Genomic DNA, 72,089 nt, shown 5'->3' with positions numbered 1-72,089 from the left:
GCTGAAATACTTTGCAGTGGCCCAGGTAATATTACAGTACTGTTTAGCGGTGAGACCTCTGTCTAATGCACTGCAGACACAGAACGGTATAACTGAAGTGGTTCGCAGCAGGCTAGGAAATATTTGAATGCAGTTTCACGGTGAGAGCTGGCTGTATGGCACTGCAGCCTGAGAACGCTATTACTGAAAGGCTGGGAACAGGCCTAGATGCGTAATACAAAAATGGATGCACTACAACTCCCAGCAGGCCACAACTAAAATGCACACGGTCAGATGTAGCCCTAAGAAGGAGCGTTGGGGTTATTGCACGGAGGATCAGGACTGAATAGTGTATAACTTTCCCCATGGAAGTGGCTGCGCCCCAACACTCTGTGTCTAATTTACTGCAGACACAGAACGGTATAACTGAAGTCGCTTGTAGTAGGCTAGGAAATATTTGAGTGCAGTTTCACGGTGAGAGCTGGTTGTACGGCACTGCAGCCTGAGAATGCTATTATTGAAAGGCTGGGAACAGGCCTAGATGCGTAATACAAAAAATGGATGCACTACCACTCCCAGCCAGCCACAACTATAATGTACACGGTCAGATGTAGCCCTAATAAGGACCCTTGGGGTTCTTGAAGACAGGATCCTACTCTAACACTTTCCCAATATCAGCAGCTCCTTCCCTAAACTCTGCATAATACAGTGCAGACTGAGAACACTATTGCTGAAATGGCCTGCACAGCCATTGATGAAAAAAAAAATGGTGCACTACTGCTCCCAGCCACCCACAACAGTAATGCACACTATGAAGAGTAGCCCTAAGAAGGGCTGTTGGGGTTCTTGAAGACAGGATCCTACGCTAACACTATCCCTGAATGAGCAGCAGCACTTTCCCTAACCTCTGCCAGCATGTGTCGAGCCGCGGACGGGACCACTTTAAGTACTTGGCGATCACCTGATCGGCCCAGCCACTCACTACTGTGGGGTGGGATAGGGCTGGCACGTCACTGCAGGAAGTGGTAATGCCTTCCCCGCATGCCTATTGGAAAATGGCACTAAACATGCGGGGAAGAAAATGCAATTGACTCGAGTACTGCGTGGTGTTCGTCTTGAGTAACGAGCATCTAGAGTACCCTAATGCTCGGACGAGCATCAAGCTCGGATGAGTGTGCTCGCTCATCTCTAATTATAAGCCATCGGGGAATAGTCAGCATCTGATGAAAGCTATCCTATATCTATCACATTGTAGGTCTATATAGCCCATAAAAAGCATAATCGGAGATACACACAGAAGTGTGGAGTCAGGACATTATTCTGGGTGGTCGGTCTTCTCCAGGATTTTCTGAGATATGTTGATTACTTCAGCAAGCAGAGCCAAAAAGAATCCAGACTAAAATGCTAGACAGAAGAGTGCAAGCTCACTATATTCCATGCCTTGCCAACCCTCTTGCGTTAGACCTCTACAAGACCCTCCTGTGGGGTTTTTTCACATCCTTCACTGAAAACGCAGTGATGTATGGAAATAAACAGGAAATACATTTCCAGAAATTTTTTTAAAACCGCCTAGAAACTTAATCAACATTGCAAAACAAAACACAAAATAGATTTCTGATTACGCTCAACGTCATTCCCCTAGCATGACAGCAGTCAATAACAGAGCTGATCTGGGTCTGCTAAAACCCTGCAGCTCTGCCTTGGCAGGGGGCACCCGGCATCCACGTGATCGTCGGGTCAAATAGTGGAAGTAATACTTTCACTTTCTTTTTTTACTACACAGTGCTCATTGAACGCTATGTTGCCTGCAATAGGGAGGGCAGAAACAATTAAAATCTGCTTCTGCCTTCTTCTTCGGATCCTCAGCTATCATTGACATCCGAGGACCTGACCTACTCCTGTTAGATTGCATGAGTTTTACTCCCGTGCCATATTTTTACTATTTGCCAGGAATAAAGCCCAGGACCAAGTGCGGTAAATTTCCAGTGCTTGATCGTTAATGGGTTAATTTCAGTGTAAAGCCATATACTGTACCTATATTTTTGTGGTCTTTAAATTGCATAACTCTGTTCATTGTGGCTGGATGGCGATTCTCCTAGGCTGTGCTAGCATTAGGCACATATGTTAAGTATCAAGCCTCTGGTTTTGGTTCAGTGGAATAATGGTAGGAAGAGGTAGCCCAGTTGGCCATTCCCCGGGATGTAGTAATGCACACGTTCTTCTCCACTGTAGGAACCTTATGATGATGTTTGTGGGGAACATAAGGGTGCAGGGATGTTGTGCCATGGCTTTACTGTAGGTGGCATCTCTACATCAGGATCAGGTCTGGAGTGTGGTGGAACGCAGGGTAACAGAACACTGGATAAAGATCAACAGAGTCATGTTCGAAAGTGTTGCTGTAAGACCTCCTGCAGATTAGCGTTTTTTTTCATCCATGTGCAGTCCGTTAAAAAAAATGAACTACACACAGACAGTATATGGACCCATGCTATTCAATAATACAACACACGCTACTAAGTTTTATTTTCACACAGACACTGACTGCGTGAAATAACTCATCACATGTACTATTCTTAAAAACAAAAGGGATAGCATAAAAATTACATTTTTTAAATCTCTCCATTGAAGTCAATGGGGAGATTTAAAAAAAAAAAGTCATTTGTGTACTATCCGTTTGTTATTAAGATGCAGGAAAAAAAAGATTTGAGCTTGTTTCAGGTTTTTTTTGTGTAGATGTGAAAAACGCATGGTATTCAGAGGAAAAAAAAACTGACACATGGACCAAATACGGACTGAATACATATGCACACATGAAAAAAACATACTTTTTCTGCAGATGCAAGGCTGGAGTCACATGGGTGTATTTGATCACGTAATTGCCCATGAAAGTTTTGGGCACTTAATAGGCAGAAAATAGAGGCCATTGATTTCAATGGGTTCGTTCACAAGCATGTATTTTGTATGTGCAGTTGTATCGTGTAAAAAAATAAATGGCGCACACTCTATTTTCCTGCACATTTGCGCAGGAAAACAACACATCTGGCACTCATTAAAGAATTTGGCCATTTCAATGGCTGGAAGCAGTAGTGCGTTTTTTTTATTTTTTTTGCGAAAACAATTGCGTACAACTTGTGCACGCATAAAGCACAATAAAAAATGCAGTCAAATATGCACTTTTCATTCTGCAAAAATGTGTGCAAATACGCTTATGCTCGTGTGCAGCCGGCCTTAGTAGATAACTTCCCAGAGATGTTTCTGACTAGTAATTTGCTATTTAAAGCATAAAGTGTTCCCACGCTACTAAATGGTACTGTATTAGTCAAATACAGATGAAGGATGAAGCTAAAATATAACATGTTATAAATAGCTAAAACAATGAAAAGAAGAGATTTACTACTAAAACAGATCAGCAAATCACCCGCCTCCCCCATTATCACAGACATAAACTGCAGAGAATTACTTAACAATTCGTCATATTGCCATAAGAGAACACAGACATCACAAGTAGTAAGTATAGGGCGATACTCACATCAGACGGACGGAGGAGATGTGAGTATTACTGTACAATGTGGAGCTTATGTAGGAAGTATAGATTGTACAAGTCTGATCTTGTGGTTAGCCATATTTCTGCAAAATGCACCCGATATTGTGCAACTATTACATAAATCATAACAAAAAAAGAAAACCAAAGCAAGAAGTGTGCACACAAAACTGAACAAGAAAATAAATATGTTAAACGTATTGTTACAAAAGGAAATCACATGCTACAAAAATATTAAAAACTTTTAAAAGCATGTATGCAGGGATCACTGAATAATGTGCCCCATAACAGTAACCTGCCCACGAATTAGGCACCTATAAGGTTAAGAGGCAGGCAAGGGATTCACATTTTTACAACCAGGTTCCCTACTTGACTGACTAAAAGGTAAATTGTTAAGTGTCCTCGGTGTAGTGCGCCGCAGAAAACTATCCCTAAACTAATGATGAAATATGTTGTAAAACAATTACAGTACTCCAAATATTTGTAATTGTGATCATTAGTACAGTCCCAGCACCAAACTCAGCACATATATACAGCAACACAGCTAAGGCCACTCTCACACATCAGTTTTTTTACCGCACTTACTGCGTTTGGAATGCTACAGTAATTGTGGTATAATGCTCCCAATGTTTGGAGTGTGGCCTCGCAGAGATGCACTCAAACGCGGCGCTTTACAGTGCTTTCCAGCGCCGCAATTTTTGAGTGTTGTCTGATCTACTTTTTGGCGTTTATCACACCTCATCACCCGTTTTGCCGACGGTATGTGTGAGAGCAGTTTAAACTCTTAACATAATTAGAGCACCAAAATCAAGCTCGAAACATAAATAAAGCCCTCAAAATATAAGTAAAGCCCTAGAACCAAAATCATTACATAAATACAGCCCCCAAACCAAGCTTATAACATATGTACAGCACCATGACCAAGCTTATAACATAAATATAGCAGTACAGTTAAGCTCTTAACATAAACACCACATCAAAACCAAGCTTTTAACATAAATAAAGCCCCAGAACCAAGCTCAATGCATACATATGTAGTGGCCCAGTACATCATCCTGGTCCCTTCCATAAATGTCATACATGTTTTGTCTTCTGTAGATGCACTGTGCAAAGCTTGTCCTGTCATATCCGGTGTGTGTGTTGCACAGCTGCGGCGCTTGAGAGGTTAACTTCATAAAATCATTACCTGCATGTAAATGTATCAGTCTGTCATGTCATGTGGTATGAGTGAGAGTATAAATAGGAGTGATTGAGAGCGGGAAAGGAGTTCCATCTTATCTTCGGAGAGTGCTAGCACAGGGCCACATGGAAGCACCTTCAGCTTCCATGTAGGTGAAGATGGAAGAGAAGGAGAGATATCCCATAGCGATCGAAGTCTGGATGTGAGATGAGTGAGACCCAAAACCCTAAGAGAGAGCTTCCCTAAGTAATTCTGTATAAAGAGACCCGTTGTACAGGTACCAATTCAAATCACAAGTTTTTCCTATCCGGACCTCCAAAAACAGGATCACTGTATACAGGTACACTACTAAGTCACACAACGTGCCTGCCATGTGGGATGCTAATCCTTTGAGTAAATAATTGCTGCCAGAGTGTCTGTGGAGTGACCCCTACCCATTTCCTCCTCCGGAGTGCTCCCAGTCCAGGATCGGTACCTGACAGATGATGCAGACTGTAGGACCGGTTTTCATCCTGTGTATCCTCCCTGATCTCTGAGCTCTGCTCTACCTGCACTGTGAAGAATTGTACCTGCATTACTGTGAATAATTGTTTTGCCAAAGTTTATTACAAGTATAGTTATACTGGGCCCTAACCGTTTCTGGGGACCCGAGGTACTATACACAAGGTTCTGTGATTATTTTCTGCCGTGTAGCATACTGATATGTGTGGGAACGGTGGCGTCATGAATGATAACTACTAGCCCCATTTTCTTGTTTATTGGCATTCCCTACCCTAAGGCTGTCGACGTTGCCTGCAATCCCTGCTCTGGCCTTGGCTGCGTGTCATCCCTCAGGAAAAAGGAGCCTGGTAAGTGCCGCCGTGACAAGTGAACACTTAACCCTCCCAGCTCTCCACGTATGTCAATTGTCCAGGTTTCCTCTATGTGGTGTTGCACATATATGCCCAGGATCAAGCTTATAACATAAATACAGTACATGAACCAAGATAATTACATAAATATACCATCAGAACCAAACTCAGTACATATATACATCCCCAGAACCAAACTCAATACATAAATACAGCACCATAACATAGCTGAGTGCATAAATACAGCACCATAACATAGCTGAGTGCATAAATACAGCACCATAACAAAGCTGAGTTCATAAATACAGCACCATAACAAAGCTCAGTGCATAAACACAGCATAAATAAGTTTAGTACATACATTTGGCACAAGAACCAAGCTTGTAACATGAATACAGCACTAAAACCATGCTCAGTACAGGAATACATCACCAGAACCAACCTCAGTATAAAAATACAGCCCAAAAGTCAAGTTAATAACATAAATACAGCACAGGAACTAAGGTTATATCATACTTATAGCAGCAAAACCAAGCTCAGTACATTATATACAGCACCAGAACTAAGATCAATACAAGGAGAAATTGACAAAGTCTGTGCATTGTACATGGTGCCCTTTGGTTACGTGACCTAATGAGGATGTCCTGTTTTCATGAGAACAGTGCTTACCAAGCAGGTGTTTCTCAACACTTTTTCACATTTTCAGGAACTCCAAAATACTTACAGACCACCAAAGGATGTAATAGAATTCATAGCAGAAAGTCTTCATAACCTCAGAATTTCATAATACATGTGTACAATGGTGTATGTGTGATATTGTGGTAGAAGGATATCATATTATTATCCTTATTTAGTTTAATTCCAGGGTTGGAAAGATGTAGTTCCTCCTTAGGGAAAGTACCTAGAAGATGTGAGGAGATTTTTAAGGCCATGCATGCTCCTCTGGGAAAATGATGCTAATGTAGATGGAGCCATGCCTCTACAGCGCCACCTATTAAAAGGCAGCATTGTTGCAAGTCAATGTCAGGCCTTTTAACAAGCTGTGTAAAAATGACTGGGAATATAAGCCAAAGCCAGAGTCTTCTCTGGAAGGAAAAGAGAACAATCTATAGGTTTTGAGGGTTTGCCCCACATCAGTGTTTAGTAGTAGGTTGCTTGCTACTGCTCACTGATGGGGGGTAAAAACCACAAAACAGTATGTCTGTACATGGTTATCTTTTCCTTCTGGAGAAGAGTCCAGCTTTGGCTTATATTCACAGTCATCTTTACAAGGCTTGTGAAATTGTCTGCTGTTGACTTGCAGGAATACTGCCTTCCAATAGGTGGTGCTGTAGAAGCATTGTTCCATCTTCCCATTAGCATTAATTTCCACATAACATTAGAATTAAATTTTACCACAAAATTTAAAGTACCACTGTGGGGTTTCTGACCAAATTTGCACGATCCAAAAATTTTTTTGAACAAATTGTTTTGTGTAAAAGGACCCTTAGAATAATAGTGTTCACTAATTTTTATACTTCACATCTTTACTAAACAGGGTTGTCTAATTTAGAACATCCATTTTCAAATGCCCTCATCCGACATTAAGATTTCCCTCCACAGCTCCAATGTCGGACGAGGTCAACGCTTCGATGTTGTAGGCTGTTCAGCATATGTACATACAGATGCAGAACAGCCTCCGACATTGGAGCACTGTCCTGTATACTGTAACATATGTAGTGGCCCAGAGGATCCTCCAGAATAGTCACATCCACGCTTGTCCTGTGACACCTGTCTATGTGCATATAAGGTGCCGTGCTTCAGAGAAACCCTGTTTCTGCCCTTCCTAAGCTCGAAGCTTAGTGTTGGCAAATAGCTGGTTTCCTATTGACTGTCTATCATGCCTCCACTCTCTGGTGGGTGAGTCCAAGGTGGAAAACCTTAACATGGGTCCCTATGCAGAGTGGATGGAGTTGTGGAGAAAGTGCGGGAAGGAAAGAGGAAGTGAAGGAGAAGTTAGCTAGTCTTTTGCAATCAGTGAAGAGGAGACGCAGCAAGACGTTATCAGTGAGGAGGAGTGTTAGCAGCTTAGACGTATGAGCAGTATCTTCAACTGGTCAGCAAGGGTAGTGAGGTCCCATTCTGCTCCCTTGTCAAGCCTGCAGTGAGGAGATCTGAGTTGGAGGCCAGCATTCCACAAACAGTGAGTTTAGCTACCTGGTGAATTCAAAACCAGGATTAGTTCAACGACCATTTTTAACTTTCAGACAATATCTGCATCCTACACTTCCAGTAAGTATACCAGCTAAACAATACTGAGTAACCTCTAGGAGAATAGAGAGGGAGCGTTGAAGGAAAGTGTTATCTAAAGTGCAAAATCTACTGCTTTCATTAACTTGGGAAATTACAGCACCTTTGCTGGCTCTGCTACATCCTTGTTGCTGCAAAGTTCCTCTGTATTCTTATTTGTTATAACAAAAGCTTCAGTAAATCTGCATGCTCCCAGTTTACTAATACAAGCTACAGGACTCGTCTCAAGTTATTTCGCCATCATTAGACTCGGGAGTTCAGGTTGGAGTACTGGCGTCACCCATGACAGAACAATTGTTAAGTTCAGATGTATCCTATACGTTATCATTGCCACTGTGTGACAGCTGAGCAGAGCACTGTTATCACCACTGTTGGGAGGGATTACAGAGCCACCTTTGACAACCATTTTACAATCCCCTATGGTCTCACCCACTCTGGCGCACTTGGCTCGGCTGTTGCCCTAAACATGTAGAACAGCCTCTGACATCGGAGCTTTGTCTTGTATACTGTAAAATACATATGCAGAACAACCTCTGACATTGGAGCTCTGTTCTGTATACTGCAGTATACATATGCAGAACAACCTCCGACATCAGAGCTCTGTACTGTATACTATATTATACATATGGAGAACAGCCTCTGATATCAGGGAGCTGTCCTGTATACTGTAACATACATATGCAGAACAACCTCTGACATTGGAGCTCTGTTTTGTATACTGCAGTATACATATGCAGAACAACCTCTGACATCAGAGCTCTGTACTGTACACTGTAGTATACATATGCAGAACAACCTCTGACATCAGAGCTCTGTACTGTACACTGTAGTATACATATGCAGAACAACCTCTGACATCAGAGCTCTGTCCTGTATACTGCAGTATACCTATACAGAACAACCTCCAACATCAGACCTCTGTCCTTTATACTGTAGTATACATATGCAGAACAGCCTCTGACCTCAGAGTGCTGTCCTGAATACTGTAACATACATGTGCAGAACAGCCTCCGACATCAGAGCTCTGTCCTGTATACTGTAACATACATATGCAGAAGAACCTCCGACATCAGAGCTCTGTCCTGTATACTGTGGTATACATATGCAGAACAGCCTCTGACATCGGAGAGCTGTTCTGTATATTGTTAGAAAAGCATGTCAGCCCTCGTCCGATATTGGAGCTATGCAGGGAAATCTTAATGTTGCACTTTGGATTGGAAAATGTTAATTTTCAAAAAATTGCTAATAAAATCATCATGACAGTCATTTTTATGTGTTTCTGTTGAGTAATTCCAAGGAATCCACAACCCACTTCCCCACTGAAAATAAATAAGAGCTGGGAAACTTGTATGGCTGACAGACAAATTGGATTGGAATAGGTTAATTGAGACTAAGGTCTTGTTCACATGTGCCTTAGGAATTTCCATTTGAATTCAGTCTAGCTATTTGGAGCAAGAAAAACGGAATTCAATGGAAGTCTGCAAGTTGTCTTTAGACACGTGAAGACCTGGTGCCTACACTTCATGGGGCTAATCAGAAGTCTCTCATCTGCTAAACAGTTACAGTTGCATGAGAAATTACTTTCATGCTTCCTGTCGGCTTATCTGATGGAGAGCAATGTAGTGAGATTGATATAACCAAAAAATTTTGCTCTCTTAGGCTGGGTCACATGATAGTGTGAGCTGGCATGCTGCCCTGGGAGTCTTGTGCACGGGCACACAACAGGTATGCAATGACAAGTGTACTCTTTGCATGCCATCAATCCTCATGCACTGTCTTGGCGTATATGTACACGTATGCTGTATGCCGTATGATGTAAAAGTATGCTGGTGTGAGTGGCCCAGTACAAATCAATGGGATGTTGGCATTGTGCATCGCGCGATGATAATACACCCATGTGGTCACATCGTATTACATGCATGGGTTTTGCACGCATAACAAGTTATACCCATCTCCGATAGGCTGCCATGTTGCCATGACCTAAGCGCGCAAGAAAAATCATAATGTGTTGTATATTGGTACATATTACGCGCACAAGCATGCTAAGATAGTTCATTGCTATTGGCGGCACACAGCAAGTATGCAATATCATTGTGTATTTGCTATATTCCGCACGCCTTACTCTAGGTGTGCCTGAACTATGTCCTCTTTGTTTCACCCTAGGTTCCAGTGTGGGGTTGTCCTTATCGGGATGATTGCTCCTCTTTTAGGCAGGATTACCCTACTGCATCTATATGCACTCCTTACTCAGTAAGTAATGGCTGTTTTCTGTGATTGTTTTTAATTTTTTTTATATTTCCCCTTCTGTGATGTATTTATATTAGTGTAGGGACCCACTACATACAAGGAACCGTGAAGTGGTTAGTGGGCTCATTTATCTTGGCCAAAATCCCACCAATGCCTTGCATTTATTATCTATCATTCACTTGCAGCGTGGCTTTAAGACTCCAGGGGGAGCCCAGGGTGGCAGTATCAATGTGGTTCACTGATGGAAGTGCAGGGCAACCTGCCGAATTATCATGGCGTCATTAATAGGTTGCTGGTCTGCATAGTGAACTACATATATCAGAATGGTCTGGCACCCTGTATCCACTATGTGTAGGAGTATACACCAAGCAGCCACCCCCCTCTATATCAAGAGGCAGTGTGAGTGGCTGTCTCATCGGTGTCGCTCACAGGTGTAATTCGCTCCCTCATTTGGTAGTCAGCTACCTGCATGGTGAGAGGATGCATCTATATGCACTCCTAACTCAGTAAGTAATGGCTGTTTTCTGTGATTGTTTTTAATTTTTTTTATATTTCCCCTTCTGTGATGGATTCCCCTACTGTGGTGTAGGGTCAGACTTTTCCCCTGACTTTGTTGTTTGGTGATCTCGGTGTCCAGTCTTGAATGTATACCCATTCCTTTAGCCTTTAATGTACTACAATCACGTAGGTCGCTTTTCACACTCACTACACGAACATAACAATATGCATGTTTTAGCAGTAGTGAATATAGTAGTGGTAAAGTGATAAAGTGATAAACTATAATAAACCACCATCAGGCTAATTTCAGATGGGATAGTGCGGTATCGGGCCGAGAAACTCAACCTGATATTGTGTTCGCCAACATGCGAAGTCCCCGTGGATACGAGGCATTATTGTGTTAAAAATGACTCATATCACTTCAAGAAAGTACCAATCCTCCACCGTGGGTAAAAGCTATGGCGGAGGATCGCAAAGTGAGATGCTGTGCTGGCTTTATTGAAAACAATGGATGATGTCAGGTGTTCCGACATGTTGCGATTTTTTCCGGCAAGGGTAAAAAAATCACTCAAAAGAATGGAGTTCACATTTGTGTGAGATTTGTGCATCTCGCAATGCACAAATTTGTGGGATTTTCTCAGACGTGTGAAAACATCGTATATTACGGTACGTCTTATTTTTTGCGCCTGCAAAAACATGTACTACGTGTGGACCCATTGACAATAATGGGTGCTATTCTTTGCATATTACAAACACAAATTTTATGTGAAGGGGGCATAAGACCTATATCTTCCAAAGTACCCTGTCAAAGTGTGGCAGCCTATAAAGGCAAACGTGACCTTCTGTAGCCAGTAATTGGCTCCAACAGTCACAGTTTCTGGTCTGCAGCAATGAGGGAAAACAGAGTGGTTGTGAAACAATTTTAAGTAATGGGAAAACCCCTTTAGGGTAGGTCACACGGGCGTTTTGTCACACAATTTTTTGTGCGCATAACTAATGCATTCAAAAAATCACGTGACCTAAGTGGGCGGCACGGCGGAAAAAACGCTCGGTCACATGGGCGTTTTGACGCTCAAAAAGAGCGCTGCCCACTATCCTCTGCCACAGCTGTCACAGGGGAGCGCGATGTTCTCCCATTAAATTCAATGGAGCCGGCAATACAGCCGGCTCCATTGAAAGCAATGGCGGCCAGCGCTGTAGTAATTTTCGGGGAAGGGCTTAAAATATAAGCCATTCCCTGAAAACCATCCTAAAAATGTGTAAAAAAAAAAAATGTATGCTCACCTCTCTGCAGCTGCCGGGGTTCAGCCGCGTCCAGCCGGCTCTTCTTCCTGCTCTCAGTAGTATTCAGCAGGTGGGCATTTAAAATCCCACCTACTGAATGGGCTGCCTCTGATTGACTGAGCACTGTGACCAATCAGAGGCAGTTCTCAGCTGTCATTCAAAATCCAAATGTGTCCTATAATTTTTGCTGCATGCGTTTGTGTGCATGTAAAATTCGCACTTGTGACCGCTCCCATTGAAAAGCATTGTTTCTGTATAGATGCGAATCGCAAACTCAACTAACAGACGAGCGTAAAAACTCCCGTGTGTCTGAGCCCTTAATGTTGAGGCCAGTGATTGGCATTGCAGTCACATGAGTAATAGCAACAAGATGTCATTTGTGATACGGGATTAAACAATGGCAGAACTGAGATATTTTTTTCCCAGCCCTCCCATGAATGGCTGTGATTGGTGCATCCAGCGCTGTCTGTGATTACCTGAGCCTGCTGACACTCAGCGGGCTCAGCCAATCAGAGCAATCTCTTGCTGGAGGCGGGGTCTAACACCGTCACTAGCAAAAGATCCTCTGTCTGCGATGACAAGTGGCAGGAGCTCCGGAGAAAAGAGCTAGGGACCAAGACAGCGCCAGCTAGGTGAGTATCAATTTTTTTTTCAGCATCTTTGACTGCGGGTTCAGCTGTGTTGAAAACGCAGCCATAACGTTGTCAAAAATGCAGAAACCGCTGTAAACGCAGCGTTGAAAAACGCCTGTGTGAGGCAGACCTTATAGCCGAAATAGGGGGGTTAAAAGTGAACACACACATGTTCTGTACATCTAAAGAGTGGGTCTAAGGTACCTAAGTATAAGGTTTTCTCTGTGATGCTATTTTGTCTTTGCACCATATGTGAAGCCTTTCTGATATGTGACCTACTGAGAATATCTAGTCTTCATGAGAACAGTATTTACCAAGCAGTTACTGTATTTCCCAACAACTTCTCAAATTCTTAAGAACTCTACGAAGATACTTAAAAAACATAAAAGGAATCTCATAGAATGCAATATTATTTACAGATGTAGCACATGCTACAGTAATATTTGGGGTGTTATACCTGTTTATTTAATGCGCCAACAATAATTCAGCCATTGATAAATTATTACTGTTGGGCTATGCAAATTGCTTAGGTGCTGCATCAATGGTGTAGTGCTACACGAAATAGAATTTCAGAAGTGCTGCATTTGTATTTTTTTGCAATATCAGAATTTCATAATACATGTCCACACCAGTGTATGTGTGATATTGTGGTAGACTGGAAGGATATCCAACTAAAGTATAAATCGAGCAGTACAACCAGTTATCCAAAAAAGTGCTTCTTTATTAAGCCATACAAAAAAGGCAGAGCAGCAACGTTTCAACTCCCTCCGGAGTCTTTGTCAAGCTAGCTCCAAGTAAAAACAACAGACACTATATACAGTGCAATCACAACATAAGATTAAAACAAGTAATTAAAACCACAGGACCTCCACCCATGGTGTAGCATACGTACTCCTCCATAGTGGCAGGTGTGGGACCAGGAGCGGCTACGGCATGTATAATGGTCCCATGCAGAGACATCCATGTCTGGTGCGGCTGAGCGAGACTTAACAGTCATCGCTATATGTGACTAGGAGCGGCTGCAACGTATTCAATGCAAGGCATCTGTACCCAGTGCGCATGTCTCAGACCTCACAGTCATCACAGTGCATACTGGCTACAGAGAGCCCATTAATAACAAAACGTTGGCATAGCGACGTAACATTAAGCGGATCCTCAGTATGTGCCTCCATTAGACCAGAGCATATAGCTGTATCCTCATGATAACCGCTCATCTATGTGGCTATAGATTTACACTGGAATCAGTGATAGTGGGGTCCATTAGAAAAAAAACCACAATGAAAATATAGCTGTATAGCAGCAACTGGTTGGTCAGATATATATAACCAATGTGGATGCTATCTTCTCCCAACCAATGTTAATATACATTACACCAACCAATATATTATGACAAACACTTTTATTTATGTAAACAATGATCATATCCAGACATTAGTGATATAATTCATCCTTATGTAGAGTGTCATCAATGATTTCTTAATGCTATCTTCATAGTCAACAATGATCAAAAAAAACCCAGTGCCTGCATCCCAGTGCCACATCCTCGCCACAGAGGTCCTGCCTAGAAATGCAAATATAAAATTAAAAAAATGCTAGACTAAAGTACAAATTTATACAAAAGGTAGAGGGCTGTACTCTAAATTGAGGCATGTTCTAGCCTCGTTGCAAATGTCTTTGTAGACATATACTTCTGCTTGCTAATTGAATAAATAGATGACTTCTGATCACATCCGATGTGTGTATAGAAGGAGTTGGTTACAGAAATCTTTAGTAAAAGGCGAAATATTTATTCGATCTGAAAAGAAACCAGAGTTACTCTTCAGATCGAATAAATCTTTGCCTTTTACTAAAGATTTCTGTTGTATGAGAACCTTCCTTGGATTTTGACTGCCATTCTGGATTAGGGGTGTACTCTGCAGAGTTACCCCTGTGAAGTAAGTGCTTCATTTTTGAATAATTGGTTTACTACCTGGAGTGCTGGAATTTTGTGGCTTGAGCAACTCCTTCTATTTGCTTTTTTCCTATTATATGTATATATATTCGGACCCCCACTGATGCTCTCCATTTTTGGATGTCCTGAGGGCCAGTGTTTGTAAACCTATATTTACGCCTACTAGGATTTTGGATGTACCGGAGCTCACTCTCAAAAAAAGGGGGACCCGGTTACATCAGGATGAGTTAATACATGCATTTTCTCTCACCTTTATGCTGATCTACTTATCTATCAGCTATCTCTTATCCTACCCTATCTCTGGAGCGCTACCTCAACTGATTGTTGTTTCATCCAATGTGTGTGATTTGTAAGCTTCTTTGAGCTTGAATATAAACAATAATTTGGATGCCTAAAAACATACCAAGTAGCAAACATCTGCTTTAACAGTACCATTGGAAAATAAAACTTGGCCCACAAAAAAAAGCTCTCAGACAACTATGAAGATGGATAAATAAATGAGTTATGATTTTTTTAAAGTGGAGGGAAAAAATGAAAATGAATAAAGACTTTGGTGCCTTATTTTACACAAGCATTTGGGATATCTGTTCTTGGCTTGCTTGACCCCAAACGGTCCATGTACCACCACACAATTTGATGATATGCTGACTTTCCTACCAAGGATATTTCAATATTAGTGAGCCATATCTATTTTTCTTTCTATTTACTTTCTAATCTAGATAATGGGCAAGTTCTGATGCCGGATGTCAGTGAAGCAATGGCTGTGTGCAAGCAACAACATGACATTGAAGTGAATAAAACCCACAGGTTCCTACAGTGATCAGATCTCACTGATGAGGCTTTTATAACACATCAGACTGACATGTCATATATGTTATATTTCAGGCAATTCCTTTGAGCAATATTCTAATTTTCTTTTAGAGATTTTAAAGTAAATTCTTGTATTCATTAGAAAACACCAGCTTTCTGCAATTCCTTATATATGGTAGTGGCCAAATATTATTGTTCTATGTTGGGATAAGGCTAGAGATGAGCGAGCACCAAAATGCTCGGGTGCTCGTTACTCGAGTCGAACTTTCAGTGATGCTCGAGAGTTCGTTTCGAGTAATGAACCCCATTGAAGTCAATGGGCGACTCGAGCATTTTTGTATATCGCCGATGCTCGCTAAGGTTTTCATTTGTGAAAACCTGGGAAATTCAAGAAAGTGATGGGAACGACACAGAAACGGATAGGGCAGGCGAGGGGCTACATGTTGGGCTGCATCTCAAGTTCCCAGGTCCCACTATTAAGCCACAATAGTGGCAAGAGTGAGACACCCCCCCCCCCGCACTGTCAGCATAAAGATCGTTCTCCTCTGCCACAGCTGTAACAGCTGTGGCAGAGAAGAACGATGTTAGCCCATTGAATTCAATGGAGCCGGCAATACAGCCTGCTCCATTGAAAGCAATGGGCTGCCTGCGATCGCGGGATGAATTGTCGGGAAGGGGTTAAATATATAAGCCCTTCCCTGCAATTCATCCAGAAATGTGTAAAAATAAAAAATATATATATATACTCACCTGGTCCCGGCAGACGGAGTTCAGCGCGGCCGGCTGCAGTCCTCCTGAACTGCTCTGAACAGCTGTGAGTAGTATTCAGCAGCCGGGGATTTAAAATCCCCGCCTGCTGAATGAGCTGCCTCTAATTGGTCACAGCCTGACCAATCAGAGGCAGATTCCACTCACACACCCATTCATGAATTTATGAATGGGTGAGTGACTGCTGCCTCTCATCTGATTGGTCCTGCTGAGCCAATCAGAGGCAGCAGTCACACACCCATTCATAAATTCCGACGAAATGCATTGCCTTGTCATTTCCACCTGTTTTATTCTTGGACTAAATTTGTATGTACCTCTTTTATGATTATTAATTTTAAACTTAGATTAAAATGACTTGATAAAGATTCCGATGTTCTCCTGAGCAAACCTTTGTTTGCACACTTGGGAGGAATTGGTTAACTCCAAGTCCCCACTGTAAAGTAATTTCATACTGTCTTTATACCTTCAGGCACTTCAGTAGTTTCCATTGGATAACGGTAATCATGTGACCAGGAACCGCATACAGCGGGTCCCCTTGACATCTCCAGGCTCTTGGCTACCTTAGGTAGCCTGGAGCAAGGAGATTTTAAATTTCTCAGGCAACCCTTGACTTTTGTGCATGCGTCCGCCATTATGCTGACGTGCTCATGCGCCGAAGTCTGGGTAAGATCCCATCGGGGGACAAATGCGAGGACCTAAGTTATGTAATTCCATCTTCCCTCATGGATACAATCCGTACGGGGAGATAAAACTTTAACTTCTTAAACTTTTTTTTTTACACTTTTCAACTTTACATGATCACTTATCCAGTGTTATTCAACAGTGATTATGTGACCGAGAACTGCATACAGCAGTCCCCTATGACATCTCCCTGCACTTGGCTGTCTTTGACAGGAATTTTATATTTGTCGGGTTCTCCGACAAACAGTGGCCCAGGGACCGCTCACCGCGGTCCCGGTGACTTCTGCTGCCTCCCGGTTACCTTCAGGAGCCAGGAGATTTCAAATTTGCTGGGGCTCTCGGCCTTCTACACATGCTGATGTAATGATGCTTGGCACACATACGCAGAAGGCCGGCATCGAGTCCTGAAAGACCAGATCACCATGGGACAGCACAGACGACCAGGGTGAGTAGTCTCAGCTGCCCCCATGGATCTAATGCGATCGCACTATCCATTGGATAGCGCCGATCACATTACCAGGGGGGCGCCCTGTAGCCTGGGATGACAGCTCCATGTTGTCGGCTACCTCAGGGCACTGACTGCATGGAGCTGTCATGTTAATATCTCACGTGGCTTTAATCCCCGCAGGAAGCATGCTTTTACGTCCTCAGGGATAAAAGCCACTTAGGCAGGACATAAAAACACTATGGGCTGGTCATTAAGAGGTTAAGTATCTTGGCCAAAATACGAACCGATATCTCGCACTGTATCTATTCCATCTGTTTATGCATGCAGGTATGCTATGTGAGTGTTTTGGGTGTTTGTCAGTCATTGTGTATGTCTGCAGTGATTCTTGATCCCATTTCACTATCCTTTGGTGTCCTGTGTGCATTTGCGTGAAGATTACAGGTTAAAGAGCCAGGGCATCCTGAGTGACATCTGCTTTCTTGGTCTGATGCTGTAGCTGGTTTAAACTGTTCAGTACTGCTCAGAGGTTCCCTTTAAGGGGTCATAGTAAAAGCTTCTTAAAAAGTCACATAATTGACTGATTGAGGCCAAAAGACTCTCTTCGCTCTGTTGCTCTCATACTGTTTCTGCGTCTTCCTAAGAAATTACCAATTTCGCTCTTTACTTCCTTTACTATTAGGACATATACCAGTGGATTTAGGAGACTTTTAGTGGCAGCTATACTGAACAACATGGGCATTGCAATAGAGAGTTTATACATCAAACTGAACTTCATAGTGGAAAGAAACACCAAGAAAGTAATAAATGCTAAAACATATGGTGTCCTGGTACAGAAAAAGCTCATGACTGTAACAATGATCAGTCTGTACAGTCTGGAGGATGTTGCCATCTTGGAATTCTTCACATGATGAGCGATGATGATATTGCAGAGCAGGATAACACACAGCGGGACACCATAACCCAACACAGAAAGTCGAGCAACAAGATGCGTTTTTGTATTGACCATGTTGTTCCAGGTTTTCTTAACTTCTGGGTCTGAGACTGAGACATATTTGCAATCTTCCCGGGGAAGCAAATGCAGTGTCTGATTTTTTTCTGAATTAAAACTAGAGATGTTTGCTAAATGTTTAGGATCATAGAAAGAGAGACTGCATAACTTTCCTCCATTTACATCACTGAAGACCACGGGGGTACTACCTATGACCGCTAATACCCAGATGACTGCACACGTACACCAGCAAAACTTCCAGGAATGAAACCTCCGATGCCATATTGGTTTAGCTACAGACAAGGCGCGAACAATGTTTAGCGCTGTGAGCATGTAAATGCCAGCATACATATTAAGAAAGGTAAAGAAATGGTATAATTGGCACATGAAGGAACTATATGGCCATTCTCCTTTTCTTATAGACTCAGCATAAAATGGTAGAAACAGAAGAAGATTGAAATCTGCTAGAGCTAAGTTCAGAAACCAGATTTTATATTTGTTCTTCTTCATTGAAAATCCAGTGACGAAGATGACAATAATATTTGCGGGCAATCCGATGATACAAGTGATGATGGACAACACAAAGCTGGAGTACTGGATGGCACTTGGGTGGGTTGTGTTAGGAGATAAGGCTTGGAGTTCTGGGGAATTGTATATGTCCCAGTACATATAACACAGGTTTTCATATATTTCTCGTTCCATGGTTAGAAACTACAGGACAGAAAAAAAGATACAAAATAGAATCTGAACACTTATTCTCATAAGCAAGCAACTACAAAAATCACATTACAATATATCATAGAGATATGAATAATATTGGAGGACCTGGGCTATGATCTAATACCATTTCCTCTGAATACGCCAATCGCATCCATAAGGCCCCTTTTACCAAACATCTGCCAAGAGTCATTAAGATTTAAAGGGTATTCCAGGACTCTGTAAACTTTTTCTATTGATGACCACAGGTCATCATAGATGAATGACGAGGATTTGCCACTTGGATCTCTGACAATCAGCTGGTTCTCACTGTTACAGTCACTATGGTCAATAGAGGAAGCACTGACCATAGCACAGCGGGCCGGGTTGGTATTGCACATAATTAAATGCAATATCAGCCGGGGCTGCTGTGCTATGGTAGGCGCTTTCTGCTTACTTCGCAGACCACAGAGACAGCAGCACTGAGAATCAGCTGATCATCAGAGATCCCTGCAGAATCTGCAGCACTATACAAATCAGACATATGCAGTAGTAAACTAATAAACGACTTGAGCAATAGCGAAGAGGACCCTACTTGCAATAGCTTATAATTTATGAAGAAATATGGGTGAAACAAGAGATTAAACTGCTTGTTCTATAGAATGATCTGTCCATCTTTTATACTAAATAGGTGATAGGGCAGTAAATATTGTATCTTGTATCAATTTTGTATCTTGTATCCATTTTGTATCAGGTAACCATCTTGTGGACATACAACCTGTCATATTATATTGCCATCATATTCCTTTAACGAGAGTTTTGCAGAGATGCAATAACTGTTTAAAAGGGACCTTGATGGTTGGGTACATTCCATACCAAAGAGATAAAGAAAGCAAACTCATGGGCCTGGGGTCGGAATGGCCTGTTCCTAAATATTAGAGATGAGCGAACGTGCTCGGCCCTGCCCCTTTTTCGCCCGAATACCGCGATTTTCGAGTACTTCACTACTCGGGTGAAAAGTACTCGGGTGCGCCGGGGGGCGGGGAGAGGCGTGGCGGCGTGGGGGGTAGCAGCGGGGAACAGGGGGGAGCCCTCTCTCTCGCCCTCTCCCCCCCACTCCCCGCTGCAACCCCCCGCGCCGCCACGGCGACCCCCGAATTTTTTCGCCCGAGTACGGAAGTACTCGAAAATCGCGGTATTCAGGCGAAAAAGGGGCGTGGCCGAGCACGTTCGCTCATCTCTACTAAATATCTTATTGTTATACATTTCTGTACCTTTTGCTTTGAGAAGCCTAATATGCCACTCCACTTGAGAGAAGTCTGCCTGGCAACTAGGATGTTAATATTCTTGATTAGTTTTACGAACCAATGAAAATAAATGAATTGTAATAAATTATAATTATTACAAGTGAGGCGTGTTCTAGCCTCATATGTATTTTGTATGTATACTGCTGTTTGTTACTGGAATAAACAGATGACTTTCAATCACATCCAAAGCGTGCGTGGTCTACAAGTTGCTTTGAGCTCGAATATAGACAACTAATTTGGATCACAAAGACATACCTTTAGCAATCTTCACTATTAGGTTGCATCCAACGGAGGCTGAAGCTGATCACCCCAGATCCTAGCAACAAATACAGTGATTTTCTCTTCTCCAGGAAAGACAGAGTGCTCTATAAACAAAGGTAAGGAAGCTTATTTATTACAAACTATCGGTCTTCCCCTGAGGTTGTGACTATCCCCTGTCGCTGAAAGCGGAGGGCACCTGTCATGCATTTGATCTCTGTCACAGAACCCAACAGATGGTATGTTTTGGTGTAAGAAATCTGTATGTTAATGTGTAAATGGTGAACTGCTGTCTCCAAACATTATTTGTCTTAACGCTGTGAATGTGTATGATTTGTGCACCAAGGAAAAGTTATGAAATTGGGCTAGGAGAACATACTCTTGAGTTAAAATATATATTGTTATATATATTTTCCTGGGATAAGAGAGTGAAGGGTTTGTCTCACAAATAGTTAAAAAGTCTGTTTGCTTTGGAATGCATGGTTCTTAGAGAGTGACATATCACTTCCCCCTCTTCACCCCCCCCCCCCCCCCAACCCCCTGACATTACTGAGGACATTGTTAATTGGATTTGGCAAATATAAAGGACAGTAGACAATGAAAAATATTTTGTTTATTATCATAGGATTGTGTGTAATTTATGTGGAAAGTTGTATCTGACCAAACAAAGAGTCTGTTTTTTCCCCTCTGCTCTCCTGAGTGAATCAGGACAACAGAAGTATTTGGCTACTTATTGCTTAGGTATATCACCTATAGAGGTACTTTGCAGTATGCTACTCCAGGGTGTGGTATATGGTGCATATTTGAGCTTTTTTCCGATCACAGTTACCTAAATAGGCTGTTGAGGGGGGAGGTTTGCCTTTCCAACCATACATATCTATGCAGTGAGTTGTGGGAAGAAACAGCTCCAAGGTTTTTCTCTAATTGCGGCAAATGGATAAAGCAGTAAGTGCTTGTGCATGTAGAGTGGAGACACGCAAGACCGGGGCTGTAAGAAGTGAGAGAAACCTAAGGTAAACTATGGGAGGTGTGCTAAGTAATAGCGTTGAAGAGGGCCAGAAGACAGTAAAACAGCTCGTGGAGGAGAGAGAAGGTAGAAACATAATCACAAAAAATTGTAAAAAGATCCTTAAACAAGCAGACATGCGGCCAGAGGGTCTTTTGGATGTGGGGAATGTAGAAAATTTACCTGTGAACATAGGAGATGAATGAATGATAACGGGTTTACTGAAATGGCTAACAAGTGGAAAAAGATATCAGAGGACATGACAAGATGTGGTTTTAAAGAGTATGCGGCGAAGGTGATAACATATGAAGTCAGTGACAACTATAACAGGGAATTAGAGAGGAGCGAGCACCAAAATGCTTGGGTGCTCGTTACTCGAGTCGAACTTCCCGCGATGCTCGAGGGTTCGTTTCGAGTAACGAACCCCATTGAAGTCAATGGGCGACTCGAGCATTTTTGTATATCGCCGATGCTCGCTAAGGTTTTCATTTGTGAAAATCTGGGAAATTCAAGAAAGTGATGGGAACGACACAGAAACGGATAGGGCAGGCGAGGGGCTACATGTTGGGCTGCATCTCAAGTTCCCAGGTCCCACTATTAAGCCACAATAGCGGCAAGAGTGGGCCCCCCCCCCCCCAACAATTTTTACTTCTGAAAAACCCTCATTAGCAAGGCATACCTTAGCTAAGCACCACACTACCTCCAACAAAGCGCAATCACTGCCTGCATGACACTCCGCTGCCACTTCTCCTGGGTAACATGCTACCCAACCGCCCATTTCAGTAATAGTAGCAGTCAAGACAGGCCCCAGTAACAATTCCAAAGCAGCAGTATAGGGGGAGCACAGTATTAGTTCCATTTCAGTAGTAGTTGCAGTCAAGACAGGCCCCAGTATTAATTCCAAAGCAGCAGTATAGGGGGAGCACAGTATTAGTTCCATTTCAGTAGTAGTTGCAATCTAGCAGGCCCCAGTAACATATCACTAGCAGCAGTATAGGGGGAGCACAGTATTAGTTCCATTTCAGTAGTAGTAGCAGTCTGGACAGGCCCCAGTAACATATCACTAGCAGCAGTATAGGGGGAGCACAGTATTAGTTCCATTTCAGTAGTAGTAGCAGTCTGGACAGGCCCCAGTAACATGTCACTAGCAGCAGTATAGGGGGACCACAGTATTAGTTCCATTTCAGTAGTAGTTGCAGTCTAGACAGGACCCAGTAACATATTACTAGCAGCAGTATAGGGGGAGCACAGTATTAGTTCCATTTCAGTAATAGTAGCAGTCAAGACAGGCCCCAGTAACAATTCCAAAGCAGCAGTATAGGGGGAGCACAGTATTAGTTCCATTTCAGTAATAGTAGCAGTCAAGACAGGCCCCAGTAACAATTCCGAAGCAGCAGTATAGGGGGAGCACAGTCTTAGTTCCATTTCAGTAGTAGTAGCAGTCAAGACAGGCCACAGTAACATTCCCGTTGCAGTAGTTTAGGGAGATAACAGTCTCTTTTTACATTTCAGTAGCTGCAGTATAGACAAGGCCCCAGTTACATTTATGTAGCAAAAGTGTAGGCCAACCCCACACACCTTGCTGTACCATGAGTGCAGGCGAAGCCCATAAAAATTACTAGGATTACACTGTAGGCGAGGGCCCAAAAAAATTGGTGTACCAACAGTACTAATGTACCTAAGAAAAATTGCCCATGCCCAACCAAGAGGGCAGGTGAAACCCATTAATCGCTTAGTGTACTGTGGCTTAATTTGTAACTAGGCCTGGAGGCAGCCCAGTTAAAATAAAAATTGGTTCAGGTGCAAGTTTCAACGTTTGTAAGAGAATTGAAACGTATAAACATTGTTTACAAAAGTAATATGACTGAGCCTTGTGGGCCTAAGAAAAATTGCCCATTCGGCGTGATTACGTGAGGTTTCAGGAGGAGGAGCAGGAGGAGGAGGATGAATATAATACACAGATTGATGTAGCTAAAAGGTCCCCGTTTTTTATGGTGAAAGAGAACGATGCTTCCATCCGTGGGTGCAGCCTACGTATTGTTTAGGTACCGCTGCTGTCCGCTGGTGGAGAAGAGAAGCCTGGGGAAATCCAGGCTTTGTTCATCTTTATGAGTGTAAGCCTGTCGGCACTGTCGGTTGGCAGGCGGGTACGCTTATCCGTGATGATTCCCCCAGCCGCACTAAACACCCTCTGACAAGACGCTAGCCGCAGGGCAAGCAAGCACCTCCAGGGCATACAGCGCGAGTTCAGGCCACGTGTCCAGCTTCGACACCCAGTAGTTGTACGGAGCAGAGGAGTCACGGAGGAGAGGACGGTCGTGCGATCGGCTACGTACTCCCTCACCATCCTTTTACAGTGCTCCCGCCGACTCAGCCTTGACTGGGGAGCGGTGACACAGTCTTGGTGGGGAGCCATAAAGCTGGCCAGGCCCTTAAAGACTGTTGCACTGCCTGGGATGTACATGCTGCTCGATCTCCGCACCTCCCCTGCTACCTTGCCCTCGGTACTGCGCCTTCTGCCACTAGCGCTGTCGGCTGGGAATTTTACCATCAGCTTGTCCGCAAGGGTCCTGTGGTATAGCAACACTCTCGAACCCCTTTCCTCTTCGGGAATGAGAGTGGGCAGGTTCTCCTTATAGCGTGGGTCGAGCAGTGTGTTCACCCAGTAATCCGTCGTGGCCAGAATGCGTGCAACGCGAGGGTCACGAGAAAGGCATCCTAACATGAAGTCAGCCATGTGTGCCAGGGTACCTGTACGCAACACATGGCTGTCTTCACTAGGAAGATCACTGCCAGGATCCTCCTCCTCCCCCTCCTCCTCCTCCTCAGGCCATACACGCTGAAAGGATGACAGGCAAGCAGCATGGGTACCCTCATCCTCCTCCAAAACGCGCTGAGATATAGACATGAGGGTGCTCTGACTATCCAGCGACATACTGTCTTCCCACGCCTCCGTTTCCGAGCGCAAAGCGTCTGCCTTTATGCTTTGCAGGGAACTTCTCAAAAAGCATAACAGAGGAATGGTGACGCTAATGATTGCAGCATCGCCGCTCACCATCTGGGTAGACTCCTCAAAGTTTCCAAGGACCTGGCAGATGTCTGCCAACAAGGCCCACTCTTCTGTAAAGAATTGAGGAGGCTGACTCCCACTACGCCGCCCATGTTAGAGTTGGTATTCCCCTATAGCGCTACGCTGCTCATAGAGACTGGCCAACATGTGGAGCGTAGAGTTCCACCATGTGGGCACATCGCCCAGCAGTCGGTGCACTGGCAGATTAAACCGATGTTGCCGGGTCCGCAGGGTGGCAGCGTCCGTGTTGGACTTGCGGAAATGTGCGCAGACCCGGCGCACCTTTCTGAGCAGGTCTGACAAGCATGGGTAGTATTTCAGAAACCGCTGAACCACCAAATTAAAGATGTGGGCCAGGCATGGCACGTGCGTGAGGCTGCCGAGCTGCCGAGCCGCCACCAGGTTACGGCCATTGTCCCACACGACCATGCCCGGTTGGAGGCTCAGCGGCGCAAGCCAGCGGTCGGTCTGCTCTGTCAGACCCTGCAGCAGTTCGTGGGCCGCGTGCCTCTTCTCTCCTAAACTGAGTAGTTTCAGCACGGCCTATTGACGCTTGGCCACTGCTGTGCTGCCACGCCGCGCGACACCGACTGCTGGCGACGTGCTGCTGCTGACACATCTTGATTGCAAGACAGAGGTTGCGTAGGAGTAGGAGGAGGAGGAGGAGGGTGGTTTAGTGGAGGAAGCATACACCGCCGCAGATACCAGCACCAAGCTGGGGCCCGCAATTCTGGGGGTGGGAAGGACGTGAGCGGTCCCAGGCTCTGACTCGGTCCCAGCCTCCACTAAATTCACCCAATGTGCCGTCACGGAGATATAGTGGCCCTGCCCGCCTGTGCTTGTCCACGTGTCCGTTGTTAAGTGGACCTTGCCAGTAACCGCGTTGGTGGGGCGCGTACAATGTTGCGGGAGACGTGGTTGTGCAGGGCTAGGACGGCACATCGGGAAAAGTAGTGGCGACTGGGAACCGAGTAGCGCGGGGCCGCCACCGCCATCATGTTTTTGAAAGCCTCCATTTCCACAAGCCTATACGGCAGCATCTCCAGGCTGATCAATTTGGCTATGTGCACGTTTAACGCTTGAGCGTGCGGGCGCGTGGTGGCGTACTTGCGCTTGCGCTCCAACAGTTGCGCTAGCGACGTCTGGACGCTGCGCTGAGAGACATTGCTGGATGGGGCCGAGGACAGCGGAGGTGAGCGTGTGGGTGCAGGCCAGGAGACGGTCGTGCCTGTGTCCTGAGAGGGGGGTTGGATCTCAGTGGCAGGTTGGGGCACAGGGGGAGAGGCAGCGGTGCAAACCGGAGGCGGGGAACGGCCTTCGTCCCACCTTGTGGGGTGCTTGGCCATCATATGCCTGCGCATGCTGGTGGTGGTGGCTCCCCGGCTGATATTGGCGCGACAAACCTTGCACACCACAGTTCGTCGGTCGTCTGCCCTTTCAGTGAAAAACTGCCACACCTTTGAGCACCTCGGCCTCTGCAGGGTGGCATGGCGCGAGGGGGCGCTTTGGGAAACAGTTGGTGGATTATTCGGTCTGGCCCTGCCTCTACCCCTGGCCACCGCACTGCCTCTTCCAACCTGCCCTGCTGCTGCACTTGCCTCCCCCTCTGAAGACCTGTCCTCAGTAGGCTTAGCAAACCAGGTGGGGTCAGTTACCTCATCGTCCAGCTGCTCTTCCTCCGAATCCTCTGTGCGCTCCTCCCTCGGACTTACTGAAATTACTACTACCTCACTGATAGACAACTGTGTCTCATCGTCATCGTCCTCCTCACCCACTGAAAGCTCTTGAGACAGTGGCCGGAAGTCCCCAGCCTCATTCCCCGGACCCCGGGAACTTTCCAAAGGTTGGGCATCGGTCACGACAAACTCCTCCGGTGGGAGAGGAACCATTGCTGCCCAATCTCGGCGGGGGCCCGAGAACAGTTCCTGGGAGTCTGCCTGCTCCTCAGAATGTGTCATTTTCATGGAGTGAGAAGGCTGGGAGGAAGGAGGAGCAGCAGCCAGAGAATTCAGAGTTGCAGCTGTGGACGGCGTAGAAGACTGGGTGGTCGATAGATTGCTGGATGCACTTTCTGCCATCCACGACAGGACCTGCTCACACTGCTCAGTTTCTAATAAAGGTCTACCACGTGGACCCATTAATTGTGAGATGAATCTGGGGACCCCAGAAACTTGCCTCTCTCCTAATCCCGCAGCAGTCGACTGTGATACACCTGGACCAGGAGCTCGGCCTGTGCCCACACCCTGACTTGGGCCTCCGCGTCCTCGCCCCCGTCCACATCCTCTAGGCCTACCCATACCCCTCAGCATGGTGTATTACGAGTAGAGCAGAAACAGAACGCTGTAATTAAATATGCCGCTTATTGGCCTGTGGTTGGAGGCTGACTTTGCTTACGGAGCGCACAGCAGAGCCAGGAAACAATTATGCGCAAGTATGTAGTCAGACCTAGGTGCCTACGACTGAGCTACTGGAATTCACAGGGCAGAACCAGTCAAGTGGCCAAAGGCCAGTGGTAGGCTTTAAGTATTTTGCTTCAATTTTTAAAAATGGTGAGGTGAAAAACCAGACAGACACCGTATGCAGCATATATATGTATACTCTTTCCCTCTGGCAGGATGACGGCGATCATGTAACGGACACAGCAGAGCCAGGAAACAATTATGCGCAAGGCTGGGTATTAATCAGTGACTACTACCCCCAGCACACACGCCGTAAACTGAAGACGGTCACAGGCAGGCCAAATATAGTATTTTTCCACTTTTTGGGAAAAAGCCCACTGCCTCTGATATACCCTGTATTTGGATTTCCCTGTTGGAGGATGACTGTGGTTACTGAAAGCACAGTGCAGCCAGGAAACAATTATGCGCAAGGCTGGGTATTAATCAGCGACTACTACCCCCAGCAGACACGCAGTAAACTGAAGACGGTCACAGGCAGGCCAAATATAGTATTTTTTTCCACTTTTTGGGAAAAAGCCCACTGCCTATATAGCCAGTATACCTCTTTCCCTGTACCACTGTCCCTGCCTCACCAGTACTGCCCCTATACTCTGTAAAATGACTGCAGACTGAGGATGCTATGGTCTGCACGCCCGATATACAAAAAAATAAATAAATTGTGCAACAGTGCTAAAAGCAGCCTCAACAGTACTGCACACGGTCAGATGTGGCCCTAAGAAGGACCGTTGGGGTTCTTGAAGACTAAAATAACACCTAACACTCTCCCTATAGCAGCTACAGCAAGACAGCACTTTCCCTGATCTCTCTCAGCGTGCATCTGTGGCGAGCCGCGGGCAGGGCAGATTTAAATACTCGGGTGTCATCTGATCTCCCCAGTCACTCACTGCAGGGGGCTGGGATAGGGCTGGAATGTCACAGGAGGAAGTTGTAATGCCTTCCCTGTCTTTCTATTGGCCAGAAAAGCGTGCAAATTTCTCAGGGAAGGAAATGTAATGGAGTTGAGCACCGCGTGGTGCTCGTCTCGAGTAACGAGCATCTCGAACACCCTAATACTCGAACGAGCATCAAGCTCGGACGAGTACGCTCGCTCATCTCTACAGGGAATCCTTGCACCACTTCTGACTATATACTGACAGTACCTTTTAGCAATGCACCATATTGGACATACAAGAGATACTTGTGGACTGTCCAGTCTCCTATCAGTGTATATGTCCAGCACATACTCTTACTAACATGACTTAGGGAATGAATGAGACAATTTTTTTTTAGACCAGCGTCTGCTTGCTTCAGCTTTTGTCAATGGGCTTGAGTAGCCATTGAGGGAGGAGCTTATCACATTATAGTCAGGATAGCATATGTGAGCTCCCACTTAATTGTTACATGTGCCTAAAGGAGTAGAGCAGAAGCTGAAATCTAATCTCAGGGGTGATGAACTTCCAACCCTCAGGCAGAGATAAGGAAAACACAGGAGCAGCAGGATAATTTGTTACAACTGTGGAGTAGAGGGTCATAGCAGAAGGACCAGTTGACCCCCTCCCCACCTCCCCCCCAGCCCCCTGCTCACAAGATGCTCTCAAAGACCTGCTATGAATCCAGAAGATTGCCTGAACAATTGTACAAATGAACATCTGCAGTGTTCCGGGCTTTCCTATCTGTGCTACTTTCCTGTCTCCTCTCTAACACTTTTTGCAATATACAGATGTATTCAGTGCTGAAAAGGCTATTATGGTGGATCTATACGAACCAGTTGTTTCACAACAGACACTTATCTTCTCAGTTATTCCAAAGGTGGGGGATGTCAGTTTCAGTGAGAGCTTCATGAGAATTGTTTGTTTCTCAGAGACACAGAAAAGGGAACAAATAATGTAATCATGTGATGTCTCACTGGGAAACTATATACTACTTGCTTAAATTGAATAAACAAGTGCAGCATATTGAGCCATTTGTGGTGTTAGAACTATGCAGTGTTTTATCTGTGAAACTGTAACTAACAGACTGACTAATGCTTAGATACTAATGTAAGGCCTCCTTCCCACGGATGGATTTCCGCCGCGTAATTCGTGGCGGAAATCCGCTGCATTGCCCGCAGCTATAAGGTTCTATTGAACCTAATAGCTCAGGGCTCACGGTGCAGAATTCCACCGCGGAATTCAGCACCGTGAAATCACCCGTCCTCACCCGCGGCATGCTCTATTTGCCGCGGGTGTACACGCGGACGGCTTCCATTGACTGCAATGGAAGCCGTCCGTTCACGCTATCTTCCACTGTAGCACAGCGGAAGATAGCGTGAAATCGCCTCTCCGCCTACCGCTGCCGCGTCATATGACACGGCCGACCGCGTCATGTGACGCGGTGGGCGTGTCATGTGACGTGGCCGGCGTGTCACATGATGCTGCAGTACGTCACGCCAAAGCGTCACGCGGGATTGAGGACGCCGGATCTGCAGGTAAGTTTGGGGGTCTCTGGGGGGCGCCGTGACGGGCTCCGTCGTGGAATTCCGCGGCGGAGCCCGTCACGGGCGTGTGCAGCCGGCCTAAGACTGTTATTCCCATTTGAAAGAGATGTAATTTAATTCAATGCAGCTTCAGAGATAAGAATGAAGAAAAGTAATGAAGTGAATTATGGTGTCTTAGCAAGTGCGTGTGTGCAAAAGGTAAAAAGACAGTCAAATAGGAAATATACAAGAAAGTCTTTTAAATGCAACATAGAATTGAAAATGTGTTATTTAGAATGTAATCCTTGTTGATTTTGACTATATAATAAATACTGTGGACCTATTGATTTTGTGAATGTGAAAAGATGTGGACGGCTGAGCTGTTAAGTTTCAAATTTGATAAATAAACTCTGACAACTAATCAAATTCAAAGGGTGGAGCTAGATGATGTAATAAAAAGGAAATATGCAATGGGTCCCTCCTTAATGAACCACATCAGTCCTAAATACAGCTTTATTCGTTCTGCTGAATTTAGAAAGGGGGGAGAGAAGATAGGGGCAGCAAGGGCAGATTTTAGGCCTTATTCACATGGGCGACACGGCATTGTCACGAGAAAATTGCAGCGATATCGAATCGCTGGTCCGTGCGATATCGCTGTGTCTTTTCATTGCAATACCGTTATTTTGTAGCGCTACAAAGTCCCACTTGACGCTACAAGGTCGTGTCAAAGTCGATTGGTTCAAACACATCTTGATTCTATCCATCGAGCGCTGGCTGTGATTAGCTAAGCGTCAGCCAATCACAGCCAGCGCTTGCAGGAGGTGGGGATTTTTCAATCTCCGGCCACAAGAGAAGAAGAAGATCAGTGCTGGGACCAGGGGAGAAGATGCTGCCAGGCTCACCGTGCGTATAAGGTGATGTATGTGTACTTTATTTTTTTTCTTCAGTTAGGGCTTAGATTATAGCTTTGACAGTAGCATTAGCTACTGTCGCAGCTACTGTCAAAGTTGCATCGCACCGCACGAAAACTGCGTTTTCGTTCGATGCGATGCAACAGAGAGGAAGGCTCCATAGGGAAACATGGGCTACAAAACCTCACGAGTCCCAGGCATATCGCCGGACCCGCAAAGTTTTTGTGTCAAGTTGTTGCATTCTACAAAACATCACATGTGTGAAGGAACCCATAGTAAAACATGGGCTTCTCATACATGCGATTTGTAGCATTGTAGCAACACTGCAAAATCGTGCGACTTTGTCGCCTGTGTGAAGAAGGCCTAAAGTGTATGATTGTGTAGAATTAATGGAAGTGAAACTAGGGGTTTTGAAAATCTTGTTCAAACTCCCATTCCTAATGCAGATATTGCCTAGAGACACAAAATTGTCTCCCTCAAGCATACGATTCTGACACAATTTCTAGTCAGCAGCACTACAGATATGCTGCAGACTTTCCACTTCTCACCTGACGGTACTGTAACCCTCGATTCTGAGGTAGGTGAACAGTTATTTACTTGTTAAAAGGGGGTATGGCACATATGAGATGCTATTGCAGGCAGATATGAGGGTGTGTCAAGGGGAACATTAAAAACAATAGCAAAAATATCTACAAAAGCATCTGCTGATATTCTATTCTATTTTCAGGTTTTCTTGATCTCATGGGTAATATAAGTATGTGACACGTTTCAATGAAAGCCATTGCAGTGCCTATAGAGGTTGTGTTCCACTTCCACAGACCTTGGGAGGCCCGTGGCCTCTGGATTCTGGATTATTGGACATTCTTAGAATAGTATAAAAAATTATTTTATAGAAATATAGTTCCTTCCAGAAGAATAGAAGCCCAAAGTAACTGGGTGATTTGTTTTTTGATTAACTCATTAATGACACGACTCTTTTTTTTTCCATTCTCATTTTTCTCCTACCCCCTTTTAAAAAATCGTAACTCCTTTATTTATCCATCGACCATCCTTACTGATGCATTTATAAAAGAGGGGGCAGGCATATAAACCATATATTCCTCAAACACGCAGAGGCCAGACTGCTATATGGAGGAGTGCTTTCTGTGATTTTGGCTGTTTAAAAATTCCCTTTCTAGTATGCAAGGTATTACATTGAACTTTTGGACCAATTGAAGGCAGCTCTGAAGGCCAAAAGACGCGGCAGGCTGTCTAAAGGAATTTTGTTTCTGCAAGACAACGTCTCCACTCACACTGATGAGCAACCACGGCAAAACTGGTGGAGCTAGGCTTCCAGCTGGTTGACCAGTCAACTTATTCACCAGACCTAGCTCCCTCCAACTATCATCTGTTTCCAAACCTGAAGAAACACCTCAAGGGTACCAAATTTCACACCATTTCTGATGCCTTTGCTGCTACTGATGACTGGTTTGAGGCACAACCTCTGTGCGCAATAAGTTTATTATTTTTCTGTTAACATAGTTGTACGAGGGCTTATTTTGTGCAGGACTTCCGATAGTGGACAAGCAACCAGTTCAGTAACTGGTACAGGCTGAAGGCATTAATATAGTGCTTGGACAGAATAATGAACCTGGCTGCTGCCTTCAGAAAGGATTAGTCTGGGGAGAGTTTAGCTAGGGTAAGTGTTCAATAATGAGTTGCAGTAGTCAAGGTAAGCAGGAATCAGAGCAACAATAAAAGCATAATTAGAACAATGCAAAATTTATGTTTTTTTAAACTACTTTTGCACATCAAACAGCAATTCTGGCATTTGTTAAATGCAATTCAGCAAGCGAAATAGATAACATAATGTTTTTATAGTTCAGGTGATTATAAACGTAGAAGGGAATTTGTTGGAAAAACATGTATATATTTTTTTACTCTGGATTTTTTTTCACCGGTCCTTTCCAAATAGAGGAGGAGCAGAAGCATTATTTATAAGTGCTACATAAAGCAAACGTAAGTGAGCATGTGAGCTGAGTGAATGTGTGTGCTCTGTTCCAAGTGTACTGTATTCTAAAGTGTGCTGCTTCTTAAAGGGGTTGTCTCGCGGCAAAAGCGTTTTTTTTTTTTTAAATGGACCCCTGCATCATGCCCTGTGAAAAAGAAAGCATGTGGTAGTTTTTAACAAGCACATTGCACTTACCTGCATCAGCGTTCTGCAGCTTCTTCATTTCTTCTTTTAAAGATGGCGCCACTGGTCTTCTCCCACGGTGCACCGCGGGTCTTCCCATGGTGCACCGTGGAGTTTCTTCTTCTGTCTTCCGCGTTCCACTGCCGATACAGCCACCTCATTGGCTGATTGGCACCACATGACGGAGGCGGAGCTACGATGACGACGCGGTGAGCAGCTCTCCGGCACGAGCGGCCCCATTCACCAGGCAGAAGACCGCACAGCGCAAGCGCGTCTAAAAAAGCGAGAAGCCAGCGAAATTAGATGGAGCCATGGAGACGTGGACGCTAGCAACGGAGCAGGTAAGTGAATAACTTCTGTATGGCTCATATTTAATGTATATTACAAAGTGCATTAATATGGCCGTACAGAAGTGTATGACCCCACTTGCTTTCACGAGACAACCCCTTTAAGTATATGACTTGGGATTTGTGGATTTGCTGAGTGCAACTTTCCCTATTGTATTTGTATTTTACATCAAGTTATAGTAATCTTTTAGTTTATACATTGTGCCATATGCTCTTTTTTCCCCTAGAGGTTAAATACATTGTGCTGAGGGGGCATATTAGATGCTTATGCTGTTAAAAGCAAATATAATCTGCTTGTGGGTTTCAGTCTCCATTGCTTAGCACAGGTTATTAATTAGGGGTGGGGTTACCTAATCAGGGTGGTATAAATTGCATCTGTGAAACTTCCTGTGTTCTTTCCAAAAAAGGGAGAAGCACAAGTATTACAGATAAGTGGTATATGAAGCAAACATAAGAGAGATTTCCTGCTATAGTTCTAAGTGTGCTATATTCTTAAAGGGGTTGTCCGGCCACGCAGGGTAAAATGATTTTATAAAAATGCTGCTTCCCTTTCACTAAGCATGGTAACACACAGCACACAGGGGCTCAAACCGGCAGGCAGATCAGCTGTAATGTCAGTTTCTTACTTTGTAATCTGATGTTCAATGCAGATTTCAAAGATGGCGTCGTTATCCTGCCTTCCCACAATGCCCTGTGCTCTCCCCCCACTGTGTGTGTGCTCCTGATGGCAGTAAGACATGAAAAAGCAGGATTTCCTGGCCGCGCTCAGCTCCTGTCTTAGCCCCGCCCATGCCAGCCCACAACACGCCCACCTCTATTGAGCTGATCTACACTCTCTTCCCGCCCAGGCCCCACCCCCTCTCAGTCCCTCTACAGAACAGCATGTTCTGCTGTACAGTGTACTTAGAGGGGGCGGGGGCCAGGAGAGACTGTCTATACACACTCATCATCCAGGAGAAAATCCTGAACCATGAGAGTTCAGTATAAACAGCACACCTATTGTATATACAGATAACACAGCAGCCACCATTCACAATAATCACAGCTCCCCTCCTCCTCTCCCTGCACAGACAGGATAACACTGAGAGAAGACAACTCTACATATATAACACAGGATCCAACATCCAGTATAGTCACAGCTCACCTCGTCCCATCCCTGTACAGGCCGGATTACACTGGGAGGAGAGAACACAGGGAACAGAGAACACAGGGGCCACCAAGTCTATGTGACAACACCCCCCCCCCCCCCCGGCGACAAGTCTATGTGACAGCACCCCTCCAGCAACAAGTCCATGTGACAGCACCCCCCATCCCGGCAACAAGTCTATGTGACAGCAACCCACAGTCACAAGTCAATGTGACAGAACCTTCACCCCCGGCAACATGTCTATGTGACAGAACCCCCACACCCAGCTACAAGTCTATTTAACAAAACCCTCACACCCGGTGACAAGTCTATGTGACAGAACCCCCACACCCAGCGACAAGTCTATGTGACAGAACCCCCACACCCGGCGACAAGTCTATGTGACAGCACCCTCCCTAGCGACAAGTCTACACTTGCCATGTGGACGAGATTTCTCCTCTATGGGAGCACCGGCCGCAGCGGAGAAGCAACGGCCAGGCCGCTTCAAAACCCACGGCTAAGGAGGTCGCTGGGGCCAAACCGCAAGATTTCCGCTCGGAATCTGCCCAGTGTGAACCCAGCCTAAAAAGTGGCGCTGAGTCTCCGTAAGCTTGTGAAGGTGCGGCGGTCTCACACAGAAGGCGCTCAACAAGCTGCTTCTGGAACTGCAAGAAGGCGAACGTTTCCAGGGCTTCTTGTAAATTACGGACTACAAGTAGCGATCTGAATAACGCCGGGTTCACATGGCCGTAAGTGGAATCTGCTTGCGGAGGCCCGCAGCAGATCTCAGCTGTGAGCCTGGCTGTGGCGCTGCACACGTAATGTACTGCGCATAACTGCCTACTCACACAGGCGGTCATGTGCAGTACACCTTTTTTTTGTTTTTATTTCCCGCACTGTCACTTAGCGATGACACAGGTACCCACAGGCGGTACACGATGTAGATGCATATGGGCTGCCGGTATATCCATGACCATAGAGCACAATGGGCTCTATGTTGCAGATATCCACAGTAAAATAGAACCTGCTGCGTTCTCTTTTCTGTGAGTGGATTACACAATTCCGACCCACTAATGTGAGCGCAATTGTGTAATCCAATGCGATTGATCTGCGGATTACCGCGGATCAGACGCATGCGGAATCCGTAATTCCTATCCGGTCATGGGAGACCGTTGGTCGCTGGGAGCAAGGAGACCTTGGGTTTTCTGGGATCCCCACCTCCTGCGCATGTGTCCAGCATTTTGCCGACGGTCACATGCGCAGAATGTCGGGAAGGTCCACAGAGGAGGAACCCGTCGGGGTTCAAATACGGAGGCCTCTGGTAAAAAGTTTCATCTCCTCTCACAGATTGCATCAGTGAGGGGAGATGCAACCAACTTTTTTTTAACTTTTACATGATCGCCATTATCCATTGGATAACGGTGAACACGTGATCAGGAATCGCTTACCGCGGCCCCCCGTGAAAGCTCCAGGCTCTCGGCTAAGTTTTCTAGCCAAGAGCAGGGTAATTTTAAATTACCCTGGCAATCCACGGCTTTTGCGCATGCGTCTGCCGCTTTGGCAACAGGCGCGTGCGCAGAAGTTGGGGTAAGGTCCACGGATAAATCCGGGGGCCTTAGGTATGTAATTTCATCCTCCCTCACGGATATGATCCGTGAGGGGAGATGAAACATAAGCTTTTTAAACTTTGTTTTTTTTTTGCTTTACATGATCACCGTTATCCATTGGATAACAACGATTATGTGACCGGGAACCTTATACAGCAGTTCCCGGTGACAGCTCCCTGCTCTCAGCTACTACTTCTAGCTGGGAGCAGGGAGCTTTTAAATTTTCCAGGCCATCTGTGCGTGACGTAACAACGTCTTTTTCAAACTTTAAAAAAAAAACTTTTTACACCTTTTTTTTACTTTAAATGATCACTGATATCCATTGGATAACAGTGATCATGTCCCCAATGACATCCCTCTGCTCCTGGCTACACATAGGGTAGCCAGGAGCAGAGGGATTTTAAATTTACTGGGGCCTGAGCCCCCCCGTGCACGTGCCCGATGATTGACATCGAGCGCGAACGCTCAGAAGGTGACTTCAGGTCCCGGAAAACTGGAACATCGCGGAGGACCCGGGGTGAGTATTTTCACATCCCCTCATGGATCCGATCCATGAGTGGAGGTGAAGTTAACTTTATTTTATCTTTTTAAGACTTTTTTGTGATCGCCGCTCACCGCGGTCCCCGGGGACATCTCCTGGTTCCCTGCTACCTTCAGGAGCCAGGAGATTTTAAACTTACCGGGACTTCCGGCCTTTTGCGCATGTCTGTGACGTCATTCATCTGGCGCCCATGCGCAGAACAGCGGCGACGGGTCCCGAAGGACCCCTTCACCGCGGGACACTTGGGAGAAGGCTAGTAAGTAATTTCAGCTGCCCTGATGGATCCTATCCATCAGGGCAACTGAATCCTTAACTTTAACTTTTTTTTAACTTTATTGCGATCGGCGCTATCCATTGGAGAGTGCCGATCGCATTGCCGATGGCGACTGCCCGCAGCCCAGGATGACAGCTCCATGCTCTCAGCTACCTGTGGGCATCGACAGCATGGAGCTGTCACGTCCTCAGGTAACGAAAAGGATGTGAAAAGAACTGGTATGGAGGCGCAACCCTCTAAGCTACTAGAAGATGTAGATCAAAGTCCAATGTGTGATGGTGAAAGCACTTCTTTTTTATTATTTTTTCACAAATTAAAAACCAGCAATAGAATACGCGTTTTGGGGAAGAACCCCTTCGTCAGTTCGGCTGGATAGGACAACAGGATGCCTGGGGGTGACACGACTCCAAAGATGTATTGGATGTGTCGGAGGTCCTGTGTGCAGGAGGGCAGGGGAGAAAAAAAGTGCTTTAACCAAAAGTGCTTTTTCTCCCCTGCCCTCCTGCACACAGGACCTCCGACACATCCAATACATCTTTGGAGTCGTGTCACCCCCAGGCATCCTGTTGTCCTATCCAGCCGAACTGATGAAGGGGTTCTTCCCCGAAACACGTATTCTATTGCTGGTTTTTAATTTGTGAAAAAATAATAAAAAAGAAGTGCTTTCACCATCACACATTGGACTTTGATCTACATCTTCTAGTAACTTAGAGGGTTGCGCCTCCATACCAGTTCTTTTCACATCCTTTTCGCTACACTCACGCCCACACTGGTGGAGCGTCATCTGGTTGGCAGCATCTCCACCATTCAAAATACTCAATCATTGAAAGCTCTTTGTACTCCATAAATATTCCACCACCCTCACTGGGTCTTGCTCCACCCTCTTTTTTCATTTCTTTTACTCACGTCCTCAGGTAAGACAGCATTAATCCAAAGAGGATGTATGTTTTTACGTCCTCTAGGATTAAAGCCCACTTAGTGAGGACGTAAAAAGGCAATGGGGCCATCACTAAGGGGTTAAATTAATCAGTGAGCCTTGTCTGTGTTAACATGAAACCATATCTCTAAAGACATAATTGTGGGTAATTAGCATTCGGGTCCAGGACCCATGAACGTTGGTGGTGGCAGCGATATTGAGCACAGGCTAGGCAGATTGCTATAGAATTGTGGCCGGAGGTGACGGTTGCTTGTCCGGTTGACATGCAGAGTCCCGGAAAGTTGGGTACCAATCACTGCACAATCTAATGCTCCCCTCGCCTATCTGACAGACACAAAACTATGTAAAGCAATTAACACAAGAGAGGACAGAATGCGGCTGCAAATGCATCTGGAAAAGCTGTGTGCTTGGGCAAAAAAAAAAGGTTGCAAATCAGGTTTAAAACTGATAAATGTAAGGTTCTGCACATGAGCAGAGGAAATACATGTCACCATTACAGACTAAATGGGAAACCACTGGGTAACACTCACATGGAAAAGGACTTACAGACTATTAATTAACTGTAAGCTTAACTGGCGCAACCAGTGTCAGCAGCTGATATGAACATTGTTCTTCCTCTTTACAAATCACTGGTCAGACCACACATAAAATGTTGTTCACAGTTCTGGGCACCCGTACGCAAGAAGGACATATCAGAGCTTCATTGAGTTCAATAGTGGGCAACTAAAGTAATAAATGGAATTATGGGCAGACTACAATACCCAGAGAGGTTATCAAAATTGGCATTATTTAGTTCAGAAAAAAGACAGCTGAGGGACAATCTAATAACTATATATAGATATATCGGGGGACAATACAGAGATCTCTCCCGCTATCTACTTATACCAAGGACTGTGACTGTAACAAGGGGGCATCCGCTACATCTAGAGGAAAGGTTTCTACACCAACATAGAAGGGGGTTCTTTACTGTAGGAGCAGTGAAACTATGGAACTCTCTCCCTGAGGATGTGGTGATAGCTATTCCGATAAAAGAATTTAAGAGAGGCCTGGACGCCTTTCTCGAGTGTAACAATATTTCATGTTATAGTCACTAATCACTTCAGAGGGGTCGGTGATCCAGGGATTATTCTGATTGCCAGACTTGCAGTTGGGAAGGAATTTTTTCCCTTAAATTAGAAAAATTGGCTTTTACCTCATTGGGATTTTTTACCTTCCCATTCAACATTGGGGGGGGGGGGGGGGGGGAGGGTAATAGGCTGAAAAAAAGACATGTCCATCCAGTACAGACTAACATACTATGTTATTTTATTTAACCTTTTTTCCCACAATTTCTTAGTCACTTGAGGGGACTTGGAGAAATTTGCATTAGGTTGTGCTGCAGGGACCTGTGGTTCTTTGAGGTTCCAGGAGCACACTGCCACAGATGTGGGATAAGTGAACTGGCTGGGTGTAGTGTTCTCCAGCCAGCCATTTACCACCAGTCTGCTGCACATATATGCCAGCCCCTCTGGCTAGAGGATGCTGGTTTCCCAATACCCTGGTGTTTGCATTAATGGATGCTGTTGTGTGAGTGTGAACAGTGACTTGTTCTGTGTGTCTGTGCAGGTGGCCGGACTTGAGGTGTGAACAGTCCTATTCTGTGTGGCATGCATTCCCTTTTGTGTTGATGTGAACTGTGTCCTGTGCTGCTTGAATCGTTTACCATCTAGGTCGAAGTGTTGGGACATCCCTACTGGGACAATCGCCTTACTTGCTGGCACGATTTATGAGGAAGTTGTCCTATTAGAGTAGGGACCCATCAGATAATGAGGACCCTTGTCGCAGGCTCGTGGGCTTAAATATATTGGCCAAAATAGGAACCAATACCTTTTACGTGCTGTAGCAATTCCATCTGTTTATGCATGCAGGTATGTTAGGTGAGTGTTTTGGGTATTTGTCAGTCTTTGGATTATGTTTGCAAGTTCCATCTGAGTTCCCTGATTCAGTGTGTGAAGGAGACGTAACAGAACGCTTACGAGTCAGCAGTGGTTAACATAACAATTTGATTGCTCGTATACTACACTACATTACTTATGACAGCTCTCCTATTAGACTTGGCCACAGGCAGGGTCTAACAGGCTAGATTATATGACAGACCTGGAGGCCTTAAGCCCCTAGTTGTCATAATAACCCATCAGTACCCATGACCACATCTATTACTAGTTACAATTACTATCAGAAAATGTCATGCATATGGAAACGTTGTTTGCCATTAAAAACAGGTACCATTTTGGACAACCTATAATTCCTTGGTCTATATAAAAGGCATTTACATGAAGGATCTTCTGCTTGCTGATTATGATAGTGGAAGTGTTGCAAATGTGTGGGCCCCATTTGTGCACTGTGCCACTATATACGGATATTTGTAGAATTTCATTATTTTCACACTGGTATGCATTAAGCCAAATTATAATATTACCTATATGGTACACTTACTTTTACTAGTTGTGGTTGTTATACATATACCAGTCTCTTTTAGAGATCACCGTTGCTTTCAATGTGTATATCATTTACATATGCTTATTCTGGGATAGGAATGGGGAGGTGTGTGTGCGTTTTACTTTCTTTTTTAATTTTTGGTGTTCCATATACTAATGACTATGGGTCCTTTTACGTGGAGCAGTTTTCTCAGGTAGACAGAAAAGCACCAATTATCTACCAGACTGTTACACAGCCAATTCAGACTCCCCATAGAGTTGACATTGGTTGGCTACATATCTCCCTGTTTATACATGCAATTCACAAATGTGCATTTTTATATTCACTTAGTAGATATGATTAACTAATAAACAAGTGTATATATATGAAATATATACATATGAAGGTAACTGAAATATAGAGTACATTCTATAGTTCCTTCATATATATCACTGTAGATCATGACTGGAATACTACTTGGGAAAGATGTTAACTGTTACAGTTTGTGGCCACAGTTGCCTACTTACCCCTTCTGGCGACATCAGCTTGCACTTAGCTCTCCTCCACTAAAGACATCCACCTTTAGCATCTGCTCAATCACGGAAAGTGACCCAGAAGGTACACACATACTCCTGGTCGGAGCAAAAACCTTGACATGATGGGAATAACTGAGTCCCTATGGGTAGAGATACATAGAGAGAAGAATAATATAATCGTCATTTAGGTTTGTTACAGGCCACCAAATATAACACAAAATCCACTCAAAATCTAATACTAAGGCAAACTGATGAGGCATGAAATCACAATGAGTTAATTATTTTGGGGGACATTTAAAGGGGTTGTCCCGCGAAAGCAAGTGGGGTTATACACTTCTGTATGGCCATATTAATGCACTTTGTAATGTACATCGTGCATTAATTATGAGCCATACAGAAGTTATTCACTTACCTGTTCCGTTGCTAGCGTCCTCGTCTCCATGGTGCCGTCTAATTTCAGCGTCTAATCACCCGATTGGACGCGCTTGCGCAGTGCGGTCTTCTCCCTGGTGAATGGGGCCGCTCGTGCCGGAGAGCTGGTCCTCGTAGCTCCGCCCCGTCACGTGTGCCGATTCCAGCCAATCAGGAGGCTGGAATCGGCAATGGACCGCACAGAGCCCACGGTGCACCATGGGAGAAGACCCGCGGTGCATCGTGGGTGAAGATCCCGGCGGCCATCTTGGTAAAGGAAGAAAGAAGTCGCCGCAGCGCGGGGATTCGGGTAAGTACTAAACGTTTTTTTTTTTAGCACATGCATTGGGTTTGTCTCGCGCCGAACGGGGGGCCTATTGAAAAAAAAAAAACGTTTCGGCGCAGGACAACCCCTTTAACTATCTGGATTTAAACTGGGAAGCTGAAACCTGCGGATCTCATAAAGGTGACAACCTTCTGTCGATTACTAAAGATAATTACATTTCCCAATTTGTACAGGACCCGACTGGGAGGGTGGGTTGGGGGCATTTTGGACTTATTAACCAATAGACATGACACAATTATAAAGATGCAAGTCAGTGGGCACCCCAGGGAAATAGTGACCATAATATAATAAATATAATAATATAAAAAATGTTCACTTGTCTTTCAATGAGGATGTTTTATCAGGGAACCACAGCAGTACAAAACCAGAGGGGCTAAATAAAGATATAACGGGAGCAATAAACAGCAAAAATAGAGCATTGAAACTACTAAGACAAGAAGGCAATGAAGAAGTACTAAAATGTAAGGAAAAAAAATGACGAGGCTTGCTGCAGATGTAGCAATCGTTAATAAGGCTGGCATATCATGATAACTCGATTTACAACAGTGTAGTACATTGTAGTTAAGTTATCATAATGTGTTAAATGTCAGGTTAACACTTGCAGTACATCATAAGGCAGCTTCAAATCTCAAAGTGACAGGAAGGTGTTTGATACTGTTAACACAATCAGTCTCTCTGAAGAATTAATGGTGAGTTATAGCATCCAAGACATTTGGTCCAGGAACAGTGGGGGCAACAACTTGGGCTCGGAACCTACAACAATTCAGAGACCATAAAACTCTCACACTCTTAGCTGTGAACTAATTAAAGAGTTTCTCTCCAAGCTCATCTTGTTATTTTTCCATACAAATTAATCATACCATGTCTGTGCTCTTTTATAAATATATATGTTTCTTCAGATATTTTGTTATACCAGCCAGATGGAGAAACCTATGTAGTTTCAAATGTTTACTGTAACATCGTTGCTTGTTGTTAGCCATTAAAATGTATCATATCTACAAGATTATTTTGTTTTTCTTACTGACAGCAATAATATTTTGTTCTACTGGCTAACTTGGTGCTAAACTTTTTTTCTTCATATTGGCTATAATACAAGAGCACACGGGCATTACTGGAAAGAAAAACCTAAACAAGCAATTACAAGAAGTAAGTGAAGAGTGATACTCACATCAGACTGACAGAGGAGATAAGAACCTTGCTGTGCGAAGTGAAGTTTATATAGGAAGTATAGATTGCACAAGTTTAATTTAGTGGTTAGCTATATTTCCCCAGAAAGCACCTTTTTTCTGTAAAAGTGCTGCACAACTCACAGAATGTAAAGGTTTTGTAAATACATCAGAAATGGAATGAAGCTGAAATAGCCTTCAATACAATTGTGTTTTACTGTGCGTCTCAGGGCTCCGTCGGAATTTCTGAAAATAGCATTGAGACGGAACCCTGAAAAGAACCATAGACTTAAGTTAGTCAAACATAGACCAAAAGTGGCTCCATTTGACATGGTTTCTATTATGTTTTACATTCCTTTTACTTTGGAGGACAGAATAGCATAGTAGATTACCCTATTCTGTCCCCCAAAAATAATTCATTAAAGTCTACAGTTCCATCATAGGTTCCATATGAATACCATTTTTGGTGATTCGGATGGTACCCTGAGACAGAAAGCCACAGCATACTGAATATCACTATGGGAATGAACTCGTAGGCCACTTTCACATGGCTGTGAAACTTGGCCAAGAGTTTGGAGTTGTGAGAAGCACAAATCTTGTGCGAATATGAACCCCAGTTTTTTGAGTGGAGTCAAATACATGAGCAATTTTTCCCTGCAGCGAGTCACGGTGTGATAAAGAAATCGCAGCATGTCCTATCTTTTTGAAATGCATCACCCATTGATTTCAATGGGACAGTTAAAAAATATCACACAATGTTCAATGTGCACACAGGTGCAATGCAAGGTTTCCCAATGAAAACAATTGGAAACTCTTGCCGATCCTTCAACGCAGCTCAAAGCCACACCGGACGATCACTACTTTACTGAAGTGATAGGAGGCGTTTTTGTCTGAAAAACTCCTCACATCGTTGTGAAAACATTTAATTGTACATTTAAGGGCGCATTCAGACGACCGTATATCGGCCAGGTATTCACACTCGGCCGATATACGGTGTCTCTCTGCAAGGGGAGTAGGCTGGAAGAGCCAGGAGCAGTGCTCTGAGCTCCCGCCCCCTCTCTGCCTCCTCTCCGCCCCTCTGCACTATTTGCAATGAGAGGAGGCAGGACGGGGGCATGGCTAAATTTTGGGAATTAGCTCCGCCCCTGTTCCACCTCTCCTCATTGAAAATAGTGCAGGGGGTTGGAGAGGAGGCAGAGAGGGGGTGAGAGCTCAGAGCACTGCTCCTGGCTCTTTCAGCCTCCTCCCCCTGCAGAGAGAGAGACGCCGTATATCGGCCGTCGTGAATGCCCGGCCGATATAAGGTCGTCTGAATAAGCCCTATGACTGTTTCCCTTAGTTCAGTCTTAGTTACTTGCAAGAGACGTATCTCTGTTGCTGCAATCATTCAATGTGTAGAAACTGTTCCAGTGAACAGCATGATGTGTGCATATGTTGCAGCTGTCACTGTTGAAGCAAATCCTCCTCAGTAAAGAATGACTCATTCTGATTGTTCAAGCCTGTTTAGGGTACATAGAACTTTATAAATCGCTCTTTGTTACATTTTGGGGGAAACTTAGTACCAAAAAATGTAATTCTGGTACTGTATTTTTTCCCATTCACCATTAGGCCTTAGTCACACGGGCGTTTATTGCCGCGATTTGCGCATGCGCATGCGTCCGGCGATTTTTTAAAACCATTGCTTTGCAATGGTATCGGACACATGAGCGCTTTTTATGCGCTCGTCCGATAAATTAGAGAACAGAAATCGCAGATCGCACCTATCTGCGATCTGCGATTCCTGTTCTCTTCTCTATATGCGCTCAATGGGGCCGGCGGCAGCAGCGCCGACCCCAATGAGAACATATAGAAGACAAATCATTCTTCTCTGCCACAGCTGGAACAGCTGTGGCAGAGAAGAACGATGTTTGCCCATTGAATTCAATGGAGCGGCAATACAGCCGCTCCATTGAAAGCAATGGGCTGCCGGCGTGCGCGGGGTTAATTGTCGGGAAGGGGTTAAATATATAACCCCTTTCCTGCAATGCATCCTGAAAAGTGAAAAAATAAAAAAAATGTATGTACTTACATGCTCCCGGCAGCTGGAGATCCCGGCGGCCGGCCTGCAGTGGATGTGAAGGGGGTGTGACTCAGGCTTGCCCCTGATTGGCTCAGCCTGAGCCAATCAGAGGCTGATCTCAGTCACACCCATTCATGAATTCATGAATGGGTGTGACTGAGACTTGCTTCTGATTGGCTCAGCGCTGAGCCAATCAGGGGCAAGCCTGAGTCACACCCCCTTCACACCCACTGCAGGCCGGCCGCCGGGATCTCCAGCTGCCGGGAGCATGTAAGTACATACATTTTTTTTATTTTTTCACTTTTCAGGATGCATTGCAGGAAAGGGGTTATATATTTAACCCCTTCCCGACAATTCATCCCACACTCGCCCGCAGCGCTTGCATTCAATGGAGCCGCTGTATTGCCGTCTCCATTGAATCCAATGCGCTGGACAGCTCCGGCCCGTTTCTAATGAAACGCGGCTAGGAGCAGATTTTCGGGCGATTTTTGGGCCGATTTTTCGGCGCCGGTCACGCAATTTGCGCATGCGCATCCGTCATGCGATGCGCAAATCGCGTGAAAAAACGCCCGTGTGACTAAGGCCTTAGGGATAATTAATGCAATATTTAAGGGATTGGCCTTTTACAGACACAACAATATCAATTATGCATTTATATACACACATTCACACTACCAGTCAAAAGTTATAGAATGATCAAGTTTTCAATTTCTCTGTACTTGCTGTATAGTGTAATGCTGACATCATACCTGTTACAAGCAGGGCCTAATAGGCTGAAGTCCATGGCAGGCATAGGCGATGTTACTAAGCCTTAGGCTAGTACTGTTGCATTTTCCCAGATATCAGTTGCATAACAAAATGTACATTTTTATTTACTTTCATTTTGCCAAACAATGCAAAGGCTGACATCACACAATGTGGAAGCCTTGTAGCCATATTGTGGCCATCATGTGACTGAAACCATGCCCATATTTGAGTTGCTTACAAATTGATTGCAGATAAAAGACGTTTGTTTTTACTAGGCTGGTCTTGCTGGTAAAAATCAATAATTAGCTGCAACGTGTAACAGACTAACTGAGATAGCTGAGCAGTGTACTTGGCTATCTCTATCTCTGTCTGACCCAAAGTCTTTAAATGAAGCAGCACCACACTTGTGGGATCAGTACTCCATGCAAAATGCTCCAGATTGTGGGCTCAGGGCCAAAATTCTAGCGTTCGGTGGGCTGCTAGTGATAATGCATTCATCATCTATTCTGTGTATAGGTGAGTAGATGTTTTTCAGGAGAGAATCCCTTTAACAGATCTTAGTTCTGGAATAGTGGATAAATAATCAGCTTAGTTTGGGTGCTACATTTATATTATGAGTTTGGTTCTGGTGCTGTATTTATTTACTCAGCTAAGTTGTGATGTATAAGTGCTAACTTGACAGTAGATGGAAGAACCTGATTTCAACTGTAGCAGTAGCCTTTCCTGGCTACTAATGATACTTCTCAGTACTCAGTAGGCGCTAGGACTTACAATAGGGATAAATAGTGTAAAAACTGGGCAGCTGAAATATCAAATATACAGATGTAGCATGTGCTAAATTGGTGCATTAATTCTATTTATTTAATGTGCCAAATGGTAGTTTATCACATTACATAATTTGCATAGCCATTGCTACATACCTACCGTTGGGCTATGCAAATTGTGTAGGAGCTTCCACGTTAATTGTGTAGCACACTATAAAATTCAATTTTAGAAGTACTGGATCTGTATGAAGAATAAGTCAATGGCAAGAGTAAACACAAATGCAAGATTAGAAACTCACCAATAGGTAGCAGGAACATAATTGTAATTGTAATTGGATCATGATGATAACAATCAGATAATGGAACTGATGATTTATGGAAACAGAAATAGAAACCTGACAATACCTAAGGCCGCTTTCACACGGTCGGGGAAATCGATTTGTGCGAGATGCACAAATCTCGCACAATTATGAATCCCATGATGCAAGAAAAAAGCGCAGCATGTCCTATCTTTGGGCGTTTCCTCAGAACAGCACAGAAGGCTTCCCTTATTGTTTCAATAGGACCAGCAAAACATTGCAAAGCATGCAAGGTGCATGCAAGAGTGATGCGATGCAAGGTCTCCAATTGAAAACAATGGGAAACGCTCCACGATCCTACTTCACTGAAGTGATATGAGGTGTTTTTAACACAAAAATATCCATCCGCATTTAGGGTACATTGCACGTTGGTGAGTGCGATATCAGGCCGAGTTTCAGGGCCCAATATCACACTCACCCATGTGAAATTAGACTAATGCTAATTCTCTTTAAGTCTTTCCCTAGTCTATATCAGACACAGACCCTAACATCAGACATCACTGTCCCCAATATCCACAATCACAGCTTTATTTGAAACATTGTTCCTGACAAACGATGAGAGGCCACAAGAACCCAGAGACAAGAAAGTCAAACAAAGCAAAATCAAACTATGAAACAAGACCGAACAGCTACAAACAGGAAAGGAGTAGACAAAAGAACAACTCAATGAAACCAGATACTAGAAATAAGCCAGTAATATTAGATTTAAATGCGTATAGTTTCCATTATAACCAGTGACACACTGCAGAAAAAAAGTGACATTTACAGAGACGCTAGTCAACAGCAAACTCTTCACAAACTAAGGTTGGGTAGCATAGTCAACTGAGTCACTGTAATGGATCAACTATGGGGTAGTTGCATAGCAATTGTCTCAATTTCAAATTAGTAGAGAGGAGAGGATGAATGAGCAGGAGAATTCCCGCTGTACATTATAGCATCCACCCTTCAGGAAAGGTTGAAAAGCCCTTATCTGGTTTACCTGGGTTGGCTGCATGGAAGGTTCTCATTAACCTGCCGGCAAGGATGTTTCTAGCTAATCCTTCTTTTAGGGATTGTTAACGATTGGGCTTTGAGAATCTTATTTCGCAATATTTTCCAACCTTCTTTGACATTTCTGTCCTTAAGAACATCCAGCCATTGGATTCTTACTACCCTCTTTCTGAGTTCATTAAAATCTGCCTGTCTGAAATTCAACCTTAAGGTCTGAGTTTTCTCAGGTCTTCCTCCCCTTTTTATCCAGAATTCAAGGATAGCCTCATCACTGCCTCCTAAGGTCCCAGCCATGATGCTATCCTTGAATTTTGGATAAAAAGGGGAGAAAGACCTGAGAAAACTCAGAACTCAAGGTTGGATTTCAGAAAGGCAGATTTTAATGAACTCAGAAAGAAGGTAGAAATAATCCAATGACTGGATGTTCTTAAGGACAGAAATGTCCAACAAGGTAGGGGAATATTGTGAAATGTGATTCTAAAAGCACAATCGTTAATCCCTAAAAGAAGGAAGAATGGGAAGCATTTAAAGAATCCAGGGTGGATGAACACAGAACTTCCACACATGCTAAAAACGAAGAAAAATATGTTTATCAAATGGAAAGAGGGGGGAATATCTAAAGAAGAATGTAATGCCGCTTGTAGAAACTGTAGAGCAAATGTCAGAAAAGATAAAGCTAATAATGAATTAAGGCTTGCAACAGAGGCCAAAAGCAATAAAAAGGATTTTGGGGGTATGTCAAAAGCAAAAGAAAGGTCAAAGATGCTATTGGATGCTTACAAGATGAAAATGGTGAATTGCTTAAAAATGTTGTTGAGAAGGCCGAACTTTTAAATTCCTATTTTGGATCTATTTTCTCCTAAAAAAAAATAGATGGAACATCAACTGATCTTCCCTGTGCTATTGGGGGAATAAAATAATGCAAGCTATGTATAAACAGAGAGATGGTGAGGGAACACATAGCTAACTTAAATAAATTCAAGTCTCAAGGTCCAGATGAATTACATCCTAGGATACTAAAGGAAGCAGCAGAGGTAATTGCTGAACCACTCGCCATAATCTTTGAAAATTCCTGGAGAACAGAAGAAGTCCCAGAAGATTGGAAAAGGGCAAATGTCCCTATCTTAAAAAAAAATGGAAGAAGGTGGATCCAGGAAACTACAGGCCTGTGAGCCTGACTTCTATACTGGAAAGATCTTTGAACAAAGAACTAAACAGCATGTATGCAAGTACTTGGATAAAAATGGAGTAATTAACCAGAGCCAGCATGGGTTTGTAACAAACAAGTCATGCCAGACGAATCTAATTTCCTTCTATGACAAAATTATCAACTGGGTTGATCAGGAAAATGCGGTGGATATAGTATATTTTGACTAAGTAAAGCATTTGACAAAGTATCTCATACTATACTTATTGAAAAAAATGACCAAATATGGGATTGACAAGGCAACTGTTAGGTGGATTCACAACTGGCTGAGTGATCGTACTCAAAGAGTGGTCATAAATGACTGCACATCCAAGTGGAACAATATATCAAGTGGGGTAGCACAAGGCTCTGTCCTAGGCCCAGTGTTGTTCAACATTTTTATAAATGATCTGGAGAAGGTAATTGATGGGAAAGTGATCAGATTTGCTAATAACACAAAGCTTGAAGGGATAGCTAACTCTAGGGAAGAGAGAGAGAGAGTATTCAAAAAGATCTAGAAAAGCTTGAACAGTGGGCAGCGATTAACAGAATGGTATTTAACAAGGAAAAGTGCAAAGTCCTACATCTGGGCAAGAAAAATGAAAAAAAAAAACACATATAGAATGGGAGGAATTGGGCTAAGCAGCAACACATGCGAAAAATATTTGGGTATACTAGTAGATCATAGACTGTCAACAATGTGATGCAGCAGCCAAAAAGGCAAACACAATTCTGGGATGTATTAAGAGAAGCATAGAGTCTAAATCACGGGAGGTAATTATCACCCTCTACTCTTCCTTAGTCAGACCTCAGCTGGAATACTGTGTTCAGTTCTGGGCACCCCTCTTTAAAAATGACATAGACAAACTGGAGCAAGTTCAGAGAAGAGTTACCAAGATGGTGAGCTGTCTGCAAATCATGGGAACGTTCAGCTTGCAAAAAAGAAGGCTGAGAGGAGACTTAATAGCTGTCTACATATATCTGAAGGGCTTTCACAGTGCAGAGGGATCAGCCCTATTCTCATTTGCACAAGGAAGGACTAGAAGCAATGGAATTAAACTGAAAGGGAAGAGACACAAATTAGATACTAGAAAAAAATTTCTGACACTGAGGGTGATCAATGAGTGGAACAGGTTACCACATGAGGTGGTGAGTTCTCCTTCAATGGAAGTGCTCAAACAGAGTGTTACGTCCGCTTGGCGCACAAAAGCACCACTCCTCAGAATGGACGCCAACGTGTCCATTAAAAACCGCAAGCACACACATAGAGTACTTGCACGGACCAATTGCATCTCTCCAGGAGGAATAATGGACAACTGTCCCTAACTGATCAGGGAAAGAGGGGCACCCCTGCCTAAAAGCAGATTCATCGCCTCGATAAAGACAGCCCCACTGTCTTCTACTGACCTGACTATCCCTGATCAGGGAGCTGGAAAGATGCACTAAACACTCAGGACATGACACTATCCACACACACACACTGTACACAGAACAGGACTGCATATAAAGCCCATGTCTGGAACTATGCACAGACCTTACATTGCTGTCCACACCAACATACAGTATAACACTCACCACATAGAACAGGACTATACACACCACATGTCTGGCCACTTGCACAGACATATAACACAAGTCACTGTTCATACCAACATACAACAGGTAGTGCATACAACACAGACCCAACTTAGAGCTCTCATGCATACCAATGGCAAACCAAAGTAGTCGAAGTGTCCTCACTTGAGGGGAATAGGAAGAGTCAGCCACCATGCTGACATAGGGAGCAGTGTCAGGTATCACCCATCTGACACACACATAGGACATCAGACGTCTGGGGGCTACATCTGCCCAGGGATAGGGAGAAACCTGCAAGTTGCCCACACTTGTGTGGTTGAAATAGAAGCCGAAATCCAACACGATACCCGGGACATAGGAAATGAAGATTCATTCAATGTTGAAATTAATGAGTCTAGGAGACATAAAGATTCTCAAATCCAGACTGACTTGTGACATCACAACAGATTCTTAAATACTAGGTAGGCAGTCTTATTAGAAGCTAATGCTTATTGGTTCATCTTATCACTTATACTAGTTACATGTACAGAAGGTCGTGTAAGGCAGAGCTAAGGGTGGCAGCAGGGGGGATCATCGCTGCATCCCATCATCTAGTTTACACTCTGCTCTTCATACATACAAAGTTGTGAATTCCTGTGCCTGCTCCTAGTTCAGCGTTGCACGGTTCCCCTGACTACCACTTACGACACACAGCAAAAGTTTACATTCTTGAGAATAGGAGATTGCATTCACATGTTCAGGGTGCGTTCACACGAGCGTAGGCGTATTTACGTTCGCACGAGCGCAACGTATAATCGCCCGAGCGATCGTTTTTCACCGATCACGACCAGAGCTAAAAAAGCGTATTTTCGTTTGTTCCTACTTTGCAAACGGTCTTTTCGGCGATCGAATATGCGTTGGCGCGTATTTCGGTCGCATATGTTCCGTTTTTTTTTCGGGTTGCCGTTTTTACGCGCTGTAAAATCGCCCATGTGAACGAATACATTCGAAACCATTGCCTCAGATGGTCACATATATGCGTTTGGTCGCAAAAACGCGCCGTTTATGCGCTCGTCTGCCCGCACCCTCATAGTTAGGGAACTGAAAGATTATGTGAAGTTAGTATACAGTAGCTATATTTCATTTGTTAGATACTTATAATTATGTTTATACTTATGTGTAACAGAACAATATATGTTTAATATGCTTCAGCCTTTGGGCTGGTAACAGAGAAACAATAGCTTATAAGTCCTCGTACCACATGGTCACTGTACCACACACTGCACAATGCATGCACCCCAGAAACCGCAAGAAGGAGAGGAACAGCAGGTGCCCAGACTGTCTTCAGGGCAGGAGAGAGACACTTCAAACAAGCATGCAAACACCAGCTCCGAGTAGGATAAACAGTGATACATAAGGCACTAAAATGACCAGCAATCTCTCCCAAGAGTTTGCTAGTATTTATCTGCTGCAGACCAGGGGGATTGGCTGCTGGAGAATACCACACCCAGCCAACTCAATTAACTCCTACCTGTGTAGGTGTGCACATGGAAGCCTGTAGAAACACAGGTCCCAGAAACACAACCTTAGCACATAGGCTGGACAAATATCTGTCTGGGATGATTTAGTGAATGCTGCACTGAGCAGGGGGATAGACACGATGACCATGGAGGTCTTTCCAACTCTACCATTCTAAGATTCTATGGTTCCCAAGAACCAGCTTTTCTGGACCATAATCGTGCCATTATGGAAGTTAATGAAGCTGTCTGCTGTGTCACTTAAAATCAAGGATCTTCTTAACCACGCATTCAGGCTGACCATGAACAAGAATAGGTGGGGCTCTACTGACAGACCTTCTGAAAGGAGACACCGGCTTATAAAGAGCATAATGAAAACTTGTGGAGATTCACATGCTTTGGGATAAGTGCAACATAAACGAGCCTGGACTAATTTGTCTAATCAAACACTACCCATGTCAGAAACTGAGAAGACCAATCATCCTGCAATCCTAAAACATTACAGCGGAGATATTGCTTTAATATCTGGTTCACTGGTACAAGCCTCTTAATACATTTGTCTCATCTTGCTGCACCTCCATGCACCAGATAGGAGGACTACAAAGTCTCTCTTCCTCATATAAGGCAACATGTAATATAAGTGAAGTATTTTACTGTGTAAAATCAATGGGAGTGAAGCCAACTATTAAACTTCCTGCTCCAACCCTGATGACGATGTCTGGCCCCACTGCACTGAAAACGTGCCGGGAGATTCCCGCCAATTAACTGTTGATGAACTATACTGAGGATGGGTCATCAATTTTAAAAGCCTAGAAAACCCCTTTAAAATGTTAAAATGCAAGCTTACAGACCTTATGCATCATGGCTGGCAGGGAACTTCATCAGGTTAGAATAATAATGTGAACAGTGTGACATAGAACAATAAAAAATGCTAAAATCATTAGGTCAAAGTTTGTATTATGAAGTAATTAGAATGTTCTGTGCAGATCAGATTTTGCCGTTACACTTCGTGAGAAATATTAAAAAAGTATGTAAAAATTATATTAAAAAGGGATGACATAAATAGGGGTAATAAATAGAGATGAGCGAGCACCAAAATGCTCGGGTGCTCGTTACTCGGGACGAAATTTTCGCAATGCTCGAGGGTTCGTTTCGAGTAACGAACCCCATTGAAGTCAATGGGCGACCCGAGCATTTTTGTATTTCGCCGATGCTCGCTAAGGTTTCCATGTGTGAAAATCTGGGCAATTCAAGAAAGTGATGGGAACGACACAGCAATGGATAGGGCAGGCGAGGGGCTACATGTTGGGCTGCATCTCAAGTTCACAGGTCCCACTATTAAGCCACAATACCGGCAAGAGTGGGCCCCCCCCCCTCCCAACAACTTTTACTTCTGAAAAGCCCTCATTAGCATGGCATACCTTAGCTAAGCACCACACTACCTCCAACAAAGCACAATCACTGCCTGCATGACACTCTGCTGCCACTTCTCCTGGGTTACATGCTGCCCAACCCCCCTCCCCCCTGCACGACTCTGTACCTTAACAGTAACCGCGTTGGTGGTAATGTGGTGGTGACTGCGGACCTAGTAGCGCGGTTGTATTTTGTTGGTTTTCGGAATGTGGCCAGGATTAAGTTGGCCGTGGCGGGGGATGTTTTTGAGGCACTACGTGTCCTCTCCACGTGTCCGTGGTTATATGCACGTTAACAGTAACCGCGTTGGTGGTAATGTGGTGGTGACTGCGGACCTAGTAGCGCGGTTGTATTTTGTTGGTTTTCGGAATGTGGCCAGGATTAAGTGGGCCGTGGCGGGGGGATGGTGGGGGGGCTCTCTTGTTGTGTCGGTAAAGGTGAAATTCTTGGACTGCCACCAGACGAACCAATGCAAAGGCATTTGCCAAGAATGTTTTCATTGTTGGAGGAGGAGGGGGATGTTTTTGAGGCACTACGTGTCCTCTCCACGTGTCCGTGGTTATATGCACCTTAACAGTAACCGCGTTGGTGGGAAATGGCCTCGCCGCCATCATGTCTTTGTGAAGCCTCTGTTTCCACACCCCAGAGACATACCATTAGCAGCGGTATAGGCAGAGCCCATAATTCGTAACATTTCAGCCGTAGCATTAGGACAGGCCCCACTAACATATCACTAGCAGCATTATAGGGGGAGCACAGTATTAGTTCCATTTCAGTAATAGTAGCACTCAAGACAGGCCCCAGTAACAATTCCGAAGCAGCAGTATAGTGTGAGCGCAGTCTTCGTTCCATTTCAGTAATAGTAGCACTCAAGACAGGCCCCAGTAACAATTCCGAAGCAGCAGTATAGTGGGAGCGCAGTCATCGTTCCATTTCAGTAATAGTAGCACTCAAGACAGGCCCCAGTAACAATTCCAAAGCAGCAGCATAGGAGGAGCATAGTCTAAGTTCCATTTAAGTAATAGTAGCAGCCTACACAGGCCCCAGGAACAATTCCGAAGCAGCAGTATAGTGGGAGCGCAGTCTTAGTTCCATTTCAGTAGCTGCAGTATAGCCAAGGCCCAAGTTACATTTATGAAGCTAAAGTGTAGGCCAACCCCACACACCTTTCTGTACCATGAGTGCAGGCGAAGAACATAGAAATTGCTATGATTACACTGTAGGTGAGGGCCCAAAAAAATTGGTGTACCAACAGTACTAATGTACCTCAGTAAAAATTGGCCATGCCCAACCAAGATGGCAGGTGAAACCCATTAATCGCTTTGGTTAATGTGGTTTAAGTGGTAACTAGGCCTGGAGGCAGCCCAGTTTAACGAAAAATTGGTTCAAGTTACAGTTCCAACGCTTTTAAGAGCATTGAAACGTATAAAAAATTTTTAGTAAAATTATATGAGTGAGCCTTGTGGCCCTAAGAAAAATTGCCCGTTCAGCGTGATTACGTGAGGTTTCAGGAGGAGGAGCAGGAGGAGGAGGAGGAATATTATACACAGATTGATGAAGCAGAAATGTCCCTGTTTTGGATGGTGAGAGAGAACGATGCTTCCATCCGCGGGTGCAGCCTACGTATTGCTTAGGCATCGCTGCTGTCCGCTGGTGGAGAAGAGAAGTCTGGGGAAATCCAGGCTTTGTTCATCTTGATGAGTGTTAGCCTGTCGGCACTGTCGGTTGACAGGCGGGTACGCTTATCTGTGATGATTCCCCCAGCCGCACTAAACACCCTCTCCGACAAGACGCTAGCCGCAGGACAAGCAAGCACCTCCAGGGCATACAGCGCTAGTTCAGGCCACGTGTCCAGCTTCGACACCCAGTAGTTGTAGGTGGCAGAGGCGTCACGGAGGACGGTCGTGCGATCGGCTACGTACTCCCTCACCATCCTTTTACAGTGCTCCCGCCGACTCAGCCTTGACTGGGGAGTGGTGACACGGTCTTGCTGGGGAGCCATAAAGCTGTCCAGGCCCTTAAAGACTGTTTCACTGCCTGGGCTGTACATGCTCCTCGATCTCCGCACCTCCCCTGCTACCTGGCCCTCGGAACTGCGCCTTCTGCCACTAGCGCTGTCGTATGGGAATTTTACCATCAGCTTGTCCGCCAGGGTCCTGTGGTATAGCAACACTCTCGAACCCCTTTCCTCTTCGGGAATGAGAGTGGGAAGGTTCTCCTTATACCGTGGGTCGAGCAGTGTGTACACCCAGTAATCCGTAGTGGCCAGAATGCGTGTAACGCGAGGGTCACGAGAAAGGCATCCTAACATGAAGTCAGCCATGTGTGCCAGGGTACCTGTACGCAACACATGGCTGTCCGCACTAGGAAGATCACTTTCAGGATCCTCCTCCTCCTCCTCCTCCTCCTTCTCCTCCTCCTCCTCCTCAGGCCATACACGCTGAAATGATGACAGGCAAGCAGCATGGGTACCGTCAGCAGTGGGCCAAGCTGTCTCTTCCCCCTCCTCCTCATCCTCCTCATGCTCCTCCTCCTCCTCCTGAACGCGCTGAGATATAGACAGGAGGGTGCTCTGACTATCCAGCGACATACTGTCTTCCCCCGGCTCTGTTTCCGAGCGCAAAGCGGCTGCCTTTATGGTTTGCAGGGAACTTCTCAAGATGCATAGCAGAGGAATGGTGATGCTAATGATTGCAGTATCGCCGCTCACCACCTGGGTAGACTCCTCAAAGTTTCCAAGGACCTGGCAGATGTCTGCCAACCAGGCCCACTCTTCTGAAAAGAATTGAGGAGGCTGACTCCCACTGCGCCGCCCATGTTGGAGTTGGTATTCCACTATAGCTCTACGCTGCTCATAGAGCCTGGCCAACATGTGGAGCGTAGAGTTCCACCGTGTGGGCACGTCGCACAGCAGTCGGTGCACTGGCAGATTAAACTGATGTTGCAGTGTCCGCAGGGTGGCAGCGTCCGTGTGGGACTTGCGGAAATGTGCGCAGAGGCGGCGCACCTTTCCGAGCAGGTCTGACAAGCGTGGGTAGCTTTTCAGAAAGCGCTGAACCACCAACTTAAAGACGTGGGCCAGGCATGGCACGTGCGTGAGGCTGCCGAGCTGCAGAGCCGCCACCAGGTTACGGCCGTTGTCACACACGACCATGCCCGGTTGGAGGCTCAGCGGCGCAAGCCAGCGGTCGGTCTGCTCTGTCAGACCCTGCAGCAGTTCGTGGGCCGTGTGCCTCTAATCTCCTAAGCTGAGTAGTTTCAGCACGGCCTGCTGACGCTTGCCCACCGCTGTGCTGCCACGCCGCGCGACACCGACTGCTGGCGACGTGCTGCTACTGCTGACACATCTTGATTGCGAGACAGAGGTTGCGGAGGAGGAGGAGGGTGCTTTAGTGGAGGAAGCATACACCGCCGCAGATACCAGCACCGAGCTGGGGCCCGCAATTCTGGGGGTGGGTAGGACGTGAGCGGTCCCAGGCTCTGACTCTGTCCCAGCCTCCACTAAATTCACCCAATGTGCCGTCAGGGAGATGTAGTGGCCCTGGCCTCCTGTGCTTGTCCACGTGTCCGTTGTTAAGTGGACCTTGGCAGTAACCGCGTTGGTGAGGGCGCGTACAATGTTGCGGGAGACGTGGTCGTGCAGGGCTGGGACGGCACATCGGGAAAAGTAGTGGCGACTGGGAACTGAGTAGCGCGGGGCCGCCACCTCCATCATACTTTTGAAGGACTCCGTTTCCACAACCCTATACGGCAGTATCTCAAGGCTGATAAATTTGGCTATGTGGACGGTTAACGCTTGGTGCGTGGCGGCGTACTTGCGCTCAAACACTGGACGGTGCGGTGCGAGACATTGGTGGATGGGGCCGAGGACAGCGGAGGTGAGGGTGTGGGTGCAGGCCAGGAGACGGTAGTGCCTGTGCCCTGAGAGGGGGGTTGGATCTCAGTGGCAGGTTGGGGCACAGGGGGAGAGGCAGCAGTGCAAACCGGAGGCGGTGAACGGCCTTCGTCCCACCTTGTGGGGTGCTTGGCCATCATATGTCTGCGCATGCTGGTGGTGGTGAGGCTGTTGGTGGTGGCTCCCCGGCTGATCTTGGCGCGACAAAGGTTGCACACCACTGTTCGTCGGTCGTCAGGCGTCTCTGTGAAAAACTGCCAGACCTTAGAGCACCTCGGCCTCTGCAGGGTGGCATGGCGCGAGGGTGTGCTTTGGGAAACAGTTGGTGGATTATTTGGTCTGGCCCTGCCTCTACCCCTGGACACCGTACTGCCTCTTGCAACCTGCCCTGCTGCTGCCGTGCCTCCCCCTCTGAAGACCTGTCCTGAGTAGGCGTTGCAAACCAGGTGGGGTCAGTCACCTCATCGTCCTGCTGCTCTTCCTCCGAATCCTCTGTGCGCTCCTCCCTCGGACTTACTGCCCTTACTACTACCTCACTGCAAGACAACTGTTTCTCATCGTCATCGTCCTCCTCACCCACTGAAAGGTCTTGAGACAGTTGCCGGAAGTCCCCAGCCTCATCCCCCGGACCCCGGGAACTTTCCAATGGTTGGGCATCAGTGACGATAAACTCCTCTGGTGGGAGAGGAACCACTGCTGCCCAATCTGAGCAGCGGCCCGAGAACAGTTCCTGGGAGTCTGCCCGCTCCTGAGCATGTGTCATTGTAGTGGAGTGAGGAGGCTGGGAGGAAGGAGGAGTAGCAGCCAGAGGATTTGGATTTGCAGCACTGGACGGCGCAGAACTGTGGGTGGATGATAGCTTGCTCGAAGCACTTTCTGCCATCCACGACAGGACCTGCTCACACTGCTCATTTTCTAATAAAGGTCTCCCGCGTGGACCCATTAATTGGGCGATGAATGTGGGGACGCCAGAAACGTGCCTCTCTCCTAATCGCGCAGCAGTCGGCTGCGATACACCTTGATCAGGAGCTCGCCCTGTGCCCACACCCTCACTTGGGCCTACGCGTCCTCGGCCACGTCCACGTCCTCTAGGCTTACCCCTACCCCTCAGCATGCTGTATTACCAGTGATTTCCCAGGCAGGAAATAAATTGGCGCAAGACTGCAGGACAAATAGAATGTTTCCCTTTTTGGGAAACGGAGGGCCCACTGACTATATTCAATCAGATAAGATATGTGTTGCACAGAAATGCAGTTATATGAAGTGCAGCACAGCGGTTACTTTTCCCAGGCAGCAAATAAATTGGCGCAAGCCTGCAGGACAAATAGAATGTTTCCCTTTTTGGGAAACAGAGGGCCCACTGACTATATTCAATCAGATAAGATATGTGTTGCACAGAAATGCAGTTATATGAAGTGCAGCACAGCGGTTACTTTTCCCAGGCAGCAAATAAATTGGCGCAAGCCTGCAGGACAAATAGAATGTTTCCCTTTTTGGGAAACGGAGGGCCCACTGACTATATTCAATCAGATAAGATATGTGTTGCACAGAAATGCAGTTATATGAAGTGCAGCACAGCGGAGACTTTTCCCAGGCAGGAAATAAAGTGGCGCAAGCCTGCAGGACAAATAGAATGTTTCCCTTTTTGGGAAACGGAGGGCCCACTGACTATATTCAATCAGATAAGAAATGTGTTGCACAGAAATGCAGTTATATGAAGTGCAGCACAGCGGTTACTTTTCCCAGGCAGGAAATAAATTGGCGCAAGCCTGCAGGACAAATAGAATGTTTCCCTTTTTGGGAAACGGAGGGCCCACTGACTATATTCAATCAGATAAGATATGTGTTGCACAGAAATGCAGTTATATGAAGTGCAGCACAGCGGAGACTTTTCCCAGGCAGGAAATAAATTGGCGCAAGCCTGCAGGACAAATAGAATGTTTCCCTCTTGGGGAAACGGAGGGCCCACTGACTATATTCAATCAATAATATATGTCTTCTGGCCCTGCCTACACAATTCTCTCCCTGTAGTATTACTGCAAGGCGCAATGCTCTGCAGACAGCCGATTTTGAAAAGAAAAAAAAATGCAACACTGCTAACAGCAGCCTGCACAGTACTGCACACGGATAGATGTGGCCCTAAGAAGGACCGTTGGGGTTCTTGAAGCCTACACTCACTCCTAACACTCTCCCTGCCTAACCACCACTTCTGTCCCTGTACTATTAATGCAAGGCGCAATGCTCTGCAGACTGCCGATTTTGAAAAAAAATAAATTTGTGCAACACTGCTAACAGCACCCTCCACAGTACTGCACACGGATAGATGTGGCCCTGAGAAGGACCGTTGGGGTTCTTGAAGCCTACACTAACTCCTAACACTCTCCCTATAGCAGCTCCGGCACCAACAGCACTTTCCCTCAGCTAACTCACAAGACATCTGAGGCGAGCCGCGGGAGGGGCCGACTTTTATACTCAGGTGACATCTGATCGCCCCAGCCACTCACAGCAGGGGGGTGGTATAGGGCTTGAATGTCACAGGGGGAAGTTGTAATGCCTTCCCTGTCTTTCAATTGGCCAGAAAAGCGCGCTAACGTCTCAGAGAGGAAACTGAAAGTAACCGGAACACCGCGTGGTGCTCGTTAAGAGTAACGAGCATCCCGAACACCCTAATATTCGCACGAATATCAAGCTCGGACGAGTATGTTCGCTCATCTCTAGTAATAAACAACATGTAGATAAGATTATTATAAATCAAAAATTGCTGAACAGATAAACTGTGGTATCCAGTATTAATAAAGTGGATGGCCAGCAGCAATAAAGTTATATAAAAGTGATAGAAAGAAAAGAAAGGGCCGGTGTGATCCATTGTAAAAACATTGATAAAAATATTGATGATGGAATAGTAAAAAATGATATTAAAGGGGTTGTCCCGTGAAATCAAGGGGGGTTATACACTTCTGTATGGCCATATTAATGCACTTTGTAATATACATCGTGCATTAAATATGAGACATACAGCCGTTTATACAGAATGGGCACCGCATCCTCAAATGCTTGCCACAGATGCCGTCAACCAGAGGCGAACTTCTGGCACTTGATATGGGAATGCCCCCCAATTAATGAATACTGGTCGGATATTACCAACCTCATAAACACACTACTGCCTCCCCCACTGACTATTGATTTAGACCCCAAGGTGGCGCTGTTTGGCCTACTGGAGGAGGAGGTATGGCCACATCACACCCGCACCTTTCTTTAAAAGTTCCTGGCCCGCAAGACAATAGCCATGAAGTGGATGGCGGGGGAAATTCCCTCCATCCTACATTGGACCCAAATGGTAAACACTGTAATCTCATACGAGAAAATCATCTACCAAAACAGAGGATGTCCGGCCAAATTTGGGAAAATATGGGGGATATGGATCGACTCCCACTCTACCCTACATATGGAATGAGCCCCGAATCCCGACTTACACCCCCCCCCCCCCCAGATAAGTGTCAGCAGACCTGCACTACAGTTCTTCTATTAAGACCGAAACAAACCAGAGCAGAACCGTTTTGGAAAAGTTATAAAGTTTATTGTTGCCAAGTTATCCGAAGAATACAGTAATAAGCTATATTGATTCAAATATAATGGAAATGTATGTATGAATAACGACATACCTAACAAAATTCTCTTTATTCTGTATTCTACAATGCTTTTGTTTTCTCAAAATAAAACGAATTTTAAAAAAATATGAGCCATACAGAAGTTATACACTTACCTCCTCCGGTGCTGGCGTCCCCGTCTCCATGGCGCCGACTAACGCTGTCTTCTCCTTCCATTAGACGCGCTTGCGCTGTGCGGTCTTCTGCTCTGTTCAATGGGGCTGCTCCGGCGTGCTCACGCCGCCGAGGTCTTCTGCGCATGCGCAGACCAGCTCTCCGGTGCGAGCACGCCGGAGCAGCCCCATTCAACAGAGCAGAAGACCGCACAGTGCAAGCGCATCTAATGGAAGGAGAAGACAGCGTTAGTCGGCGCCATGGAGACGGGGACGCCAGCACCGGAGGAGGTAAGTGTATAACTTCTGTATGGCTCATATTTAATGCACGATGTATATTACAAAGAGCATTAATATGGCTATACAGAAGTGCTTAACCCCACTTGATTTCACGGGACAACCCCTTTAAAGATTCTATAGGAATAACTGACGTCTTGCAGCAGTGGTGAAGAGTAATGAATTGAAATATTATCAGCGGACTGAAAGCTAAAGAAGCCGATACCCAACATTAGGTGTTACAATTGAGTAATGTCCATAGTGGCCACAAGATGGTGCATAGACGTTATTATATTCCATATGTCTGTGTGGCTGAAAAACTGAGTTTACTTATGCAAGATTGTTTCGTCTGCGAATAGGTAGGTATATCAACATTTTACAATGTTGTTTTAACCATTACCAAAGTGCGCCAAACATGTATGGGCGTCTGTGTATGAAACTGGCTTGGCAGCTGAGCCCACTACATACACTGCAGGTGTCAGCCATCTTTGACAGCTGACACCTGCCAGCAGCAGCTATGATCAGAATTCAAGCTGATCACTGCTATTAACCTTTTGAATGCTACTGTCAATTCTGGGGCAATTAAACGCCCCAATCTTCATTTGGGGATCCTAAATGGCCCCCACAGTGTGATGGGGGGAGCATTCAATTGTCATGGCAGCTTAGAACTTTCTGAAGGACTGAAACATAGACTGTCTGTAAGAATACTTTAGTATTACGTTACACTTTAATGCAAGTTCCCCTAGGTGGACTAAAGAAATGTAAAAATAAGTTTTAAAAAGTTTTAATAAATATGAAAAGAAATAAAAAGTAGTAAAAGAAAAAAAAAAAAAAACTTTTCCCAGTCTTATAAAAAAAAAAAATAAGAGAAAAATATGGAAAAAAATGTCGTATCACTGCGTCTGCAGGAGCGTGTTTTGCGTGCACATTATGCACGCTTCTAAAAGAACCAATCGGTTCCTATAGTAGCATTCATATGCGTGGAATTTGAAACGCAAAACTGCGCACACCTAAAAAAGATAAGACATAGGTGCGGATTTTGCTGGAGTTTTCATTGACTTCAGTGGGAGCAGGAGTTAATGGAAACTCCTGCGCAGGAAATTGCTTCCCCGCTGCTTACAGCAGGACATTTAAAAGGTGCTTTCTGGCCAGAAGCACCTTTTAAATGTCCCGCTGTTAACCCCTTAGTCTCCGTAAGGATGAGGGGACTCCCAGTGGGTTCCGTTAAACCCTGCGGGGAGACCCCTCATCACTGAACACTGTCACAGCACTGTCACAGTGTTGAGTGATGAGTGGACTGCAGCAGAGACAAAAGAATTCCCAGTCACAGCTGTGGCAGAGGACTCCGAAGCTATCCCATTGCTTTCAATTGGACCGGCGCTTCTGCCACCCCATTGAAAGCAATGGGGTGAAGGTGAACCCTGTAGTGATGATTTTTAGGGTGGGAGTTGGGGGCTGAAATATAAGCCCTACCCCAATCCCTAGCTGTAGGAAGAAAAAAAAAAAGTTAACTCCCCTAGAAGTCTTCTTCTGTATTCTGGTGGCCAGGGATTGAAAAATCCCTGCCTCTAGAAAGCACTATCTCTCATTGGCTGAGCGCTGTGACCAATCAGAGGCAGTGCTCAGCTGTTATTGGGGTCTTCTGCCACAACTGTGGCAGGGGATTCTTTCATCCCCACTTCAGTCCCCTCATTACTGAACACAATTTATTCTGCACGACTATTGCTGTAAAAAAAAACACCCCAGAACCATGGCAGAATTGATGTGTTTTCTCTCCCTGACCTCCAAAAAATTAAGAAAACGTATACAGTGCATGTGGTATAGATTAGTACTAGAGATGAGCGAACGTACACGTCCGAGCTTGATACTCGTTCGAGTATTAGCGTGTTCGAGATGCTCGTTACTCGAGGTGAGCACCACGCAATGTTCGAGTTACTTTCACTTTCATCTCTGAGACGTTAGCGCACTTTTCTGGCCAATAGAAAGACAGGGAAGGCATTACAACTTCCTCCTGTGATGTTCCAGCCCTATACCACCCCCCTGCAGTGAGTGGCTGGCGAGATCAGGTGTCACCCGAGTATATAAATCGGACCCTCCCGCGGATCGCCACAGATGCATTCTGACATAGATCAGGGAAAGTACTGTACTGCTGGAGCTGCTATAGGGAGAGTGTTAGGAGTTATTTTAGGCTTCAAGAACCCCAACGGTCCTTCTTAGGGCCACATCTGACCGTGTGCAGTACTGTTGAGGCTGCTGCGAGCAGTGTTGCACATTTTGTTTTTGTATATCGGCCGTGCAGAGCATTGCGTCCTCAGTCTGCAGTAATTTTGCATAGTTTAGGGCCAGTAGTGGTGAGGCAGGTACAGTGGGAAAGGTGAAAGAGATATACTGTCTATATAGGCAGTGGGCTTTTTCAAACAAATTTGGGGGAAAAAAAATCTATTTGGGCTGCCTGTGACCGTCCTCAGTGTACTGTGTCTCTGCTGGGGGTAGTAGTCCTAATTAATACGCAGCTAAGTGTTACAGCAGGCTTGTGCAAAATTCTTCCCTGGCTCTGCGTTGCCCGTTACATCACCACTGTCATCCTGTCCAGAGGGAAACAGTCTACAGTAATTTTACATAGTATAGGGCCAGTAGTGGTGAGGCAGGGACAGTGGGAAAGGTGAAAGAGATATACTGTCTATATAGGCAGTGGGCTTTTTCAAACACATTTGGGGAAAAAAAAATCTATTTGGACTACCTGTGACCGTCCTCAGTGTACTGTGTCTCTGCTGGGGGTAGTAGTCCTAATTAATACGCAGCTAAGTGTTACAGCAGGCTTGCGCAAAATTCTTTCCTGGCTCTGCGTTGCCCGTTACATCACAGCTGTCATACTGTCCAGAGGGAAACAGTCTGCAGTAATTATACATAGTATAGGGCCAGTAGTGGTGAGGCAGGGACAGTGGGAAAGGTGTAAGATATACTGTCTATATAGGCAGTGGGCTTTTTCAAACAAATTTGGAAAAAAAAAATCTACTTGGGCTGCCTGTGACCGTCCTCAGTGTACTGTGTCTCTGCTGGGGGGAGTAGTCCTAATTAATACACAGCTAAGTGTTACAGCAGGCTTGCGCAAAATTCTTTCCTGGCTTTGCTGTGCGTTCCGTAAGCGAAGTCAGCCTCCAACCACAGGCCAATAAGCGGCACATTTAATTACAGCGTTCTGTTTCTGCACTACTGGTAATACACCATGCTGAGGGGTAGGGGTAGGCCTAGAGGACGTGGACGCAGGCGAGGACGCGGGGGCATCCAAGTCAGGGTGTGGGCACAGGCCGAGCTCCTGATCCAGGTGTATCGCAGCCGACTGCTGCGGGATTAGGAGAGAGGCACGTTTCTGGCGTCCCCACATTCATCTCACAATTAATGGGTCCACGTGGTAGACCTTTATTAGAAAATGAGCAGTGTGAGCAGGTCCTGTCGTGGATGGCAGAAAGTGCATCCAGCAATCTATCGACCACCCAGAGTTCTGCGCCGTCCACTGCTGCAACTCTGAATCCTCTGGCTGCTGCTCCTCCTTCCTCCCAGCCTCCTCACTCCATTACAATGACACATTCTGAGGAGCAGGCAGACTCCCAGGAACTGTTCTCGGGCCCCTGCCCAGAATGGGCAGCAATGGTTCCTCTCCCACTGGAGGAGTTTGTCGTGACCGATGCCCAACCTTTGGAAAGTTCCCGGGGTCCGGGGGATGAGGCTGGGGACTTCCAGCAACTGTCTCAAGAGCTTTCACTGGGTGAGGAGGACGATGACGATGAGACACAGTTGTCTATCACTCAGGTAGTAGTAATTGGAGTAAATCCGAGGGAGGAGCACAGAGAGGATTCGGAGGAAGAGCAGCTGGACGATGAGGTGGCTGACTCCACCTGGTTTGCTAAGCCTACTGAGGACAGGTCTTCAGAGGGGGAGGCAAGTGCAACAGCAGGGCAGGTTGGAAGAGGCAGTGCGGTGGCCAGGGGTAAGGGCAGGGCCAGACCGAATAATCCACCAACTGTTTCCCAAAGTTCCCCCTCGCGCCATGCCACCCTGCAGAGGCCGAGGTGCTCAAAGGTGTGGCAGTTTTTCACTGAGAGTGCAGACGACCGATGAACAGTGGTGTGCAACCTTTGTCGCGCCAAGATCAGCCGGGGAGCCACCACCACCAGCCTCACCACCACCAGCATGCGCAGACATATGATGGCCAAGCACCCCACAAGGTGGGACGAAGGCCGTTCAGTGCCTCCAGTTTGCACCACTGCCTCTCCCCCTGTGCCCCAACCTGCCACTGAGATCCAACACCCCTCTCAGGACACAGGCACTACCGTCTCCTGGCCTGCACCCACACCCTCACCTCCGCTGTCCTCGGCCCCATCCAGCAATGTCTGTCAGCGCACCGTCCAGCCATCGCAAGCGCAAGTGTTTGAGCGCAAGCGCAAGTACGCCGCCACGCACCCACACGCTCAAGCGTTAAACGTGCACATAGCCAAATTGATCAGCCTGGAGATGCTGCCGTATAGGCTTGTGGAAGCGGAGGCTTTCAAAAGCATGATGACGGCGGCGGCCCCGCACTACTCGGTTCCCAGTCGCCACTACTTTTACCGATGTGCCGTCCCAGCCCTGCACGACCACGTCGCCCGCAACATTGTACGCGCCCTCACCAACGCGGTTACTGCCAAGGTCCACTTAACAACGGACACGTGGACAAGCACAGGCGGGCAGGGTCACTATATCTCCCTGACGGCACATTGGGTGAATTTAGTGGAGGCTGGGACCGAGTCAGAGCCTGGCACCGCTCACGTCCTACCAACCCCCAGAATTGCGGGCCCCAGCTCGGTGGTGGTATCTGCGGAGGTGTATGCTTCCTCCACTAAACCACCCTCCTCCTCCTCCTACGCAACATCTGTCTCGAAATCAAGATATATCAGCAGCAGCACATCGCCAGTAGTCGGTGTCGCGCGGCGTGGCAGCACAGCGGTGGGCAAGCGTCAGCAGGCCGTGCTGAAACTACTCAGCTTAGGAGAGAAGAGGCACACGGCCCACGAACTGCTGCAGGGTCTAACAGAGCAGATCGTCCGCTGGCTTGCGCCGCTGAGCCTCCAACCGGGCATGGTAGTGTGTGACAACGGCCGTAACCTGGTGGCGGCTCTGCAGCTCGGCAGCCTCACGCACGTGCCATGCCTGGCCCACGTCTTTAATTTGGTGGTTCAGCGCTTTCTGAAAAGCTACCCACGCTTGTCAGACCTGCTCGGAAAGGTGCGCCGGCTCTGCGCACATTTCCGCAAGTCCCACACGGACGCTGCCACCCTGCGCACCCTGCAACATCGGTTTAATCTGCCAGTGCACCGACTGCTGTGCGACGTGCCCACACGGTGGAACTCAACGCTCCACAAGTTGGCCAAGCTCTATGAGCAGCGTAGAGCTATAGTGGAATACCAACTCCAACATGGGCGGCGCAGTGGGAGTCAGCCTCCTCAATTCTTTACAGAAGAGTGGGCCTGGTTGGAAGACATCTGCCAGGTCCTTGGAAACTTTGAGGAGTCTACCCAGATGGTGAGCTGCAATCATTAGCGTCACCATTCCTCAGCTATGCCTTTTGAGAAGTTCCCTGCAAAGCATAAAGGAAGACGCTTTGCGCTCGGAAACGGAGGCGGGGGAAGACAGTATGTCGCTGTATAGTCAGAGCACCCTCCTGTCTATATCTCAGCACGTTGAGGAGGAGGAGGAGGATGAGGTGGAGGAACATGAGGAGGAGGGGGAAAAGACAGCTTGGCCCACTGCTGAGGGTACCCATGCTGCTTGCCTGTCATCCTCTCATTCTGTATGGCCTGAGGAGGAGGAGGAGGATCCCTGCCACACATGGCTGACTTCATGTTAGGATGCCTTTCTCGTGACCCTCGCGTTACACGCATTCTGGCCACTACGGATTACTGGGTGTACACACTGCTCGACCCACGGTATAAGGAGAACCTTTCCACTCTCATACCCGAAGAGGAAAGGGGTTTGAGAGTGATGCTATACCACCGGACCCTGGCGGACAAGTTGATGGTAAAATTCCCATCCGACAGCGCTAGTGGCAGAAGGCGCAGTTCTGAGGGCCAGGTAGCAGGGGAGGCGCGGAGATCAGGCAGTATGTACAGCACAGGCAGGGGAACACTCTCTAAGGCCTTTGACAGCTTTCTGGCTCCCCAGCAAGACTGTGTCACCGCTCCCTAGTCAAGGCTGAGTCGGCGGGAGCACTGTAAAAGAATGGTGAGGGAGTACGTAGCTGATCGCACGACCATCCTCCGTGACGCCTCTGCCCCCTACAACTACTGGGTGTCGAAGCTGGACACGAGGCCTGAACTCGCGCTGTATGCCCTGGAGGTGCTTGCTTGTCCTGCGGCTAGCGTCTTGTCAGAGAGGGTGTTTAGTGCGGCTGGGGGAATCATCACATATAAGCGTACCCTCCTGTCAACCGACAGTGCCGACAGGATTACACTCATAAAAATGAACAAGCCTGGATTTCCCCAGACTTCTCTTCTCCACCAGCGGACAGCAGCGGTACCTAAACAATACGTAGGCTGCACCCGCGGATGGAAGAATCGTTCTCTATCACCATAAAAAACGGGGACCTTTTAGCTTCATCAATCTGTGTATTCTATTCATCCTCCTCCTCCTGCTCCTCCTCCTGAAACCTCACGTAATCACGCCGAACGGGCAATTTTTCTTAGGCCCACAAGGCTCAGTCATATAATTTTTGTAAACAATTTTTATATGTTTCAATGCTCATTAAAGCGTTGAAACTTGCACCTGAACCAATTTTTATTTTAACTGGGCTGCCTCCAGGCCTAGTTACAAATTAAGCCACATTAACCAAAGCGATTAATGGGTTTCATCTGCCCTCTTGGTTGGGCCTGGGCAATTTAGTACTGTTGGTACACCAATTTTCTGGGGCCCTCGCCTACAGTGTAATCCAATTAATTTTTTGCCCACCTGCATTAAAGCTGACGTTACATCAGCTGTGCTGGGCACTGCAATGGGATATATTTATGTACCGCCGGTGGCTTCCTGGCACCCACCAATGCTGTCGGTCCACACGGAGTTGTAACTGCATGTGTCCACTTCTAAAGAACCCCAGTCTGACTGGGGCATGCAGTGTGGGCCGAAGCCCACCTGCATTAAACATGACATTACCTCAGCTGTGATGGGCACCTGGCACCCACCCATGCTGTCGGTCCACATGGAGTTGTAACTGCATGTGTCCACTTCTAAAGAACCCCAGTCTGACTGGGGCATGCAGTGTGCGCCGAAGCCCACCTGCATTAAACATGACATTACCTCAGCTGTGCTGGGCACTGCAATGGGATATATTTATGTACCGCCGGTGGCTTCCTGGCACCCACCCATGCTGTCGGTCCACACGGAGTTGTAACTGCATGTGTCCACTTCTAAAGAACCCCAGTCTGACTGGGGCATGCAGTGGGGGCCGAAGCCCACCTGCATTAAACATGACATTACGTCAGCTGTGCTGGGCACTGCAATGGGATATATTTATGTACCGCCGGTGGCTTCCTGGCACCCACCCATGCTGTGGGTCCACAGGGAGTTGTAACTGCATGTGTCCACTTCTAAAGAACCCCAGTCTGACTGGGGCATGCAGTGTGGGCCGAAGCCTACCTGCATTAAACATGACATTACCTCAGCTGTGATGGGCAATGCAATGGGATATATTTATGTACCGCCGGTGGGTTCCAGGGAGCCACCCATGCTGTGGGTGCACACGGAATTCCCATTGCGGAGTTGTACCTGCCTGTGACTATTTATAAAAAAACGCGGTCTCACTGGGGCATGCAGACACTTTGACAGAATGAATAGTGTGTGGCACATAGGTTCCCCATTGCTATGCCCACGTGTGCAGCTCCTGATGGAGGTGGCACAGGATTGGATTTCTCATTGCTTCTGTACAGCATTGTGGGCTATCGCCCCGCCCCTTTTAAAGAGGGTGGCTGCCTAGCCGTGCCAACCCTCTGCAGTGTGTGCCTGCGGTTCCTCCTCATGGCAGATGCACTTATAAATAGATATGAGGGTGGTGTGGCATGAGGGCAGCTGAAGGCTGCGCAGGTACAATTTGGTGTGCGCTGTGGACACTGGGATGTGCAGGGGGGGGGGGGGTTGGGCAGCATGTAACCCAGGAGAAGTGGCAGCGGAGTTTCATGCAGGCAGTGATTGTGCTTTGTTGGAGGTAGTGTGGTGCTTAGCTAAGCCATGCCTTCCTAATGAGGGCTTTTCAGAAGTAAAAATTGTTGGGGGGGGGGGGGGTACTCTTGCTGCTATTGTGGCTTAATAGTGGGACCTGGGAACTTGAGACGCAGCCCAACATGTAGTCCCTCGCGTGCCCTATCCGTTGCTGTGTCGTTCCCATCACTTTCTTGAATTGCCCAGATTTTCACAAATGGAAACCTTAGCGAGCATCGGCGAAATACAAAAATGCTCGAGTCGCCCATTGACTTCAATGGGGTTCGTTACTCGAAACGAACCCTCGAGCATTGTGAAATTTTCGTCCCGAGTAACGAGCACCCGAGCTTTTTGGTGCTCGCTCATCTCTAATTAGTACTAATATACCTATTGATGAATATCTGCACCCTTCCTGATTAGAAGGTGTAAGGCCTGAGGCCTGTGTATGCATCGAAGAATCACACTGAAACCTGTTGTTCAGCTAAATGAAACTTCTTTTTCTAATCAAGCTGCATGGGGTTTTATAGACAGTATGCATGGTTAGTACGTCATGAAGTACGAATCTGTAGCTGATTGGTTATTGCTTTGACGGGGTTTCTCCCTCCAGGAGCTATCGTCATCATCTCAAAATTCCTGTAGTTAGTCGCCTAATTGAGCAAATTGCCAGGAACACGGTGGGAGGGGGGAGCAAGTAGTTAGTCAGCATTTAAAGAGGCAGCGTGTGTTAGTAGAAAAAGAACATATTTGCAATAGGCATTTTACTTAGTTTATTACAATATTTATTACACATGACCCCCCTCCGCCCCCCCCCCCCAAAAAAAAAAGCCCTCATATGACCCTGTTTGACGGGAAAAAATATTTATGATTTTTCAAAAGTGGAGATGATAATCCCCTAAAAATAATCGCATCCTTAGTTCCAAAGTAAGTCATGTCATTAAAGGATTAAACGTGACCTGTAGGCAAAGTAATCTTCTAATAGGTGTAGGGGGTTCCCATTCGTGAAGTCTGTGATCATGGACCACCTCTGATTTACAGAATGGATGTGTACATATTGTAGAAATCCTAGGACTCTACATTGAGAGTGCTATCAGATGTATTACACTGCTATTGATATTAATGACCATCATTTTGACTTTTACGACTGAAATTCTACACTCATTTATTTTATAATTGTCTGTAAAGGGAAATCTTCTTGACTTGATAAATCACAGTATTCTGAGTGCAGGCAAAACCACTGCAAGAGCTATTTCTTATGGGAGCTGTATAAGTCTGCATCAACTTCATTTACCCTGCGAGTGGTGACACGTGGTGGCACATGCAGGTGGTGACACGTGGCAGCACATGCGGGTGGTGACACGTGCAGACCACTATTGAGATATACCTTTAACTTAAAACTGCATTATTTAGTACTGCAGTGAGTGTAGCTATAAGGGGAATAAGAGTATGTTCACGTGTAGTGGAAAATGTTGCACTATTTTCTGCATCTGAAAATCCGCACCAAAATGTGCATCAAAACCACAACAAAGAAATGCATCAAAATCTGCGCCTTTGGTGTAGTTTTTGATGCGGATCTACAGCAGATTTCACTCTTTCCATTGAAGGGATGAAATTGCTGTGGATCTTCATCAAAAGCCTTATAAAAATCCACATCGTCAGCCCAGATTTTGATGCATTTTTTGTCCCAGTTTTCATGCGGTGCATATTTTCTATTGTGGAAAATCTGTGACACTTTTCGCTATGTGTAACCCTGAGGGGTCATAAACTCTGCAAAGCAATATCATACTTATTAAATTATATCCTTGTAGTTACTGAAGGGTTGGAGCAAAAGCTGCTGAAGAAAAGTCAATTAAGTAACACATGGAAGCTGGAAGTCTTTCTTCTCTTTCTCTCTCTAATTCTCAAACATTTACTGTATCTACTTCTTCCTAAAAAATATATAAAAATTTTACCCTAGCGGCGTAGCAAGGGCAGGTGGTACCCGGGGTGGAATTTTTTTTGTCACCCCCCCCCCCCCTCCCGCCCAAATTTGAAATTATTAAAAGGAGGAAAAACAAGATACTTACAGCTGCAAGTGTAATTTTCTGGTTTGCTCACTTAGCAAATTTTGAAATCGCATCATCAAAATCAATTCCTTTTGCTACTTTGTTTTCAATTGGCAAGAGGGCTAAGCCAGAGAGCCGAGCGTGACTCATAGTGGATAATAGATAGATGGATGCATGTATAGATAGACATAGATAGATCCATGCATAGATAGATAAACACAGATAGATAGATAGATAGATAGATAGATAGATAGATAGATAGATAGATAGACATAGATAGATGTATGCATAGATAGATTGACAGGTAGATAGATATACATAGATAGATGTATGCATAGTAAGATTAACAAATAGATAGTTAGACATAAATAGATGCATGCATAGATAGATACATACATAGATAGTTGCATAGAAAGATAAACAGATAGATAGACAGACATAGATAGATAGATAGATAGATAGATAGATAGATAGATAGATAGATAGATAGATAGATATGAGATAGATAAGATAGATGCATTGATAGATAATATGTAAGCATAGATAGACAGATGCGTAGATAGGTGCCCAGCTAGATAAATAAGCATAGATAGAGAGGCAAATAGATGCATAGTCTGATAGATGCATGGAGAGATAGATAGATAGATAGATAGATAGATAGATAGATAGATAGATAGATAGATAGATAGATAGATAGATAGATAGATAGATAGATAGATGTATATATAGTTAGGATAGATGCATAGATAGATAGACATAGAGAGACAGATGCATAGATAGCATTCAAGATAGATAGATATATGCATAGATAGGTAGATGCATAGATAGATAGATGCATGCATAGCTAGATAGATGCACAGATAGATGTATAGATAGACAGATAGATGCATAGATAGATAGATACATGCATATCTCGCTAGATAGATGCACAGATATATAGATAGATGGATGCATGGATAGACAGATGCATATGTAGATAGATGGATGCATAGATAGATAGATAGATATGAGAGATAGATGCAAAAATAGACAAATGGATAGATAGATATGCATGGATAGATAGACATAGAGAGACAGATAGATGCATAGATACTT

At 45.6% G+C, this 72,089-nt stretch overlaps 1 protein-coding gene across 1 annotated transcript; it reads right to left on the bottom strand.

Annotated features, from left to right (window-relative positions):
- Positions 1-16,175: 16,175 nt before the first annotated feature.
- Positions 16,176-40,420, bottom strand: LOC136577591 (C3a anaphylatoxin chemotactic receptor-like). The gene is made up of 3 exons (XM_066577518.1): positions 40,278-40,420; positions 20,406-20,515; positions 16,176-18,858 (listed from the first exon to the last, which is right to left on the bottom strand). The coding sequence occupies exon 3, from the start codon at positions 18,847-18,849 to the stop codon at positions 17,725-17,727; it is 1,125 nt and encodes a 374-aa protein (XP_066433615.1). The 5' UTR covers positions 18,850-18,858; positions 20,406-20,515; positions 40,278-40,420; the 3' UTR covers positions 16,176-17,724.
- Between the last annotated feature and the right edge of the window lie 31,669 nt (positions 40,421-72,089).

This window comes from Eleutherodactylus coqui, chromosome 8 (genome assembly GCF_035609145.1).
Source record: "Eleutherodactylus coqui strain aEleCoq1 chromosome 8, aEleCoq1.hap1, whole genome shotgun sequence".
Lineage (NCBI taxonomy): Eukaryota > Metazoa > Chordata > Amphibia > Anura > Eleutherodactylidae > Eleutherodactylus > Eleutherodactylus coqui.
The sequence above is the reverse complement of the archived record's forward strand: the minus strand, read 5'-3'. Positions and strand labels throughout refer to the sequence as shown.

What these genes read in the sequence shown, in the direction of transcription:
- LOC136577591 (XM_066577518.1), bottom strand. Translation starts at nt 18,849, where the DNA reads ATGGAACGAGAAATATATGAAAACCTGTGTTATATGTACTGGGACATA.